We start from the raw sequence: 60,948 nt of genomic DNA, 5'->3' as shown, positions 1-60,948 counted from the left end.
CGCCCAGACACGAGAGACAACGAACGTGTCCGTCAAGCGGGGACAGAAATCGACCGCACCCAGAAACACACGGCTTGAATGACATCTTGAAAAAGACGCAGGGTCAAACCGTGTTGCTCTTTTGTGAATGGAAGTTTTGCTCTTTTAGTGCTGAAGCACTCAGGGAGATGACCGCGGCTCCACGCAGTTCGATAGTGCAAGCCTGCGTGAGCTCTCAGTGATATGTATGTGTGAGCGCCCAGCGAACCAACTGTAATGTGTGTGTGTAAGGAAACGCTCAGCGAACCAAAGCTCTTTGTACACTCTATCACTGAAGTGACGGTCTCTCGCTGACGCGCCGTATCACCCGCACTGGCAAACTCTTTCACAGGATATTCAAGACTCGTAGTCAGAAAGCTCTTCGTAGAAACAGCAATGAAGACTGTTCGGCTCCGAAGTAGAAAGCGCTGATCTACCATTCCACTTCCTATTTATACCCGCGCTGCGGGGCGGAGCGTGGAATGCGTGATCGCATGCCAAATTTCATTGGCTCGTTGTTAGATGCTCGAAGTAGGATTGGTCTCTAAAGTAAGATCCCATTCGTCGGTTCAGTTCTGACGTACGTCGAACGTGACCGACTGAAAGGGAACTGGCATGTAGCAGAGGTAAGTTTGCTGTAAATATACACCTCTTATTCGTTAACGGAGATTATTAACCCTTTCATGTTGTTCGGGTCTGTGGGACCCACTTTTGTTTTTTATCAAAAGAAAAAGTATACGATTAATTATTTTTTAAAACTGAGACTCATTGGCCTTGGCTCACTTTCTGTGAAGAACATATATCAGAACACATTTTGCGTGTGCGTGTGTGTGTGTGTGTGTGTCTGTCTGTGTGTCTTTTCATGTTTTTCTTTCCTAATGGGGACTTCAACCTAAATGCACACTGAGGCCGTGTCCCAAATGGCACACTTCATGTGCACTTTCGGTCTTGTGGACTTACAGTGGCTGCTGCGTGCCCGTTAACTCCACAAGACCGTAGGGTGTCCCATTCATCATGTAAGCTTAAATATGGGTGTTCGTGATTGCCCCCTTTGCGGCTGCTATGCGCCCTTGTGTCAGGACGCCGGTTTGATGTGTCTTGTGTTGTCATTGTTCGGCGCTTGGGTGTCCTGTCTGTGCACGCGATTTTGCGTGTGGTGTTTGTGTTCGTTCGCCATGTGCTTCGTCATTATCGTGCATCCGCCCCCTTGTTACCCTGTTAGTTCTTCATTACACTCACGTGCTTCCCTCATTAGACTCCCTATATATTCCCTTCGTGTTTTTTGTTCCCTGCCAGATCGTGTTTGTTCTTTGTGTCAGTCACGTCTTGCTCCTCCTATTTAGAAAGTCTAGCTTTTGTCTAGAACGCGATTTATTTCTTCAGCTTTGTGGCTTAGCCTTCTTTGTGTTTTTGGCTTGTCCTTAAACTTAGCTTTTGGTCTTGGTTTTTTATTATTATTTTTTATTATTATTTTTTCAGCTTGATATTTAATTATTTTCCTTTTTTCTATAAGAATAGATTTCGGATTTTATTTTTCTATTTTTCCCTGTGTCTTCTTTCAGGTCAGGTTTTTTTTTTCTTCTTTCTCTCTCTCTCCCTCTCCACTCCAGTTTTCCAGTTACTCAGGCTGCTGGGTGGTGTTCACCTTCTGCCACCATCAGCTCCTCCGCTGCCTCTTCATTTTCCTGCCAGCCTCTCCTGCCACCTCGGCCTGTCACTCACACAGTCTCATCCTGCATCCCGGATCTTCGGAACAGGCTTCTCGGGGTTGAGCGTTACTGCTCTATGGACTTATTTCTGCCATTGATTACTCCTGACTCTTCCTCTGTTGTCCCCTCCTGGTTTCTAATACACATTTTGCCCTGCAAATTGAATCCTTCTCTTTCTCAACCGTGACACCTTGATGTGCACTTCAGCTGAGCCCGCAAGTTTGTGAGCTACGCAGAGGACTTCTACCCGGCAGTCAAAGTGGCATTACGCCGTGAAAGTGCGGACTCAGAGGAAGACCGTGAGGGTTTAGAGTGCCATTTGGGACAGGGCCTTACTTATGGTGGCATAAATTGAGGTCCTGGAAATCCACAGTCCTGCAAAGTTTTACTTCAACCCAAATCAAACACACCTGATCAAGCGAATCAAGGCCTTAAGGTTTACTAGAAAGCACAGACAGATGAGTTTTATCAGGGCTGGAACTAAACTCTGCAGGACTGAGGCTCTCCAGGACCGGAGTTTGCCACCCCTGTTGTAGAGGAAGAGATTTCAGAGTGTGAGGATCACATTTCTGGTCTTTATATTGGTTGTAATTGGGATGAAGTAAACATTGGTTGAGTATTTTTGCATAAAATTATTTGATTGTGTTGAATTAAATACCCAAAAATCCAGCGGGTCTGTCAGGGACCAATCAAGCTCGGTCCCATCCACGACTCAAGTTTTCAGTCACCTGAGTATTGATCACCTCTCGTACTATTTATACGCATTTTTGTGAGATCAACAGCACTCCAGCATCTAATAGGACAGACCACTAACCTGCTTGTCTACTTAGTCCATTCCAAGTTCACAAAGAGAGGTATACTGATCTGAAGATTGTTTAACTCTGTGTCTCTATTGATCTTCTTTCACATCTCCTAAAATATTTCTGATCTGATCTCCCAGCTCCTGTGTATCCTCTGAGGCTCTGTTCCTAACTGCCTTGTCCGTATCTGTGAGGAAAAGGACCAAGTAATATTGACTTTTGTCCGCTAAAGTACAACGTATTGAATGGTGGACATACTCACCGGCTCCCCTCCGATGCATCGGGTGATCACCTCCAGCCTTGCCACTATTTCATTTGCCACTGCTCTACAACACAGACATTGAGTATAAGTAACTAAACATTTCATCCTGCAATGCATGATAATGGATTCATTTCTGGATTAGATCAGTGGATCAGATCACTACACAATTATATCATCATCAATACATCATCTCATGATCATCTCTCACTGCTTTTTCCTATAATAAAGATGCTTTACTGCTGAAAAAACAAAACACAAACTAACAGTTGAATAAGACTGAATGAAACATAATGAAATATGACTAGAACAATAATACTCACTGTTTCTCCTCCTGTTTCACGTCAGAGATGTAAATATTGTCCATCCTGAACGTCTAAATGTGGCGTGACATAAACAAATGAGTGATGAGGATGAGCTTACATGGAAATATGTTAATGTTTAATTAACACAAACATTTCCACAATAAGATTAATTCTTAAAAATGAAAACTCACTTAAACACCAAACTTTAACATGGTGTGTGTCCCATTGGGTAATCAGAAGTTCTACACACTCGTAGCCCATTTTAACACTTGGACCAAATACAAGGGAAAATGTCACATAAGAAGACAAATTATGAAGAGCAAAGATCGCAAGTGTGGGTGGACAGGCACAAACATGTCAAGATGAAGAGATGTAACACGAGTTACAGTCCAGCAATATCAGTAAAGCAGCTGATTAATTATTCAAGTTAAAATATACATTGTGAATGTCCATAATTGTTTGATTAAGGTCCATATATAATAATACTCACTGACACTGATGCAATATACAAATATAGAGAAAGAAAGAACAAACACAAATAAGGAGGAAGTAAATATGAAAATTAGTTTTCGAGAAATAACCAAATGATGTGATGTGCTGAATGAGGGATGAGAGCAGATATAATAATCACGTAGTTTAAAGCTGCAGACAGAAACATCAGACTCAGGACAGAAACACACAACCTCTAAAGTAAGAACAACTCACATGATCATTCTTCACACACAATTAGACTCTGAGATGATCATATTGTCTGAATGATTGTGAATTGTGTTATGCTTATTATGTTTTACTCTAAGATGAATATGAGATTTTTCAATGTGTTTCTTCCTCAGAAATGGAGCAAACTCTATATTTGGTTCTTCTTCTCATTGGTGAGTGTGTCTGTAGTTTTATTTCTGGTTTATAGTTTCATCAGGTTTGACCCTGTTATGAAAAGCATTAAATCAAACCCTCTCTTTCACAGCTCTCTGCTCCGTATCTGAATGTGTTCAGCGTCAGTATCACTTTATAAACGAGTGGAAGACCTGGACTGAAGCTCAGAGATACTGCAGAGAGAAATACACAGATCTGGCCACCGCTGACAACATGACCGACATGATCGAGCTGAACAAGTGTGTGAAGAATAGACGTGTCTGGATTGGGCTGCAGAGGACGAGTGTTAATAAATGGCAGTGGTCTTCAGGTGATCCTGTGCTCTATCTGAACTGGGGATCTGGACAAACTGACGGCAGCGATTGTGGATATATGTCAAATGGAGTGTTTTATAATAGTCCCTGTAGTGCTAATCTTCCATTCATCTGCAGCAACAGTGAGTGCAACTGTTTAAAATTACCATTTATAGATTCACCATTTACCAAATACAACCGCTCCAGAATGTTTTCTACCAACACTTTATTATTAACTTATAAATTAAAGGCTAGGTAGGCAGTTTCTGAATGGCCACAGTTGATTCAACAACACAACAATCAAGTAAAGAAAAAAACAGTATGTTAGGGAATATATATATATATATATATATATATATATATATATATATATATATATATATATATATATATATATATATATATATTCTCTCATGTCCTTCACTTATGCAGTCATTTACTCTGTTTGCATTCACTTATTTCCGAAAGTCATCTTAAATATTGTTGAATTTTCAATACAACTGAAACATTAGAGAGAACAGAGCTAGGCCCTTTTTAGGCCCTTCAGCCCCCCTAAACTTATGCCTCAGCCCCCCTTAAAAATATGAAACTGGCAGAAGGCTTCGACTTCGTCCCGTTTTTTAGTCTGTCACTCCAATCCACAGCAGCTCTGAGCAGAGCGCAGCGCACATCAGAAGCAGAGGTGTGTGTGTGTGTGGGGGGGGGGGGGGGGGGGGGGGCGGGGTAAATCTGAGCGTCATTGGTCTGTCACCGCTCGTCAATGTCAAAATATTTGATAAAACCAATCAAATCAGAGTAGGCGGGCTTTATGGTCACACAGAAACTGCTGTGGCTGAGCGCAAATTTTAGCAGCGCAACTCGACGTCAAGTGAGACAACTGTAAGCAACTAAACTAAACATTCATGTTTGACATGTTAATTCAGAAAAATTAAACAAAAGAAAAAAATAAACTTATGTCTAATTTCATCATTTTTAACTGGAAATATGCCTATGTGGTTCATGTAGGCCTTAACGAACAAGAAATATTAACAAAGCCATTTTCATCAGATTAGGCATAAGATTAATAATGAATGTGTTCATATTGTGAATTTAATAAACTTAAAATTTTAATAAACAGTAAATTAGCGTTTCTAAGAAAATTATTCATGAAACATAAATCTCAGTATTAACTCTTTCCCCGCCAGCGTTTTAAAAAAAAAGTTGCCAGCCACCGCTAGGGTTTTTGACAATTTTCACCAAAATTTAATAGCCCATAGAATATTTTGTTAAATGAATATCTGAGCATGCAATGTATCAAAATAAAGAGCTGACCCTCTTCTTTTAAACAAAAAAAATCGTTTTATTCTAGCTTCATGCATTCCTTTTTTATCAACACTTGAATATGGGTACCCTTGTGAAAAAGAAGTGTGCTTAATTGTATTGAAAGTGTATTTTTTGTGCACTTAATATATTTAAAGTATATTTTTTTAAAACTGCACTTGTAGATAATATGATATAATTGAAATTAAGTGCCACTTAAGTGTACTTAAAGAGAATACACTTTAATGACAATATTTCTAAACACACTTAAGTACACTTTTTTAAAATTCACTTTGTAATAATATCGAATTAATTTGTATTTTTAAAAAGTACACTTTCATGACAATATTTATAAACACACTTTAGTGTACTTATAATAAGTGCACTTTATAATAATATCAAATTAATTTGTACTTTAACAAAGTACACTTTCATGACGATATTTATAAACACACTTTAGTACACTTATAATAAGTGTACTTTGTAATAATATCTAATTAATTTGTACTTTAACAAAGTACACTTTCATGACAATATTTATAAACTCACTTTAGTACACTTTTAATAAGTGCACTTTGTAATAATATCTAATTAATTTTCACTTAAAGAAAGTACACTTGTATGACAATATTTATAAACACACTTAAGTGCACTTTTTAAAAATGCACCTTGTAATAATGTCTACACCTAAACTTACTTAAACCATTTTAATTATGAGTTTGTTTCATAAAGTGCACTTATTTTACTAATGACAAAGCACATGGAATTAGTTGTTCAAATTTACATTGGTTAATGTATTTTTCTTCAAAATTTCACTCGCTTACACTCCAGTACAACTGTTGAAATGTTATAACTAGCTCCTATGAACTCAACTACAAGTGTCAGTTTTCTACATAATTTGACATTGTCAATCTTTATGAGAGGAGTTGTCTAATGTACTGTAGGCTACTTTACATCTGTGTAGAATAACCTACTTTCAATATTATGTTGTTGTATGGCGATTAAACACACATTTAATTGCATTAATTGCAAGAAAAAGTTGAACAAATCTAAACCAAATTAATTTGCATTAAAATTCACTTAAAATCGGCTACATTTCATTTTAATCAGACTCACTGTAAACATGATTGACTTTTAGTTAGGTGAATGAGTCAAGTTGTCTGAAATACAGTCCAACTACACAGTGTGTTAGAACAACCTGAACAGAAATGGATAATTAGTAAGTAATTTATAATCAACATTTAATGCACGAAATATCTTATTTTATATTTATACTTAATATTTCAATGCGCATGTGTCACGGAGTGACTTAATGTAGCGGAACCTAAAATGGCGGAAATTGTTCCGCCCGGACCGTTGTCCATGAAACACGCGACCAGTTCCGGTAACTCCGGGCAACTGAAAGGGAGGATTATTAAGAACAGGTGTGCGAATGGACGTGGCGATTGATGGTTGGACAATTCAGAGAAAAGGAGGCATATAAATAAGGTAACCGGAGAATATGAAGGGGTGAAGTTTATTCCGGCAAACGCTGTGGGTGAGACGGAGCGATCGGTGAGTAGGAGGGACGTCTTGAGGCGGATGGTACAGACTGGGCGAAGTGAAAACAGAGTACTGGGCTGAAGAAACCATGGAGTTAAGTGTTTGAAGCATTCTTTGTTGAAGCAACTGTGTTGATATGTATTATTACCAGTGTTGCCACAGTTACTTTGAAAAAGTAATCTGATTACTGATTACTGATTAATCCTTTAAAAAGTAACTTAGTTACTTTACAGATTACTTGATTTTAAAAGTAACTAAGTTAGATTACAAGTTACTTTATTAGTTACATTCAGGAGTTGCCGACAACACCCCTGCCGCCTCAAAATAGAAATGACAACCGTTTTTGGCAACACACTTTATTGCATTTATGCCAGAGCCTGACGGCCCCGACTTTTTTACGCCCCTTTTTTAGGCTTCTCCTTCGTTTTATATTTATTTTAATAATTAAAATGAACAATGAGATGTGCTGGTGGAAACAACATGAGACCATGATAGCTTGCGCCACTGTCGAGAAATGGCTCGCGCAGGGTTAAAGAGTCCGTTTCTTCAGTGCAGCTGCTAGAGTTATGGCCTTTTTACAACCGGTTCCTTCATTCGTTTTCTCTGAGCAGGTATCTATCGGATTGCTAAATGACCAGGAGTAACGTTAGGCCTAAATGCCTTCCGAGAGTCTTTCGAGACGTATTTAATTCTGATCACTCAAACAAACCGATTCAGAAGGTGCATGAAAGCATTTCAAACTAAACCGGACAAATGTAAATATATCTGGTTGTTTAAACCACATGTGTAAATTTTACTCCTGGCAAATAATTAAGAAATAAATGTGTGAGAGCGTGTTATGGTGTAGTCAGATAGATATGATGGTGCTAGGCTACTGCTACATCGCTGCAAATGAGTAAAGCAAGCCAACGCAAATGGCCGTTAATGAAACTTTAAAATAAGTCACACAAAACACAATCATCTTCAATATAAATTAATGAGACTAATGATCTTACCAGTGCTTAGTTCGCTCTCTCTCATATTGCGATCTTTGAATTTGAAATGGGCTGCTGAATAAAATGCTAGAATCTTTTGCTTTGATGTAAACTCCGTTAAATGAGCATAGGCTATACCGCGGGATTTGAAGATCGGATTTATATTAATTTAGCTGAAGTCTAAGGTAGGCTATAAGACAACCTGCATGTCCTTTTTTTTTTTTTTAGATTGTGTAGCCCGTTTCGTTGTTTTGAGCGCCGTTGCGAGCAATAGGCTAATCTACCAGCCTGCCTCAGCTCGTCAGAAATGCCTTTGTGGTGGTATAATAACTAGCCTACTTTGTTTTTAATGTCAAAGTGGTTATATTTCGTTTCATTTCTTTATTGAGTTCATTTAGAAAAATGTTTAGAGCAATTTTTGTTTGTTAAATTAAAGTTTTAATTTTTTTATGTGACGACCCAGTGAGTTAACCGCATGAGTCTCTCAAACCAACTCTTGAATTGTCTTGCCTATATAAACTTTAATTTAACAAACAAAAAATTGCTCTGAACATTGTTCTAAATAAGGATAAAAAAGAAACGAAACGAAAAATAACTACTTTGACATTAAAAACAAAACTGAACTATTTTAATGGCTGCAACAATGTAAAAAGTAAAATAAATAAATAAAAAACACGGGCTCCAGCCGGACTCGGGCTGAGAATTTTGATAAGCTGTTGGTTTTTACAAAGGAAAATGACTAAAATAGTAACTCACAGTGACTTGGATAAGTAACTTTAATCTGATTACTGGTTTGGAAATAGTAACGCGTTAGATTACTCGTTACTGGAAAAAAGTAGTCAGATTAGAGTAACGCGTTACTATGTAACGCGTTACTGGCATCACTGATCATCGGCCGGTGGATGGACTCGACGCTGCTGATCGCTTCTGGGGATTTTCTTCACACAAACCAATCGTTTGGCCTCGGGACACTTGGAATATTTGTACTTTTTGAATAAATTGTTCCTGCAGTCGTATCTGCCTGTTTTTTTATTTTAAAACACAAACGGGTAGGTTTAGGGAAGGGATTGGTTATGTGACGAATAAGAGTTAAATGCTTTCAGTAATTAGATGAATTACCTATTTACACATTTCTATTGCAACAGGTGAGGAATAGCAGAATTTAATTTTCACATTTAATGTTAGATTTGTTGTAGCAATCAATGGACGCATTTGTGATGGGTGAGAAATGTCTACAAATGACGTGTAAAACATTTACAAGTGATGAATAGTCTACACTTTAGATTAGGGGATGCAGAAAGCGTTGTAAATGCCTTGTATACTTGTACAGATCATTTGTAACGGGTGATAAAGATTTGTAAATGATTTATTTATGCGTTTACAACATCATCTCTAACAGGTGATGAACACTTTGAGGTGTGTACTTTAATGTAAATGCTGACTGGTGAGGGTATAGACCGCTGTCTTCTCTGACACGGGCACCTGATGCTTCACTGGAGGGTAAACCAGTTCACATTATCACTAACGTTAGACCCCTCACAGAACACCAGTTCACATTATCACTAATGTTAGACCCATCACAGAACACCAGTTCACATTATCACTAACGTTAGACCCCACACAGAACACCAGTTCACATTATCACTAACGTTAGACCCATCACAGAACACCAGTTCACATTATCACTAACGTTAGACCCCTCACAGAACACCAGTTCACATTATCACTAACGTTAGACCCCTCACAGAACACCAGTTCACATTATCACTAACGTTAGACCCATCACAGAAAACTAGTTCACATTATCACTAACGTTAGACCCCTCACAGAACACCAGTTCACATTATCACTAACGTTAGACCCGTCACAGAACACCAGTTCACATTATCACTAACGTTAGACCCGTCACAGAACACCAGTTCACATTATCACTAACGTTAGACCCGTCACAGAACACCAGTTCACATTATCACTAACGTTAGACCCGTCACAGAACACCAGTTCACATTATCACTAACGTTAGACCCGTCACAGAACACCAGTTCACATTATCACTAACGTTAGACCCCTCACAGAACACCAGTTCACACTATCACTAACGTTAGACCCATCACAGAACACCAGTTCACATTATCACTAACGTTAGACCCATCACAGAACACCAGTTCACATTATCACTAACGTTAGACCCATCACAGAACACCAGGTCACATTATCACTAACGTTAGACCCGTCACAGAACACCAGTTCACATTATCACTAACGTTAGACCCCTCACAGAACACCAGTTCACATTATCACTAACGTTAGACCCGTCACAGAACACCAGTTCACATTATCACTAACGTTAGACCCGTCACAGAACACCAGTTCACATTATCACTAACGTTAGACCCATCACAGAACACCAGTTCACATTATCACTAACGATGTAAGACCCATCACAGAACACCAGTTCACATTATCACTAACGTTAGACCCATCACAGAACACCAGTTCACATTATCACTAACGTTAGACCCCTCACAGAACACCAGTTCACATTATCACTAACGATGTAAGACCCATCACAGAACACCAGTTCACATTATCACTAACGTTAGACCCATCACAGAACACCAGTTCACATTATCACTAACGTTAGACCCCTCACAGAACACCAGTTCACATTATCACTAACGTTAGACCCATCACAGAACACCAGTTCACATTATCACTAACGTTTGACCCATCACAGAACACCAGTTCACATTATCACTAACGTTAGACCCATCACAGAACACCAGTTCACATTATCACTAACGTTAGACCCCTCACAGAACACCAGTTCACATTATCACTAACGTTAGACCCCTCACAGAACACCAGTTCACATTATCACTAACGTTAGACCCATCACAGAACACCAGTTCACATTATCACTAACGTTAGACCCATCACAGAACACCAGTTCACATTATCACTAACGTTAGACCCCTCACAGAACACCAGTTCACATTATCACTAACGTTAGACCCCTCACAGAACACCAGTTCACATTATCACTAACGTTAGACCCCTCACAGAACACCAGTTCACACTATCACTAACGTTAGACCCCTCACAGAACACCAGTTCACATTATCACTAACGTTAGACCCATCACAGAACACCAGTTCACATTATCACTAACGTTAGACCCATCACAGAACACCAGTTCACATTATCACTAACGTTAGACCCCTCACAGAACACCAGTTCACATTATCACTAACGTTAGACCCCTCACAGAACACCAGTTCACATTATCACTAACGTTAGACCCCTCACAGAACACCAGTTCACATTATCACTAACGTTAGACCCATCACAGAACACCAGTTCACATTATCACTAACGTTAGACCCATCACAGAACACCAGTTCACATTATCACTAACGTTAGACCCATCACAGAACACCAGTTCACATTATCACTAACGTTAGGCCCCTCACAGAACACCAGTTCACATTATCACTAACGTTAGACCCATCACAGAACACCAGTTCACATTATCACTAACGTTAGGCCCATCACAGAACACCAGTTCACATTATCACTAACGTTAGACCTATCACAGAACACCAGTTCACATTATCACTAACGTTAGACCCCTCACAGAACACCAGTTCACATTATCACTAACGTTAGACCCATCACAGAACACCAGTTCACATTATCACTAACGTTAAACCCATCACAGAACACCAGTTCACATTATCACTAACGTTAGACCCATCACAGAACACCAGTTCACATTATCACTAACGTTAGACCCCTCACAGAACACCAGTTCACATTATCACTAACGTTAGACCCATCACAGAACACCAGTTCACATTATCACTAACGTTAGACCCATCACAGAACACCAGTTCACATTATTACTAACGTTAGACCCATCACAGAACACCAGTTCACATTATCACTAACGTTAGACCCCTCACAGAACACCAGTTCACATTATCACTAACGTTAGACCCATCACAGAACACCAGTTCACATTATCACTAACGTTAGACCCCTCACAGAACACCAGTTCACATTATCACTAACGTTAGACCCATCACAGAACACCAGTTCACATTATCACTAACGTTAGACCCCTCACAGAACACCAGTTCACATTATCACTAACGTTTGACCCATCACAGAACACCAGTTCACATTATCACTAACGTTAGACCCATCACAGAACACCAGTTCACATTATCACTAACGTTAGACCCATCACAGAACACCAGTTCACATTATCACTAACGTTAGGCCCCTCACAGAACACCAGTTCACATTATCACTAACGTTAGACCCATCACAGAACACCAGTTCACATTATCACTAATGTTAGACCCTCACAGAACACCAGTTCACATTATCACTAACGTTAGACCCCTTACAGAACACCAGTTCACATTATCACTAACGTTCGACCCATCACAGAACACCAGTTCACATTATCACTAACGTTAGACCCCTCACAGAACACCAGTTCACATTATCACTAACGTTAGACCCCTCACAGAGCACCAGTTCACATTATCACTAACGTTAGACCCCTCACAGAACACCAGTTCACATTATCACTAACGTTAGACCCCTCACAGAACACCAGTTCACATTATCACTAACGTTAGACCCCTCACAGAACACCAGTTCACATTATCACTAACGTTAGACCCCTTACAGAACACCAGTTCACATTATCACTAACGTTAGACCCCTCACAGAACACCAGTTCACATTATCACTAACGTTAGGCCCCTCACAGAACACCAGTTCACATTATCACTAACGTTAGACCCATCACAGAACACCAGTTCACATTATCACTAACGTTAGACCCCTCACAGAACACCAGTTCACATTATCACTAACGTTAGACCCGTCACAGAACACCAGTTCACATTATCACTAACGTTAGACCCGTCACAGAACACCAGTTCACATTATCACTAACGTTAGACCCATCACAGAACACCAGTTCACATTATCACTAACGTTAGACCCGTCACAGAACACCAGTTCACATTATCACTAACGTTAGACCCCTCACAGAACACCAGTTCACATTATCACTAACGTTAGACCCATCACAGAACACCAGTTCACATTATCACTAACGTTAGACCCCTCACAGAACACCAGTTCACATTATCACTAACGTTAGACCCCTCACAGAACACCAGTTCACATTATCACTAACGTTAGACCCCTCACAGAACACCAGTTCACATTATCACTAACGTTAGACCCATCACAGAACACCAGTTCACATTATCACTAACGTTAGACCCATCACAGAACACCAGTTCACATTATCACTAACGTTAGACCCATCACAGAACACCAGTTCACATTATCACTAACGTTAGACCCCTCACAGAACACCAGTTCACATTATCACTAACGTTAGACCCATCACAGAACACCAGTTCACATTATCACTAACGTTAGACCCCTCACAGAACACCAGTTCACATTATCACTAACGTTAGACCCGTCACAGAACACCAGTTCACATTATCACTAACGTTAGACCCCTCACAGAACACCAGTTCACATTATCACTAACGTTAGACCCCTCACAGAACACCAGTTCACATTATCACTAACGTTAGACCCCTCACAGAACACCAGTTCACATTATCACTAACGTTAGACCCCTCACAGAACACCAGTTCACATTATCACTAACGTTAGACCCCATCACAGAACACCAGTTCACATTATCACTAACGTTAGACCCATCACAGAACACCAGTTCACATTATCACTAACGTTAGACCCGTCACAGAACACCAGTTCACATTATCACTAACGTTAGACCCGTCACAGAACACCAGTTCACATTATCACTAACGTTAGACCCGTCACAGAACACCAGTTCACATTATCACTAACGTTAGACCCGTCACAGAACACCAGTTCACATTATCACTAACGTTAGACCCGTCACAGAACACCAGTTCACATTATCACTAACGTTAGACCCGTCACAGAACACCAGTTCACATTATCACTAACTTTAGACCCGTCACAGAACACCAGTTCACATTATCACTATCGTTAGACCCCTCACAGAACACCAGTTCACATTATCACTAACGTTAGACCCCATCACAGAACACCAGTTCACATTATCACTAACGTTAGACCCCTCACAGAACACCAGTTCACATTATCACTAACGTTAGACCCCACACAGAACACCAGTTCACATTATCACTAACGTTAGACCCATCACAGAACACCAGTTCACATTATCACTAACGTTAGACCCATCACAGAACACCAGTTCACATTATCACTAACGTTAGACCCCTCACAGAACACCAGTTCACATTATCACTAACGTTAGACCCATCACAGAACACCAGTTCACATTATCACTAACGTTAGACCCATCAAAGAACACCAGTTCACATTATCACTAACGTTAGACCCCTCACAGAACACCAGTTCACATTATCACTAATGTTAGACCCTCACAGAACACCAGTTCACATTATCACTAACGTTAGACCCCTCACAGAACACCAGTTCACATTATCACTAACGTTAGACCCATCACAGAACACCAGTTCACATTATCACTAACGTTAAACCCCTCACAGAACACCAGTTCACATTATCACTAATGTTAGACCCTCACAGAACACCAGTTCACATTATCACTAACGTTAGACCCCACACAGAACACCAGTTCACATTATCACTAACGTTAGACCCCACACAGAACACCAGTTCACATTATCACTAACGTTAGACCCCTCACAGAACACCAGTTCACATTATCACTAACGTTAGACCCCTCACAGAACACCAGTTCACATTATCACTAACGTTAGACCCCTCACAGAACACCAGTTCACATTATCACTAACGTTAGACCCATCACAGAACACCAGTTCACATTATCACTAACGTTAGACCCATCACAGAACACCAGTTCACATTATCACTAACGTTAGACCCCACACAGAACACCAGTTCACATTATCACTAACGTTAGACCCCACACAGAACACCAGTTCACATTATCACTAACGTTAGACCCCTCACAGAACACCAGTTCACATTATCACTAACGTTAGACCCCTCACAGAACACCAGTTCACATTATCACTAATGTTAGACCCTCACAGAACACCAGTTCACATTATCACTAACGTTAGACCCATCACAGAACACCAGTTCACATTATCACTAACGTTAGACCCCTCACAGAACACCAGTTCACATTATCACTAACGTTAGACCCCTCACAGAACACCAGTTCACATTATCACTAATGTTAGACCCTCACAGAACACCAGTTCACATTATCACTAACGTTAGACCCATCACAGAACACCAGTTCACATTATCACTAACGTTAGACCCATCACAGAACACCAGTTCACATTATCACTAACGTTAGACCCCACAGAACACCAGTTCACATTATCACTAACGTTAGACCCATCACAGAACACCAGTTCACATTATCACTAACGTTAGACCCCTCACAGAACACCAGTTCACATTATCACTAACGTTAGACCCCTCACAGAACACCAGTTCACATTATCACTAACGTTAGACCCCTTACAGAACGTGTTTACCGTGTGAGTTCTGAACCCTGCACTATGCTTATTTAAATCTTTTCGTTTCTACACATATTAGGCTACATATTCCTCATGTCTGTGAGGCAAGCCTGCTGAGTTTCAGTTTATTTTTGAGACGCGCTTCAGTTCATGAGCATTGAAAGCGATGGCTTCCGCGACCTCACGTCACGTAAGTCTACTTATATGCTTCTTATTTATTAAATACATACAATTGGCTGAAGAAACCTTTATTAAAATTAAGAGACAATTTGTACAAAATGAAAGAGAGGCTTTTTACGAAACAAAACTTAATATTAAACTAAATATAACCACCAAAATCATTTCTGACCCACTCGCATCTTTGCACTTATAGGCTATCATAATCAGATGAAATTAAAAAATAATATTATAATATTTAAACATAAATATGAAAAAAAACATTGTTTAATGGCTACAACAAGTATAGTAAGCTACAGATGTATGTCATGTCTGAGCTGGATTTGAGCGAACATCATTTTACCGGCGGGTTCATGAGTGCCTGTGGATTATTGAGCTGATCACACCGGCTTCGCTCCGCTCATTAGTCATTACAGGCTCGTTCTCGCCAGAACGCCCACAAATTCAAAAATGGTCGGGTTTAAATTGGGCTCGGCCTCATAATTACAGTTAATGTGTCAGGCTTGATTTTTCTGAGCTTATCTAAGCTCTAGTTCTGGCTAAAAATGTAGTTATTATGTGCCGGCCCGTTGGCATGAATTGTACTCGTGATGGAGGGGTAGTGGAGGGGTAGTGGAGCGGTAGTGGAGCGAGTGAAAACCACACAACGCTCCAACTTTTAAAAATCCGCTCCTCACTCCATTCAAAATCTCTCCACTCCACTCCGCTCCCACTCCACTCCGCTTACATACTCTGGCCCTCTCGCGGCTATAGAAGGAGCTAAATGTTTATTCTTGTCAGTCAGTATGAATTAAATTTGATATATAATTGGCAAGACCAGCCAAACTATGAAAAAAAGTGTGACTTATAGTCAACTTATAGGAAAAAACAGTACTTAATAAAATCATGCAAACTGATTTCCTGAAAATAAGAATAGTGTGTTGTGCTGGCAAATGCTTATTAAATATATCTCACTTACACAAGAGCTCTAGTGACTAAACAAGAACTGTCTGAACTGTGTTTTGATTCTGAATGTGTGTGTGTGTGTGTGTGTGTGTGTGTGTGTGTGTGTGTGTGTGCGCGACTCAAGCATGATTAATTGCAAGATATTGTCACAAATATAGAGAGATTGTTTGCAATATAATTGAAAAAAAGATTATTACTCAACAATAAAAACAGACTAGTTAATTATGTTAGATGTTAGTAATCTTTTAAAAGCAACTTTATTCCTTCCCTTTCTTTAAATCAAATTACTGTGATTTATTGTTGCATTAAAAGGAAGAAAATTACAACTACAATAAAATAAATGAAGTTCAAGAGCCCAACCAAAGGGAACACTGATCTCCATAATGGTGACTTCAAACTAAAACATTTTAGGAAAATCAACATTAGTTCATGAAGTCTGCTTATGTAATGTCAGGGGCGTTTCTAGGATTTTCATTTTAGGGGGGCTCAGACCCCAGTGAGGGTAGGCCTGTAGAAAAAATGATAACACTATTTAGTTTAGGGTCCAAATTGCGCTATTAACTAATAGCTTACAAACTTGCATACCCAGAAGATATTGGCTGTTTATTATTACTTATAAAGCAAATATTAACACCTTACTGCATGGCCATACTGTACATGCATTAATCATACCCAATAATGTAGGCAGGTTTATAGATCCCAAATGTTAGGGTGGTTCAGGGGGAATGCTCCCCCAGGATCATTTTGATTTTTATGATCTACATATGTGCATTTTAAGATGTTCTGAAGGCCAAAAAATTAGATAACAATAGCTTGAAAACCATGCCACTGGGCAGTTTTTATCTTGCCCTGTTTCATCCCCTCATGTTGAGCTTAGACTGATAGTTTTTCCCATTTTTGTCAGTAAATAAAGTAAACATATGGTTTACATATTAACTCTTTCCCCGTCAAACACGGAAATTTCCGTTATTTGTGAGAACGCTTCCAGGCCAATAACGGAATTTTCTGGGTTTCCGTGTTTTCACTGTCGGGCGCTAGGGGGCGCTATTGCGCATCTTCTGAATGAGAGTACTGAATCTCCTGATCAAAACACACGTGAGGAAGACGCAGTGAAACGAGCGATCGCATGTAATCATATGCATATTAAAAATAACATGATCATCCTCATTAAACAGCATACCCTTGTGAGAAAAGTGCACTTTAGTGTACTTTTATAAAGTGTACTTATTACACAGATAATATACTTATACTAAATATACTTAATTGTGAATTAAATGCAATGTTTTCGGTGTACTTAACACACATTATATGTAATTGATTTCAAATTTATCACATATTAAGTTGAAATAAAATACAATAAGTTGCAATTAAGAGTGATTTTTTTGGAACAACTTAAGTGGTACTTAAATACAACTTTATATGTACTTTCATAATCGCTTCTAGTGAATTAAAATTGTAATTAAAGTGCACTGCTCAATGTACTGACAAGCAATTAATGTGAACTAAAACATACTTTAATGTCAGCTAAATATACACTTAAGTGTGAATTAAATGCAATGTTTTCGACACACTTAATACACATTAAATGTAATTGATCTCAAATTTATCACAAATAATTTGAAATAAAATGCAATAAGTTGCCATTAAGAGTGATTTTTTTTAAACAACTTAAGTGGGACTTTAATACAACTTTATATGTACTTTCATTATCCATTCTACTGTCTTAAAAACAAGCAATTAATGTGAACTAAAATATACCTTAACGTAATTTACATGTACACTCTAATATAATTAAATACATTCATAATTAAATTTTTCAAATAATACAGCTGCAATTTCGTATAATAAACACATCCAAATTTAAATCCTCTACATTTATTGACAAAACAATCTGTAAAACAAATATACAAAAACTTTTTTTGATGCCCAAGAAAAACCCAAAAAACTATTTACACAAACACAAATTCATTTAGAAAGAGTCTGGAGGACAATGAGGATTATATGCAATTATATGTAATTATATGCATTATTATTTATCTCCCTCATTCAAAGGTACCTAAATCTACCCATCACAGAAAAGTACCTCACACAACAGATGAATAAATACAAACAAATGGAAAGAAAAGAATCGTTTCATGTAAAACACTAAGATTCAAAACTTTGGGTAACGTTTAATTAGTTAACTACTTAATTTAACATGAACTTAGAATGAATACTAATATAAACATTTATTTATCTTAGTTAATGTTAATTTTAACATTTACTAATTAGGGGTGTAACGGCACATGGTTTCATACCGAACCGGTTCGGTAAAGGACTTCCGGTACAGTGCACGTGTGTACCGAGCGGTACGAATGCAATCTTTAACAGTTAACAGACGGCTTGTTTAATGAGTGGAACACACTTCAATACAAGTTTCCATAAGAACATTAGGTATCAAGTGATGCCATATTGATGCTCTTTAATGTGACATGACAGATCACTGTAAAGACACATCAGTTCAAGCAGCACCGCGGCACGAGTGAATGTGTTCACCTTGTCATAGTCAAAGAATAAACATGAATTAACATCAGAAGGTATGTTAAGGATACATTACAACTTACTAAAACGTATCACATCGTGTAATCGTTCAGTGTTTCAACAGCAGAAAGACGTCGATAAAACACGGCTGTTAATTTACTAGAGAGATGAACCCTTTCACTAAATATATGCATTATATTAGCCCATATATTCATCATATTCTACTTAACCTGTTAGTGATATCTTGATTATTTAAATTTATTGGAGTAATTTATATAATGTTTAAATAAATCTGTCATAAAAATGACAGCCACTGTGTATAAATTATTATATTTCAACAACGAATTGGAGTAGGAACATCATTTTATAATTAGATTTATAAGTTAATGCAAAAACGCTCTTATGAGAAGTTTACATGTTTGCATACAATGCGAGTGCAAGTAAGGCCTCACTATATAGTCTACACTATACAGCATTCTTTCGTTGGATCGTTGGATTAAACGGAAACAACAAGGCAGTTATATATTACATTCTGAATCAAATTATAATCTTTGTGTGCCCTTTGTTAGAGATAAGCTTGGTAAAACGTCCTTCAAATGTGTCGCAGCCTCAGATTGGAATTTGCTCCAGACTGAGTTGAAGCTAAAAGATCTGGTGACATTTAGTCATTTTAAAATTTTACTACATCATTTTGAGAGTAAATTAATGGTGTGTAATTGTTTTTGACTGGTTGTATGTTTTATGTTTTTTATGTGACTATTTATGTATAACTGTACATGCAAACACAGCTGCCTATCTTGGCCAGGACAGGACATTTTAATCTCAGTGAGTTTCTCCTGGTTAAATAAAGGTAATAATAATCATAATTAGCAGAGATATTTTTTAGATTATATTTTTAATTCTTTAAGAAACCTTTAGTTTAGGACAATTACAATTTGTTCAGTAAACCAAAAAAAAAAAAAAAAAAAAAAAGCATTTTTATATTTAGTGTTCCTCCCCGAACTGTCAGCTTTGTGTACTGTTACACCCCTATTATTAATGCAATCTTAAGATCAAAAGTTGTATACGTTAATTATTTAATGCAGTGTTAACTTGCATGAACAATGACTATAAATTTAATTAACTAGCTTTGAACTATCATTGATTAAGCAAGGTCACCCTTGTGAAAAAGAAGTGTGCTTAATTGTATTGAAAGTGTATTTTTTGTGCACTTAATATATTTAAAGTATATTTTTTAAAAACTGCACTTGTAGATAATATGATATAATTAAAATTAAGTGCCACTTAAGTGTACTTAAAGAGAATACACTTTAATGACAATATTTCTAAACACACTTAAGTACACTTTTTTAAAATTCACTTTGTAATAATATCGAATTAATTTGTATTTTTAAAAAGTACACTTTCATGACAATATTTATAAACACACTTTAGTACACTTACAATAAGTGCACTTTATAATAATATCTAATTAATTTGTACTTTAAAAAAGTACACTTTCATGACGATATTTATAAACACACTTTAGTGCACTTTTAATTAGTGCACTTTATAATAATATCTAATTAATTTGTACTTTAAAAAAGTACACTTTCATGACAATATTTATAAACACACTTTAGTGCACTTTTAATTAGTGCACTTTATAATAATATCTAATTAATTTGTACTTTAACAAAGTACACTTTCATGACAATATTTATAAACACACTTTAGTACACTTACAATAAGTGCACTTTATAATAATATCTAATTAATTTGTACTTTAAAAAAGTACACTTTCATGACGATATTTATAAACACACTTTAGTGCACTTTTAATTAGTGCACTTTATAATAATATCTAATTAATTTGTACTTTAACAAAGTACACTTTCATGACAATATTTATAAACACACTTTAGTACACTTATAATAAGTGCGCTTTGTAATAATATATAATTAATTTTCACTTAAAGAAAGTACACTTGTATGACTATTTATAAACACACTTTAGTGCACTTTTTAAAAATGCACCTTGTAATGTCTACACCTAAATTTACTTAAACCATTTTAATTATGAGTTTGTTTCATAAAGTGCACTTATTTTACTAATGACAAAGCACATGGAAAATAAATGATTTTTTAAAAAAAATTAGTTGTCCAAATTTACATTGGTTAATGTATTTTTCTTCAATTTCACTCGCTTACACTCCAGTACAACATACTGTTGAAATGTTATAACTAGCTCCTATGAACTCAACTACAAGTGTCAGTTTTCTACATAATTTGACATTGTCAATCTTTATGAGAGGAGTTGCCTAATGTACTGTAGGCTACTTTACATCTGTGTAGAATAACCTACTTTCAATATTATGTTGTTGTATGGCGATTAAACACACATTTAATTGCATTAATTCCAAGAAAAAGAACAAATCTAAACCAAATTAATTTGCATTAAAATTCAGTTAAAATAGGCTACATTTAATTTTAATCAGACTCTAAACATGATTGACTTTTAGTTAGGTGAATGAGTCAAGTTCTCTGAAATACAGTCCAACTACACAGTGTGTTAGAACAACCTAACCATAAATGGATAATTAATAAGTGATTTATAATCAACATTTAATGCACGAAATATCATTTTATATTTATACTTAATATTTCAATGCGCATGCGCCAAAAATACTACGTCATGATTTTGAAAAATGCGCGGTCCGCCATGATTGCGTCATCGCGATGCGTGAGGAAAATGAAGCTGAAGAGAACAGACAACAGAGGAGTGAACCGTTTGGATCATTACAGATGAGACGTTATATGCTACAAATAACGAGTCAAGTAAGTATATCTTGATATAAGCTCTCTTGATTTTACATTTTCACCGTAACATGGTAGCTCTCTATTACAGTGTAGTAGTTATTTAGTTTAATCGCAGATAGGATAGACGCAATATGGACTCGGGAGGTGAATTAACATGAATCATGTTTCCTATGTATCTAAGATTGTATTATTCATATTCATGTATCTAAGATTGCATTATAATAATTTCTTAAATCGGAATGTGATCGCCGGTGTGGGCATGTTCAATGAATTTGCCTGCTGTAAATACAATATTTTAATCGATCTCCTACTTTTTAAATGGACAGAAGACATTTAACGTTATATACATTTATTCCATATATTAACTTAACGTATAACAACAACCAGTAATGAAATAATGATTTTAATATGTTCTTTTCTTTTTGCATTTGGAGAGTAAGATGTTAAAGTACTATTTGTGTTTTTAATATTTTGTGCTTATTATATTTTTTATTTTGTAGTATCAATACAGATGTGTTATTGGAGATCCAGTGCAAGCTGTGTGGAATCACGGAGCCATCTTGATGAGGTCAAGTTAATGTTAATTATGAATTTATGCCCAGCCATGACACTGATCACACAAGCTAAAACATAACTATCAAGTCTTTAGCTTTTTAAATGCTTTGCATCTTGTCCATTTGTAAGTAATACATTCCCACTTGTGCATTTACAGATCCCCTAATCATTATATATTTTACAGGCCACACACCCAAAGGAATGGAGCCGCAGCATTGCTGTGCCAGGCGTGGTAAATGCAGGAACATCCTTCATGGAGATGGTGCGGTAAGCTGAAACTTGCAAGGCAAGATGAGGAAAATTCAAGAATACTTTTCTCAATTTACTTTGGTCTTGGGTTATTTATCTATATTTAAGTTATGTTTAATTCCCTGTAAAGTAGGAATAAAAACCATTATTAAAATGTTCTCTATTTTTAAAGTCCAGTGTCAGTGAAGATGATGTGCTCAGTGGGATACGTGAAGGAACCTCTCCAATCATTCTACCCTGACGACTGAGGTATTCATCACATAGGGGATGCAGTTGTGGTCAAAAGCTTACACACACGTGCAGAATAAACTGCTTCATCAGGGCAGTACTAGATAAAAAAGAGACAACATGCTCATTTTTATGATCCCTCTTATGGCTATTTCTTTTTTTTCTTCTTTTTTTCATACAGATACTGCTGTGTGAATATAAACTGTACATCTATCGTTTTAATTTAATTGAGCCAATTATAATAATGGATAGATCTGTTTTATAAACAAGTTTTTTCTTTGCGTTTTCTTTTCTTGCTTTCCTGCCTCTTTGGAACATGTCCATTCACATCTACTGTGGAGAGATGGTGCGCCAGTTTCCTACTGATGGAGAGCTTCTGGGACATTGACATAAACAGCACTTTCCAAACAACTTGAAAATAGTTGGTGACAAACAATTTTGTGTGCCTTTGGAGTTCTTCAGTTTTTTTTCATTCACTAATGCTGGAATAAGATTTTAGAATAAATCTTTTGGTCCTAATTTTGGTGCTAGTAAAGGTTTAAGAGCTTATAAGTTCAGTAACACTTTACAATAAGATCTAATTTGTTAAGTTTATTTAATGTATTGACCAACATGATCTAACAGTGATTTCTTTTTATTTATTTATTTTATTTAATTTTTTATAGTGTTTATTAATAGTTGTTGACCTTGCTTAATAAATTATAGTTCAAAGCTAGTTAATTAAATTTAGTCATTGTTCATGCAAGTTAACAATGCATTAAATAATTAACATTTAAGATTGCATTAATAATAGGGGTGTAACAGTACACAAAGCTGACAGTTCGGGGAGGAACACTAAATATAAAAATGCTTCTTTTTTTTTTATTGGTTTACTGAACAAATTGTAATTATCCTAATCTAAAGGTTTCTTAAAGAATTAAAAATATAATATAAAAAATATCTCTACTAATTATTATTATTATTACCTTTATTTAACCAGGAGAAAAACTCACTGAGATTAAAATGTCCTGTCCTGGCCAAGATAGGCAGCTGTGTTTGCATGTACAGTTATACATAAAAAGTCACATAAAAAACATAAAACATACAACCAGTCAAAAACAATTACACACCATTAATTTACTCTCAAAATGATGTAGTAAAATTTTAAAATGACTAAATGTCACCAGATCTTTTAGCTTCAACTCAGTCTGGAGCAAATTCCAATCTGAGGCTGCGACATATCTGAAGGACGTTTTACCAAGCTTATCTCTAACAAAGGGCACACAAAGATTATAATTTGATTCAGAATGTAATATATAATTGCCTTGTTGTTTCTGTTTAATCAAATGACAAAGAATGCTGTATAGTGTAGACTATATAGGGAGGCCTTACTTGCACTCGCATTGTATGCAAACGTGTAAACTTCACATAAGACTGTTTTTGCATTAACTTATAAATCTAATTATAGGTTAGATTTTTTTCAGGTTTTCAGGTTAAGTAGAATATGATGAATATATAGGCTAATATAATGCATACATTTAGTGAAAGAGTTCAACTCTCTCGTGTTTTATCGACGTCTTTCTGCTGTTGAAACACTGAACGATTACACGATGTGATACATTTTAGTAAGTTCTAATGTATCCTTAACATACCTTCTGATGTTAATTCATGTTTATTCTTTGACTATGACAAGATGATCACATTCACTCGTGCCGCGTTGCTGCTTGAACTGATGTGTCTTTACAGTGATCTGTCATGTCACATTCAAGAGCATCAATATGGCATCACTTGAATTTAATGATAAAATTGACAGAATACATATGTTCTTATGGAAACTTGTATTGAAGTGTGTTCCACTCATTAAACAAGCCGTCTGTTAACTGTTAAAGATTGCATTCGTACCGCTTGGTACACACGTGCACTGTACCGGAAGTCCTTTACCGAACCGGTTCGGTATGAAACCATGTGCCGTTACACCCCTAATTAGTAAATGTTGAAATTAACATTAACTAAGATAAATAAATGTTTATATTATTATTCATTCTAGGTTCATGTTAAATTAAGTAGTTAACTAATTAAACGTTACCCAAAGTTTTGAATCTTAGTGTTGTACATGAAACGATTCTTTTCTTTCCATTTGTTTGTATTTATTCATCTGTTGTGTGAGGTACTTTTCTGTGATGGGTAGATTAAGGTACCTTTGAATGAGGGAGATATATAATAATGCATATAATTACATATAATTGCATATAATCCTCATTGTCCTCCAGACTCTTTCTAAATGAATTTGTGTTTGTGTAAATAGTTTTTTGGGTTTTTCTTGGGCATCAAAAAAGTTTTTTTTGTATATTTGTTTTACAGATCGTTTTGTCAATAAATGTAGAGGATTTAAATTTGGATGTGTTTATTATACGAAATTGCAGCTGTATTATTTGAAAAATGTAATTATGAGTGTATTTCATTATATTAGAGTGTACATGTAAATTACGTTAAGGTATATTTTAGTTCATATTAATTGCTTGTTTTTAAGACAGTAGAATGGATGTCAGTACATTGAGCAGTGCACTTTATTTACAATTTTAATACACTAGAAGCGATTATGAAAGTACATATAAAGTGGTATTTAAGTACCACTTAAGTTGTTCCAAAAAATCACTCTTAATTGCAACTTATTGTATTTTATTTCAACTTAATATGTGATAAATTTGAAATCAATTACATATAATGTGTGTTAAGTACACCGAAAACATTGCATTTAATTCACACTTAAGTGTATATTTAGCTGACATTAAAGTATGTTTTAGTTCACATTAATTGCTTGTCAGTACATTGAGCAGTGCACTTTAATTACAATTTTAATGCACTAGAAGCGATTATGAAAGTACATATAAAGTTGTATTTAAGTACCACTTAAGTTGTTCCAAAAAATCACTCTTAATTGCAACTTATTGTATTTTATTTCAACTTAATATGTGATAAATTTGAAATCAATTACATATAATGTGTGTTAAGTACACCGAAAACATTGCATTTAATTGCACAATTAAGTGTATTTAGTATAAGTACATTATCTGTGTAATAAGTACACTTTATAAAAGTACACTAAAGTGCACTTTTTTTTCACAAGGGCAACAACTATTAATAAACACTTTAGGAAACTGGCGCACCATCTCTCCACAGTAGATGTGAATGGACATGTTCCAAAGAGGCAGGAAAGCAAAAAAATATATACCTTGAGGAAAGAAAAAGAAAACGCAAAGAACAAACTTGTTTATAAAACAGATCTATCCATTATTATAATTGGCTCAATTAAATTAAAACGATAGATGTACAGTTGTGCTCTAAAGTTTATATTCACACAGCAGTATCTGTCTGAAAAAAGAAAAAAAAGAAATAGCCATAAGAGGGATCATAAAAATGAGCATGTTGTCTCTTTTTTATCTAGTACTGCCCTGATGAAGCAGTTTATTCTGCATGGTGTGTGTACGCTTTTGACCACAACTGCATCCCCAATGTGATGAATTCCCTCAGTCGTCAGGGTAGAATGATTGGAGAGGTTCCTTCACGTATCCCACTGAGCACATCATCTTCACTGACACTGGACTTTAAAAATAGAGAACATTTTAATAATGTTTTTTATTCCTACTTTACAGGGAATTAAACATAACTTAAATATACAGGGAGTGCAGAATTATTAGGCAAATGAGTATTTTGACTATATCATCCTCGTTATGCATGTTGTCTTACTCCAAGCTGTATAGGCTGGAAAGCTTACTACCAATTAAGCATATTAGGTGATGTGCATCTCTGTAATGACAAGGGGTGTGGTCTAATGACATCAACACCCTATATCAGGTGTGCATAATTATTAGGCAACTTCCTTTCCTTTGGCAAAATGGGTCAAAAGAAGGACTTGACAGGCTCAGAAAAGTCAAAAATAGTGAGATATATTGCAGAGGGATGCAGCAGTGTTAAAATAGCCAAGCTTCTGAAGCGTGATCATCGAACAATCAAGCGTTTCATTCAAAATAGTCAACAGGGTCGCAAGAAGCGTGTGGAAAAACCAAGGCGCAAAATAACTGCCCATGAACTGAGAAAAGTCAAGCGTGCAGCTGCCAAGATGCCACTTGCCACCAGTTTGGCCATATTTCAGAGCTGCAACATCACTGGAGCGCCCAAAAGCACAAGGTGTGCAATACTCAGAGACATGGCCAAGGTAAGAAAGGCAGAAAGTCGACCACCACTGAACAAGACACACAAGCTGAAACGTCAAGACTGGGCCAAGAAATATCTCAAGATTTTTTGGACTGATGAAATGAGAGTGAGTCTTGATGGGCCAGATGGATGGGCCCGTGGCTGGATTGGTAAAGGGCAGAGAGCTCCAGTCCGACTCAGACGCCAGCAAGGTGGAGGTGGAGTACTGGTTTGGGCTGGTATCATCAAAGATGAGCTTGTGGGGCCTTTTCGGGTTGAGGATGGAGTCAAGCTCAACTCCCAGTCCTACTGCCAGTTTCTGGAAGACACCTTCTTCAAGCAGTGGTACAGGAAGAAGTCTGCATCCTTCAAGAAAAACATGATTTTCATGCAGGACAATGCTCCATCACACGCGTCCAAGTACTCCACAGCGTGGCTGGCAAGAAAGGGTATAAAAGAAGAAAATCTAATGATATGGCCTCCTTGTTCACCTGATCTGAACCCCATTGAGAACCTGTGGTCCATCATCAAATGTGCGATTTACAAGGAGGGAAAACAGTCCACCTCTCTGAACAGTGTCTGGGAGGCTGTGGTTGCTGCTGCACGCAATGTTGATGGTGAACAGATCAAAACACTGACAGAATCCATGGATGGCAGGCTTTTGAGTGTCCTTGCAAAGAAAGGTGGCTATATTGGTCACTGATTTGTTTTTGTTTGGTTTTTGAATGTCAGAAATGTATATTTGTGAATGTTGAGATGTTATATTGGTTTCACTGGTAAAAATAAATCATTGAAATGGGTATAAATTTGTTTTTTGTTAAGTTGCCTAATAATTATGCACAGTAATAGTCACCTGCACACAGATATCCCCCTAAAATAGCTAAAACTAAAAACTAAAACTTCCAAAAATATTCAGCTTTGATATTAATGAGTTTTTTGTGTTCATTGAGAACATGGTTGTTGTTCAATAATAAAATTAATCCTCAAAAATACAACTTGCCTAATAATTCTGCACTCCCTGTAGATAAATAACCCAAGACCAATGTAAATTGAGAAAAGTATTCTTGCATTTTTCCTCATCTTGCCTTGCAAGTTTCAGCTTACCGCACCATCTCCATGAAGGATGTTCCTGCATTTACCACGCCTGGCACAGCAATGCTGCGGCTCCATTCCTTTGGGTGTGTGGCCTGTAAAATATATAATGATTAGGGGATCTGTAAATGCACAAGTGGGAATGTATTACTTACAAATGGACAAGATGCAAAGCATTAAAAAGCTACAGACTTGATAGCAATGTTTTAGCTTGTGTGATCAGTGTAATGGCTGGGCATAAATTCATAATTAACATTAACTTGACCTCATCAAGATGGCTCTGTGATTCCACACAGCTTGCACTGGATCTCCAATAACACATCTGTATTGATACTACAAAATAAAAAATAAAATAAGCACAAAATATTAAAAACACAAATAGTACTTTAACATCTTACTCTCCAAATGCAAAAAGAAAAGAACATTAAAATCATTATTTCATTAGTGGTTGTTGTTATACGTTAAGTTAATATATGGAATAAATGTATATAACGTTAAATGTCTTCTGTCCATTTAAAAAGTAGGAGTTTGATTACAATATTGTATTTACAGCAGGCAAATTCATTGAACATGCCCACACCGGCGATCACATTCCGATATAAGAAATTATTATAATGCAATCTTAAATACATGATAGGAAACATGATTAACGTTAATTCACCTCCCGAGTCCATAGTGCGTCTATCCTATCTGCGATTAAACTAACTTAAATAACTACACCGTAATAGAGAGCTACCATGTTACTGTGAAAATGTAAAATCAAGAGAGCTTATATCAAGATATACTTACTTGACTCGTTATTTGTAGCATATAACGTCTCTTCTGTAATGATCCAAACGGTTCGCTCCTCTGTTGTCTGTTCTCTTCAGCTTCATTTTCCTCGCGATGACGCAAACATGGCGGACCGCGCATTTTTCAAAATCATGACGTAGTATTTTTGGCGCATGTGTCACAGGTCGGAGCGGACCGCCACTAGCGCGAGGAGGGGGAACCAGCCCTCTAGGACTGGGGCCTTGGGATCTGAGTCGCTTCTGACTCTCAACGGATCTTCCCAGCTCTCTCTCTTCTTCGTACAAGCCTAGGCTTACAGGTGAATATACAGACGGTACACTGGACTCTTAGTTTTGGGCGTACAGGTGAGTATACAGGCGGTACACTGGGCTCTTAGCTTTAGACGTGTAGGTGAGTATACAGGACAGTACACTGGGCTCTTAGCTTTGGGACGTACAGGTGAGTATACAGGACAGTACACTGGGCTCTTAGCTTTGGGACGTACAGGTGAGTATACAGGCGGTACGCTTGGGTAGACACAACTCACAGCTCCGTAGTTAGACAGATGTCGGCTTTAGCGCTTCAAGGCTCAGGTGGCTGGAGAGGGCGTATTTTCACACAGCGGACTTCCAGCCTTCCTCACTAGGACAGACTTCTAAGGAACACGTTGACTTCCCACACGTAGTAGAACAGTCCCACGATGACGCAGAGCCCTTGGCTCAGTCCTGAAAGCACTTCACAGACATACGATTATACAGAGACAGCACATAAGCTCCTTCTACACAGCAGCCAATTCAACTTCCCTTCTTTTTATACTCCACACACTATTCACCGCAAGCTCTTACTTCATACAGTTGCCACGCCACCACCAGGTGGGGAAAGGGGTTGACGAGTCACAGTCGGGTGGATATATATATATGCAACAATCGCCCGTCGTCACCAATTCGCTTCCTCTAATGCAGGGCTTTCTCTTCGGCCTGGGGAGGGATCGCTGACAACGTTTGCACAGCACAACACTATAATTCTTCAGGTGGACACACATCAAAAAGGCTCACCCACTGTACTCCACACACACTCATGGTGAATTAGGGTCAGGATCACCACGTTGGGCCGGGAAATAGGTCCTGGATAGTAGAAAGGGTCAGTGCAGAGGATGACCATATGGAAACGTCAAGACCACGACCTTTCAGCACACTCCTTCCTCTTCTCAATATGTTCCCAATGACTTCTCAAGGTAGACAATCTCTTCAAGGCAGTAATAATCAGTGATGCCAGTAACGCGTTACATAGTAACGCGTTACTCTAATCTGACTACTTTTTTCCAGTAACGAGTAATCTAACGCGTTACTATTTCCAAACCAGTAATCAGATTAAAGTTACTTATCCAAGTCACTGTGAGTTACTATTTTAGTCATTTTCCTTTGTAAAAACCAACAGCTTATCAAAATTCTCAGCCCGAGTCCGGCTGGAGCCCGTGTTTTTTATTTATTTATTTTACTTTTTACATTGTTGCAGCCATTAAAATAGTTCAGTTTTGTTTTTAATGTCAAAGTAGTTATTTTTCGTTTCGTTTCTTTTTTATCCTTATTTAGAACAATGTTCAGAGCAATTTTTTGTTTGTTAAATTAAAGTTTATATAGGCAAGACAATTCAAGAGTTGGTTTGAGAGACTCATGCGGTTAACTCACTGGGTCGTCACATAAAAAAATTAAAACTTTAATTTAACAAACAAAAATTGCTCTAAACATTTTTCTAAATGAACTCAATAAAGAAATGAAACGAAATATAACCACTTTGACATTAAAAACAAAGTAGGCTAGTTATTATACCACCACAAAGGCATTTCTGACGAGCTGAGGCAGGCTGGTAGATTAGCCTATTGCTCGCAACGGCGCTCAAAACAACGAAACGGGCTACACAATCTAAAAAAAAAAAAAAGGACATGCAGGTTGTCTTATAGCCTACCTTAGACTTCAGCTAAATTAATATAAATCCGATCTTCAATTCCCGCGGTATAGCCTATGCTCATTTAACGGAGTTTACATCAAAGCAAAAGATTCTAGCATTTTATTCAGCAGCCCATTTCAAATTCAAAGATCGCAATATGAGAGAGAGCGACCTAAGCACTGGTAAGATCATTAGTCTCATTAATTTATATTGAAGATGATTGTGTTTTGTGTGACTTATTTTAAAGTTTCATTAACGGCCATTTGCGTTGGCTTGCTTTACTCATTTGCAGCGATGTAGCAGTAGCCTAGCACCATCATATCTATCTGACTACACCATAACACGCTCTCACACATTTATTTCTTAATTATTTGCCAGGAGTAAAATTTACACATGTGGTTTAAACAACCAGATATATTTACATTTGTCCGGTTTAGTTTGAAATGCTTTCATGCACCTTCTGAATCGGTTTGTTTGAGTGATCAGAATTAAATACGTCTCGAAAGACTCTCGGAAGGCATTTAGGCCTAACGTTACTCCTGGTCATTTAGCAATCCGATAGATACCTGCTCAGAGAAAACGAATGAAGGAACCGGTTGTAAAAAGGCCATAACTCTAGCAGCTGCACTGAAGAAACGGACTCTTTAACCCTGCGCGAGCCATTTCTCGACAGTGGCGCAAGCTATCATGGTCTCATGTTGTTTCCACCAGCACATCTCATTGTTCATTTTAATTATTAAAATAAATATAAAACGAAGGAGAAGCCTAAAAAAGGGGCGTAAAAAAGTCGGGGCCGTCAGGCTCTGGCATAAATGCAATAAAGTGTGTTGCCAAAAACGGTTGTCATTTCTATTTTGAGGCGGCAGGGGTGTTGTCGGCAACTCCTGAATGTAACTAATAAAGTAACTTGTAATCTAACTTAGTTACTTTTAAAATCAAGTAATCTGTAAAGTAACTAAGTTACTTTTTAAAGGAGTAATCAGTAATCAGATTACTTTTTCAAAGTAACTGTGGCAACACTGCCGATGATTAATGGTTAACCTGTTAAGCTGACTTCCAAATTTTGAAAAAATCCTAAGAAAAGTATACTCAGACTAAAACAAATACAGTTTGTGAATCCTTTGCACTAAAAGCATAATTATGGTGTCATTTGAAAGCAGACACCTGGCAGTTTACTGTAAAGTCAAAATGATAATATTTTTTATAATCAAAAAAAGCTATAATAAGCTTCAAAGTTTTGTAAAGTTATTAGAAATTTATTTGTATGAAATATCTTTATGAAAATAAAATTGAAGTGGGCCTTGGAGAAATCTAGAAATGCACTACAGCTAAAGCCACAAGTCTGACCATGTTATATTTCAGATCTGAAGATGATCAGTCTAAAACTCTGAATTTTATTAAACGTTTTACAAGATCGTTTCATGTGATTTTATTTTGAGATATCGCTGTAATATCAACTGATGTTTATTGCCACATCTTCTCAGCTTTCATTCGCTATTTTGCCTCTGTTGTTTAGAGGTGCAAACTGCCCCATTCAGTTTGTCTCCCCGGGACACATTCACACTTCTGCGGACTGGTTATGGCTCCAATTATTATTCTTTTGTCTGCATTATAATTGTAACGAATGTTCGTGGGGGTGTGAAGGAAGAAGACGGGGTCGGCTTTGACTGGGACTCGCTCTCTTTATTCAGTCTTGTTCAAAAACAAATAACGGTCACACGTGTGTGTGTGTGTGTGTGCAAAACTCAGTTTCTCCACGATATGGATCGCTCCTTCTTTAATTCACTTTCTTTCTCAGTGTCTCTCAGTGTCTCTCAGTTTCTCTCAGTTTCTCTGCTGTGCACGCGAAGTCCCAGTCCAGGTCTCTCTCTCTCTCTCTCTCTGTACTGCTGGGGTTTAAATGCTGTCTCTCCAAGCCAATTACTGCAAACAGACACAGGTGTTAGTGATCTGCACTTGACCTACTTACTCATCGCTCGGCTCCGCCTCCTCTCTCCCGCTACAGACCTCATGAAACCACGCCCCTCCTGCCACATACCCCCACCGCCCGACTCAGGCCGGGGAGCCATCCGGCCTGCAGCCTCCCCCCCCCCCCCCCCCCCCCCCCCCCCTCCCCCCCCCCCCCCCCCCCCTCCTCCTGGAGAGGAAGTCAGCCACAACCATCTGAACACCCGGCCTGTGGACCACCTTGAACTTAAACGGCTGTAAAGCGAGATACCAACGGGTGATCCGCGTGTTGGTATCTTTCATGCGGTGGAGCCACTGCAAGGGGGCGTGACCCGAGCAGAGGGTGAACTCTCGTCCCAGGAGGTAATAGCGAAGGGTGAGGACGGCCCATCTGATGGCCAAACACTCCTTCTCTATGGTGCTGTACATCGTCTCTCTCTTAGAGAGCTTACGACTGATGTACAGCACCGGCCGCTCCTCCCCCTCCACCTCCTGGGACAGGACTGCGCCCACGCCCCTGTCCGAGGCGTCGGTCTGTAGGGAAAAAGGGAGAGAAAAATTAGGAGCTTGTAAGAGCGGCCCACCACACAGAGCAGCCTTTATCTGGGTGAAAGCCTGCTGGCACCGCTCTGTCCACTGTACCGTATCTGGTACTTCCTTTTTAGTTAAATCAGTCAGCGGGCTAGCGAGGTCCGAATAGTTAGGCACAAACCTTCTGTAATATCCCGCTAGCCCCAGGAACTGTCTAACCTCCTTTTTGGTCTTGGGCCTTGGACAGGTTGCAATCGCTGCCATCTTATCAATTTGGGGACGCACCTGTCCATGACCCAAGTGGAAGCCCAGATATCTTACTTCCACCCGCCCAATCGCACATTTCTTAGGGTTTGCCGTGAGTCCCGCCCTTCTCAGCGACTTCAGGACAGCCCGCAAATGCTGCATATGTCGCTGCCAGTCTGTACTGTAGATGATGATATCATCCAAGTACGCAGCGGCATACGCAGCATGCGGCCGGAGAATTCTGTCCATCAGACGCTGGAAGGTTGCGGGTGCCCCGAACAAGCCGAAAGGAAGGGTGACGAATTGGTGTAATCCGAACGGCGTGGTGAAAGCGGTTTTTTCTTTAGACATTGGAGACAAGGGGATCTGCCAATAGCCCTTTGTTAAATCCAGTGTCGAATAAAAGCGAGCGGTTCCTAGCCGATCAAGCAGTTCGTCAATCCTCGGCATTGGGTACGCATCAAATTTTGACACCGCGTTCACCTTTCTGTAGTCTACACAGAACCGGACCGAGCCGTCAGGCTTTGGAACCAAAACTATCGGGCTCGCCCAATCACTGCTAGACTCTTCTATTACGCCCATATCCAACATAGCCTCTAATTCTGCCTGAACTACTTTTTTCTTGTGTTCTGGCAAACGATACGGCCGGCTGCGAATGACCACGCCCGGCTCCGTCTCAACGTGGTGCTGAATGAGTTCGGTGCGACCCGGTAGGGGCGAGAACACGTCCGCAAAAGCTGCCTGTAACGTTCGTATGTCAGTGAGCTGCGAGGGTGAGAGGTGATCCCCCCCCTGGGGCCAGAACGAAAGATTGAGGTTTTTGAACCGCTTCTGGCCCGAGATCCTCCTCTCCGCTCACTACCGTCGCTAGCATCACCGACTCCGCCTCTGACCACTTTTTTAATAAGTTGAGGTGGTAAATTTGACGTGCCCCGTCCCTATCGGATCGTACCACCTCATAGTTGAGGTCTCCCACTCGCCGTGTAACCTCAAAAGGCCCTTGCCACTTCGCGAGTAATTTTGAACTGGAAGTGGGGAGTAATACCAAGACTTTATCTCCCGGTGCGAATTGACGTAACCTAGCTCCCCTGTTGTACAGCTGCCTTTGTCTGTCCTGGGCCTGTAACAAATCCTCCATTGATAGCCGCCCCAACGTGTGGAGTTTTGTTCTCAGGTCCAGGACATACTGAATTTCATTTTTTGCCGCGGAAGGTCCGTCCTCCCAAGCCTCTCTAAGGACATCCAGCACCCCCCGAGGCTGGCGCCCATAGAGAAGCTCGAAGGGGGAAAACCCCGTGGAGGCTTGCGGGACCTCGCGTACAGCAAACAACAGAGGTTCTAGCCACTTATCCCAATTTTTGGCGTCCTCGTGAACGAACTTACAAATCATGGTCTTCAACGTGTGATGAAACCGTTCCACCAGACCATCTGTTTGTGGGTGGTAGACGCTGGTGCGAATCGATTTAATGCCCAATAATTCGTATAGTTCGCGGACCGTCCGTGACATGAACGCCGTGTCTTGGTCGGTGAGAATCTCTTTCGGGATTCCCACCTGGGAGATTAAAGAAAACAGTGCGGCCGCCACACTCCTCGCCGAAATAGTGTGGAGGGGCACTGCTTCCGGGTATCGCGTTGCATAGTCCACTAGGACCAATGCAAAGCGATGCCCTCGTGCAGATCGTTCTAATGGCCCGATGAGGTCCATACCAATTCTTTCGAAGGGGACCTGCACTAGTGGAAGGGGGCACAATGGTGCTTTTGGGGTGGCCGGTGGATTCACCAACTGACAGTCACGACAAGACGCGCACCACCTGCGCACGTTCTCGTGAATGCCCGGCCAAAAGAAGCGGGCCATTAGACGGTTAAGTGTTGCTTTTTGTCCTAAATGCCCTGCCATCGGATTACAATGAGCCGCCTGGAATAGCATTTCCCGACGGCTTTTAGGTATTAACAACTGGGTTGTATCCATTTTTGTCTGGGTATCTTGGGTCACCCGATACAACCTATCTTTCAAAACTGCAAAATACGGATAGGTGAGCGGTTGTCCCGGTTGGAGGAGGTGGCCGTCGATGGAACGGACCTGCTCAAATGCATTTTTCAGCGATTCATCTTGGGAGTGTTCCAGGGGAAAGTCATCGCGATCTGTGAGAGGAGCCATCTCCAGACCACTCGGTTCCCCTGAAACAGCTTCCCGAGGTCCCGAATCCACCTCTCCCAACTGAGCGACCGCCTCCCTCCGCTGCATATCTTTCCCCCAAGAGGCATCCGCACATAACTGCCCTAATAATTTATGGAATGCTGGCCAATTGGTTCCCAGAATCAACGGATGCTGGAGATGCGGGTTAACTGCAGCCTCCACACTATGCTTTTGTCCCCGAAATTGAATAACGACCGGCACTAAAGGATACTTCACCACTTCCCCGTGTACACACCTCACCGTAACCGTGCGGCTGTTACCCAATGCCTTGGGTTGTATCAGGCTTTGGTGGATGGAGGTCTGGTTACAACCTGAATCCACCAAAGCCTGATAAGTACCCCCCTTGATACTCACAGGTATTAGGTACAATCCAGCTTGATCGAGGGCAGCTTGCGGCGCGTCGGGGACCCGGACCAGCGCGCCCACCTCCATGATAGGGCACTGATCAATGAAATGTCCAGGATCCCCGCAGCGCCAACAAGCTGGCCCAGACCTCACCGCCGCCCTAGTGGCCGTAAGCAGGTCGACAGATTGGTGTGGAGAGAGAGTGGGATTGGAGGGAGAAGAGACAGTGTCCGCCGCTGTCGCCCCTCCCCTCGGTGCCGGGCGGGGAGGTGGCCGAGGCTCCCCAGATCCACCCGTCCGCCATCTTGGGGCCGGTTTGGGCGGGACTCCCCCGCGAGACCTGGGAAAAGGGATAGGGCGAGAGAGAGGGGGATTGTTAGCAGGAGAAAGAGAGAGAGAAGCAGATGGTAAGTGTTCGCCGACCCCGAGGCACGCCACCAGCTGATCCTCCGCCAATTGGATGGCCTGGTTCAGCGACGTCGGGCGGTGGCACTGGACCCATTGCGCGGTCTGTTTGGGAAGCCGCGCGACGAACTGCTCCAGTACCACTCGATCTATGATGCCATCGACGTCGCTTCCACCTGCCATCAGCCACTTGCGGCAGGAGTCCCGGAGCTGGTGCGCGAAGGCGAAGGGCCGGCCGGAGTCGTCGAGGGTCAGGGTCCGGAACCACTGTCGATGTTGTTCCGGACTCCGGCCGACCCGCTGTAGAATGGCGTGTTTCAGGTCGTCATAGACCAGGAGATTCCGGACTGGCAGTTGGTGGGCGGCTACCTGCGCCTCCCCGGACAGCAATGGCAGGAGCCGCATGGGCCAGTCCGAGCGGGGCCATCCCCTGGACTCGGCGGACCTCTCAAAGAGGTCGATGAATGCCTCCGGGTCATCCTCTGGCCCCATCTTTGAGAGCTGGAACAGGGTCGCCGAGTCGGATGTAGCGGGGGGGGTGGCCCGAATCTCCCGGTCGATCCAGCTCCGGAACAGCTCCCGGTCTTCATGCTGAGCGCGAAGGAGGACTTCAAAGCGCTTTTCGTGGTCCTCCCTCACGGCCAGCAGGTTTTGATGTTGCTCCTGGTGAAGACCGGTGAGCGACTGGACGATGTCCGCAAATGGCGTCTTCGGCGGGGTCTGCATGGCGGCGGCGATCTTCTTCCTTCCCGGGTTTCGGCACCAGTGTAACGAATGTTCGTGGGGGTGTGAAGGAAGAAGACGGGGTCGGCTTTGACTGGGACTCGCTCTCTTTATTCAGTCTTGTTCAAAAACAAATAACGGTCACACATGTGTGTGTGTGTGTGCAAAACTCAGTTTCTCCACGATATGGATCGCTCCTTCTTTAATTCACTTTCTTTCTCAGTGTCTCTCAGTGTCTCTCAGTTCCTCTCAGTTTCTCTGCTGTGCACGCGAAGTCCCAGTCCAGGTCTCTCTCTCTCTCTCTCTGTACTGCTGGGGTTTAAATGCTGTCTCTCCAAGCCAATTACTGCAAACAGACACAGGTGTTAGTGATCTGCACTTGACCTACTTACTCATCGCTCGGCTCCGCCTCCTCTCTCCCGCTACAGACCTCGCGAAACCACGCCCCTCCTGCCACAATAATTACTAACGATTCTCTATTCAAACTGTACTATTCAAACCTCATTTCTAAATCAAACCTCTCACTTTACCCTCACTGAGACTCTATTGAATGCATTTCGTCCAAATAAGCACTTCAGTAGTTTTACATTTAGAAAATGTTCATAAAAATAAGTATTTACTCAGTGGCAGGTGCATCTAGGGCAAGCTAGCATGTTAGCTTAGCACACCAGCAAAACAACAATTTATACGATTAAAATCATGTTTTATTCAAAACTTGCTTCATATCACTTTATAATTTATATGTAGAGTGTTTTATATTACAATATGTGATCTCATATAGCTTCGGGTCAAAAAATCTGACAGAAAATATACAATGCTAAAAGCTATGTGGAATAGCATTGCATTATAAATATCATCTATTATGAAACCACCCAACATGGCATAAAGAACACAGACCAACCATATATTGCCGCGATTGTGTGTTTATGGTCTTAAAACGTGTCTATCTGCATAAAATAGCGATCTAATGATGTCTGGGAGCTGTTTTGGTCATGCCAGATACTTCCTGAATGTCACATGGTGTGTCTGTTCTTCGTGAGCTAAATATGGGGTGAATTTTCAGTAGTACAGCTTTCCAGCGCCCTCCGGCTGCCAGAATGAATTGAAAACACAGCATATCACAGTCTACTGCGCTCATAATGATACATCCGCGAATTTTGGATAAAGATTGAATAAATAATACTTCTCTGTATAGAAATTTGACTCAAACATGTGAGAATCTATCAATATTTCTCCACATCTGCACACATTTGAAGTAAAAGCCCTGAGGGAAGTTGTTTTGTCGAGTGTCTTCATGACGACCAAAGAGGAGTTTTTTATGAATGGGAGCAAATGACGCGCATATTACAATCAAAAGGTAGCGACGCCCATGATCATATTCATAACTCCTCGCACATATTAACACATTACGGTCACTATAAGACTTTGAGAATAAAACAGAGGTAAAAAAATTAAACTTTAGTCTTAGATCTTTTTAATGATGTATAGTTTGTCAAGGTAATTACTTACACCTGATAGTAATTTTGAGCTAATTTAAGCAAAGAGCGCTTCAGCACGTCCTCGTGACGGTTATCAGGTTAACACATTTCAAAATCTGCCGCCTGGAAGAAACGTCACGTCAGCTTTGACAGCATTGGCTGTCGTGTGTCTCGTGACCAATTGCGTCATTACGTCAGCTTTGACAGCTTTGGCCGTCGTGTGTCACGTGACCAATTGCGTCATTACGTCAGCTTTGACAGCACTGGCTGTCGTGTGTCTCGTGACCAATTGCGTCATTACGTCAGCTTTGACAGCACTGGCTGTCGTGTGTCTCGTGACCAATTGCGTCATTACGTCAGCTTTGATTGTAAAATGCCATTGGCTCTCGTGTGTCATGTGACCGATCGCGTCCTGCTAAAGAGTCAGGACAGGAGTATTATTTGAATGATAAATATGAGAAATATGCGTTCATAAAGGGATCATCATTTCAATGATTAAAACATTAAGATCAACTCTGTTCTTTACATAAAGATATCGTATGACTTCAGAAAGCGTTGAATACAACATGAGCTAATACTTTTATACTGTTTTTGGTCAGTTTTTGCAATAAAAGCATATTTATATTTATAAAATCATGTCTACTTTTACAAATGCAAAGAATTAAATGCGTCTTGATCTGATATATTGGGATATGAATCAATACATTATATGGGCTACTCATCATTTACTAATGGTTTGATCATCATTTGTTCATGATTAACAATTTATTGAGATAATAGTATATTGATATTTCAGTGATTAATAATATATTAACTAGTAACTTAACCATTTACTAAGGATCTGTTTGATTATTTTATGAAATGCTATTTTTTTTAAAGATAGACCTAACTTATGACAGATTTGTAAAGCATTAGCATATTAATCATTTATGAATGTATAATTATGATTTGTAAATTATTAGTTTATCATTATCTAATAACTTGTAAATACTGTATAACTGAATCTACAAAACATACAAAAAAGAAACATTTATGAAATGCATTGTCATGTTTTGTAAACCATTAGTTTATTATTAACTATTAAACTGTAAATTACTTAAAACTGAATCTACTAAATATATGTAAACTAATTAACAAATCACTCATTAATCATTAATGAACACGTAGTCATGTTTCATAAATCATTAGTTAATCATTTACTAATCACTTGTAAATGACTTGTAACGGAATTTACAAAACATTCATAAAATGTTAGCATATCACTTGATAATCATTTATGAATGTTTTGTAAATGATTAGTTCATCATTAACTAACCACTTATAAATGACTTACAACTGAATGATATTATAAAGTGTTACCGGGGATTCTTGCAAATCTCGTTGCCTCCAATGAAATAAGTCGTTCGGGCACACTTTCTGTTTGCCGGGGTCTTCTTAGTGGATGTACTGTGCGTCTGTTTGAAGGGGATAAAGACAGAGATGTGGATACAGTCCTTAACCGTGGCTGTAGTGTAGAGGTAAGATGCATGTCTTTAAGTTTTGACGCATATTGATCATATTGATGAGGTTCGAATCCGCCTTTTCCACTAACATTTTCTCAATTCTTTTTGAAAATAAATGCCATTCTGATCTGATATATGATGGGAAAAGGGAGTAGAGAGAGTGTGGCAAAAGGCAGATTCGATCCTGTGATCGAGTTGCATCAAAACTTGATGACATGCGTCTTACCCCTACACTATAGCCACAGTTAAAGATTTGACCCATTTCTCTGGCTTTATCCCCGTCAAATGTTCCTATCGATATAGCCTCTGATTTCTTACGGTCCAACTCGTCTGACGCCTGTCTGATACATTCTTCCTCTTCTTCATCTTCAGAAGCTGTAGATTAGGGTATTATCCAGTCTTATTATGCCGCTTTCATCGTCGCTCAGATCATCTCTACAGCCGGCCAGAACGCTGCATGAATAATTAGCCACGCGTCCCTTGGAGGGCGGGGCAATAACAAAAGCCAGTATGGATATACACACAGACAAAACAAGGCGATTTCAACCTCAAAATATACGCTTTTAAATATACAATTAATGCCATCTCAAACACGTAGAGGCTTCTTCGTGATTTCAACTAACAGATTCTGCAAAAAAGCGAAAATCACATAATTTGAAAAAAATCGCTTCTTTCTCATTTTTCTCAATAGTAGAGCTGCCGACTTGTGTCCCTGGTTTCCGTGACGGGTCACATATGTTCATCTTTCCAAACAAAACTGCCCTGCAAAAAGTATCAATGATTTTTCACTTTTAATGCTGATAAAGCCTATAGCTTAAGTTTGGCATATTGGGGGCAAATGCACACAAATGTTCCAATAAACCACTTCGAAACTAGGCTTACAATCTCCTAATGTTTGTTTTTTATAATTTTTTTCATTTAATGCAGGTTATAAACTGAACTTTATAGGGCCCTATCTTGCACCCAGCACAATTGACTTTGTACACAGACGCATGTGTCATTCCTGTTTTGCACCCGCGCAAAGCGCGCTTTTCCCTCCACAGAAGCACGTCGCTAAACTAGTGAATGAACTTGCGCTCCCTGGGCGGTTCAGCGCAAAAAAGGAGGCGTGTTCTGGCGCAAACAATCCCTGGTGCTATTTTGCTGTTCCATTAAACAGTTGCGCCACTGACCAGAAAAACCTAGTCTAAAGTCAGCGGTGCGCTGCGGATGTTCATTATGCTATTTTAAGGGCGCATGCTTGACCATAATGTATAGCGTGCACAACCTGGATACACATTGCTCATGAAATCTACACAGATGCAACAGTTATTTTTGCAAATCATAAATTGTTACACTAAAAAAAAATATTAACACATTGTGGTGTGCCACGAAGATATGAAAAAATAGGCATAAATCTAGCTTACAAATTATTCAGGCTAATTGTAGTAATTAAGGATCAGACCTGTTTGCCCAATAGTGGCCAGACATACAGTCTTGTTCAAAATAATAGCAGTACAATGTGACTAACCAGAATAATCAAGGTTTTCCGTATATTTTTTTATTGCTACGTGGCAAACAATTTACCAGTAGGTTCAATAGATTCTCAGAAAACAAATGAGACCCAGCATTCATGATATGCACGCTCTTAAAGGGTCATGAAACCCCCCTGCTGCAGCGGTGTTTTTTCACACCTTCGATTTGAAAAAGCTTGTTAAAAGGGGAGTGGTCGACTGTGAAAAGGTGGGATGGTATTGTGTGGAAAGAGGGAATGTTTGCATAAATAGGGGAGTGTCTGTCAGTAGGTGCTGAGCGGTTCTGAGACATGTTCTTGGTTCACGTTGGCATTGTTTACCACAGTGAGATTAAATGAGGGATGAGTACAGCGAATGAGAGAGCTATGCGTGGCGTGCAGCAGAGATCGCAAATCATTCAGCTCTTCAAAGTTCAAACCAGCATAATTCAGTGAGAAATGAAAATAAATGTTATTCTGCATGACGAAATATTTTGCAAACGTGATAAAACTATATTTGTCCAAATATGCACGCTGTTTGGCAAGATGAACAACGCGCCGACGTGATAAGAGAACGTGAACCACCCAACATGCGATGTGATAGAGATGTGTAATTCTAGATCGGGATTAAAGCGAAGGGGTTTGAGGCTTCAGTCTCGACCGCGCATCTGAAGCAGAGCGACGCGCGCTGGGTTGCCGTGACGATCCGCGCTGTCTATCACTCGGCAGCTAAATCTATATTTGTCCAAATATGCAGCACACTGTTTCACTAAGAGCCCGAACACATGCGGTTTAGTGCATGGCTGTGACGACAAATAAAACGGAGAGGACGTGGCTTTTGTTCATTGGCCTACAGATTACAGATTGGTTATTTTGCACTCCTGACATAGATAGTCAACGCTTGCAGGTTCGGCGTGCGATTCCTCAGGTGAATTTTACTTTACCGAGCCTTTGTAGCAAAGGCTTCCACAGCCGGCGCCGGTTACAGCTCGCTCGGCGCCCTTACGTTACTTCGTATCAGCACAACGCCTAGCTTTCCTCCGTGACTTTTCCGCACGCTGCTTCCAAAACTTTCCCACCATATCTCTACAATAATGATGGAAGACGAGCCTGACAGAAGTGACTGTCTCATGCATATTAACTAAATTATCTTGTATGCATACTACAGCGCAGGGATTGGACTGAATGAGCTTTATGTCATGAATATATATCGAGAATCGCTCGGAGCGGTCGACGTCAGCATGTGCCCAGCTGCCCATACTTGGGCCGAAAAGGCCGTGCCGACGTCAGCATTTGTGACGTTGCTCCGACTAAACTTTTCAAACCGGAAGACAGAAATCGCTCTGAAAAATGCAAAAATAACTGTTTTCACATATGCATACCATTAATGAGTACCCTTAGTGTTTTCAATGATGTACAGCCTATACATATCTGTTTACATCTCAAAAAAAGTGTTTTGGGGTTTCATGACCCTTTAAGGATGTGCAATTGGGCAATTAGTTGAATTAGTTGAAAGGGGTGTGTTCAAAAAAATAGCAGTGTGGCATTCAATCACTGAGGTCATCAATTTTGTGAAGAAACAGGTGTGAATCAGATGGCCCCTATTTAAGGATGAAGCCAACACTTGTTGAACATGCATTTGAAAGCTGAGGAAAATGGGTCGTTCAAGACATTGTTCAGAAGAACAGCGTACTTTGATTAAAAAGTTGATTAGAGAGGGGAAAACCTATAAAGAGGTGCAAAAAATGATAGGCTGTTCAGCTAAAATGATCTCCAATGCCTTAAAATGGAGAGCAAAACCAGAGAGACGTGGAAGAAAACGGAAGACAACCATCAAAATGGATAGAAGAATAACCAGAATGGCAAAGGCTCAGCCAATGATCACCTCCAGGATGATCAAAGACAGTCTGGAGTTACCTGTAAGTACTGTGACAGTTAGAAGACGTCTGTGTGAAGCTAATCTATTTTCAAGAATCCCCCGCAAAGTCCCTCTGTTAAAAAAAAGGCATGTGCAGAAGAGGTTACAATTTGCCAAAGAACACATCAACTGGCTTAAAGAGAAATGGAGGAACATTTTGTGGACTGATGAGAGTAAATTGTTCTTTTTGGGTCCAAGGGCCACAGGCAGTTTGTGAGACGACCCCCAAACTCTGAATTCAAGCCACAGTACACAGTGAAGACAGTGAAGCATGGAGGTGCAAGCATCATGATATGGGCATGTTTCTCCTACTATGGTGTTGGGCCTATTTATCGCATACCAGGGATCATGGATCAGTTTGCATATGTTAAAATACTTGAAGAGGTCATGTTGCCCTATGCTGAAGAGGACATGCCCTTGAAACGGTTGTTTCAACAAGACAATGACCCAAAACACACTAGTAAACGGGCAAAGTCTTGGTTCCAAACCAACAAAATTAATGTTATGGAGTGGCCAGCCCAATCTCCAGACCTTAATCCAACTGAGAACTTGTGGGGTGATATCAAAAATGCTGTTTCTGAAGCAAAACCAAGAAATGTGAATGAATTGTGGAATGTTGTTAAAGAATCATGGAGTGGAATAACAGCTGAGAGGTGCCACAAGTTGGTTGACTCCATGCCACACAGATGTCAAGCAGTTTTAAAAAACTGTGGTCATACAACTAAATATTAGTTTAGTGATTCACAGGATTGCTAAATCCCAGAAAAAAAAATGTTTGTACAAAATAGTTTTGAGTTTGTACAGTCAAAGGTAGACACTGCTATTTTTTTGAACACACCCCTTTCAACTAATTGCCCAATTGCACAGCCTTAAGAGCGTGCATATCATGAATGCTGGGTCTTGAAAACTCTTAGTTTTCTGAGAATCTACTGAACCTACTGGTAACTTGTTTGCCACGTAGCAATAAAAAATATACTAAAAACCTTGATTATTCTGGTTAGTCACATTGTACTGCTATTATTTTGAACAAGACTGTATATGAATATAAGAACATCTGACAAATTGGTTTGTCCGTCAAGAACCAGGAAAAAAAATCGACTGAAAAAATAAAAAACTGTTTAACCGACGCTATTTTGGGTGGGTTTCTCCCATCCCCATACAACACAACTTCTCTGTCTTTCACTCCCTTACGAAAGGAAAATATATTTACCAATATATTAGTTGAAATATATTTTAATATATTGTAAATATATGGAATAATATATTGATGGTATTATAAAACATATTAAATATTAATGTAATATATTGCAAAATATACAAATGATTGCCGCTTTCAATATATTGCAATATAGTGAAAGATATAAATATTAATTCCCATATATGTTAATATATTTCCTAATGTATTGCATGAAATTTTCCAATATACTGCAATATATTTTTGTTTCGTAAGGGCTGCTCTTACAAGAACATCAGTCTCCTCGGCTGTGAACCGCTCCTGGCGTGCGTCTGGTAAATACGCCATAATAATAGCGATCCATAATGGAACTTGCGCAGCTGCTTTTAAAGGGAATGTTGGATGCCGCTCTGATTGGTTTATTCACGTTATGTCCAAACCACACCTATGAATAATAAAGCTACTTCAGACCAACCCATTTTAGATTTGCGCCGGGCGCAAGAGCCATTTATCCCGCCGGGAAAATAGCAACAGCGCCGAGACCCGCCCACAAAGTTACTTGCGCTCCGCGCTTTGACACTTGCGTTTCAGATCGTTAAAATAGGGCCAATAGTGATATTTCAGAGCTTACTTAAATACTTAGGCGGTTAGCCGCAAATTTCCTCGGAGCGAAGACGGAGTGGTGTTTCTGATATCAGTGAGCGAGCAGTGGAGTGGGGAGCGGGAAATTGCGAACCTGGAGCAGAGCTGGAGCGGAAGGATTCTTGAATGCATAGAGCGTGGAGGGGAAATTGCTGCCACTCCACTACGCTCACATACTCTGGAGAGGGCGCTCTATGCTTCTCCTTTAGCCTACCCCTGAAGAAAACAACTGAAAACAAAATAAAATGTTTACTGAAATAATAACTTAAAGATAGCAACTGAGAAAGACTGAACACATAGAAAATGCCCCCATATATAGATAATCCTATTCAGCGAATTACAAACTGAAGGTAGTAAAATATGCAGCTGAAAATGGTAATCGAGCAGCAGAAACAAAGTTTGGAGTGAGTGAGAAACTTGTGAGGGACTGGCGAAAAACAGACGTTACTTTATCTGTAATGAAGAAAATAAAGAAAGCTAATCGCAAAAAGCAAGATGGCCAGAGCTTGAGGAACAAGTCCACAGATTGAACAACGCTCAGCTGTGAGACGAACGCTGCCAGTGTGTGAATCATAGACGGTGTGAACACATGAACACACAGCAGCGTCTGCAGAGACGAGACGAGAGACGGCGTTACACTACCTCATGTCTCAAAGCACATTACATTACAGTAATAATCAGGGTTGGGCAAGTTACTTCCAAACTGAACTTCAGAGCATTTTACATCCAGAAGAAGCCGACATGATGTAGAATAATGACTGTGGGCTATCCAGACTAACAATATAGCATATAATTGAGAAAGTGAAGGCTCAAGACAATGAAAGAAAGGATGACAGACAGAATCTAAGTCTGTTATAAGTATGGTAGAGGTAAAGTGATGATCTGGCTATATCTGGGAATAGTTTGGGTCTGTTCATATTAGACACAACAGAACTGAATACACTCTAATGCCATGACAAGATGCACATTTGTTCTTTTCTTATTGTTGGGATGGTTGGTTTTGAGTGGTGGCTCCCATCATGCACTGCAAAATGAAGCTTTATGTTGTCATCATTGTTGAGGTTCATATACTGATCGTGTGTTTTTGTGTGTGTGTCCATCCATAACAATACCCACATAGCAACACTGATTTTTGATGTCTGTGTGTGTCATTGTAGATTAGCCTTTTCGTTAAAATCTTCTAACTGATGGTTATAATACTGCAGGATCTGATGCTGCAGTAACTCAGGAATTATAATGAAAATGCATTAATAACACAATTGTTAGAACCAAAGGACATCAGTCATTTTTAAGATGATTATAAAACTGTTAACAGGTAACCATCCTCATCTGATGTCAGTTTGTTTAAGGTTCTTTTGCTGCTGCAGATGTGTTTTACAAACACACTTTCACAGCAGCCAAAAACAGACAAATGTATAATAAGAGTAAAGAACCCAACTAATGGAAACACTGATCACCGTTATGGTGACTTCAAATGAAACACATTAGAGTTAAACCTCTGTTATTTCTCAATAAGAGCTTCTGTAGACGTCTGACAGAAATAAATTCAGTCTGGTTAGTAATGGGTGAAGCTGGTAATGCTGTTTGTGGAGTTGTTTAATCCTCTGCTGAGATCTTCAGAGATTTAATGTCTTCTTTTATCTTCAGTTGATTTCATCTAAAGCTGTGGCTGAAGTCGGTTGTAGTTTTTGTGTTTCTGCTCGTCTCTTTTTCTGTTCTCATCTTTCCTTCAGTTATTCTGCTTATTAATAGGCTTATTAATGCTGAAATGACTCCATATTTATTATACACAGATTGTGTGACTCAGATAAGGTCCAGTTTTGGTTTATTTCTTTGCTCTTGGCTGACATGTGGCATTGTTATGGCCTGCTTGTGGCCCAGATCTGGCAAACAGGAGTGGGCCACTCAAGGGCCGTAATTCATCGCAGCATGTGGGCCAGATCCGTATTCCACATGTGCCAGATGAGGGCCAGATCTGGGCCGACACAATGTTGCTATGTGGGTAATGTTGGATGAGACCAGTGAAACCAGTCATTATATGATTATAGTGTCAGCATCAACAGTTTATTGTTATCACCTAGTCATCATCATTTCTTTTGCCGTAACAAATGTGCTTTTTAAAGACAAAGTTGCAGCAGCAAAAAAGGTCAATAATAATTTAATTATCTCAAATTTTAAATGAAATGTGCCCCACCACTGCTTTTATTTTACATCCAAACCATAAATCAGTGTAAGAATAATGAACAAACTGACTCATGAATCTGTTTCTGTTCTTAAAGTGAGCACAGGACTCGTCTTAGTCGATCAGATGAAGAACTGGAGAGACGCTCAGAGTCACTGCAGACAGAATCACATTGATCTGGTCAGTGTGAGGAACCAGAATGAGAGTCAACAGATTCAGAAGTTCATCAGTGATCGTAACTTATCTGGATCAGGTGTCTGGATCGGTCTGTTCAGAGACTCATGGCAGTGGTCAGATCAGAGCAACTCCTCATTCAGATACTGGGCTCCTAATCAACCTGATAATTATCAAGGTGTTGAAAACTGTGCAGTGATCAAACCGAATGCTCAGGGGCAATGGAATGACATCTCTTGCAGCAACCAATTTCCTTTTGTGTGTCATGAAGGTGAGCAGATCCTCACAAATGACACAATCTTTCCATCACCTCCACCAGATCCAGATGAACTGATTCTGATCAAAGAGAGCCGGACGTGGTCTGAAGCTCTGAGATACTGCAGACAGAAACATGTGGATCTGGTCTCGGTTCATTCAGAGGAGATGCAGCGTGAGGTGATGAATGTGGTTAAAGCGGCGTCTACTGCGGAGGTGTGGTTGGGTTTACGTCACTCCTGCACTGTGGGACTCTGGTTCTGGGTGAGCGGAGAGACTCTGTGCTATCAGAACTGGGACAAAGATGATTCAGATCAATGTGAGTCTGGAGTGAGATCTGGAGCAGTTCAGTCTGGAGGAGATCAGCGCTGGATCAGCCTTCCTGAGACCAACACACTCAACTTCATCTGCACAAATGAGTGAAAGATATGTTTGTGTTCTTTCATGACTGGCATATCTTTTTTTAACTGGAAAACACTTTGGTAACACTTTACAATACGGGTTCACTAATATACATTAATTCATGCTTAACTAATGCACAGATAATCATGAGTTAATGTATTACTAATGTTGAACTAATCCATTTATTAATGATTACTGAATCAGACACTAATGAAGATTATACATGATTAATAGATTAAGAAATCATTAAATTGCTATTAGTTAAATGTGTCATAATGTATTAATTCCTTAATAACATATTATATTAACTAATAATGTAAATGAATGTGTTAATTACCACAACGGGTCAAAGCCATGCATTTCAGCTTCAGTCGTCTGCTTTAATTAATCATTAGCTGATGATTTATAAAGGTATCATTATGTTATGACTTTACTTGTTAGGGCACATCACTGTTGGTTGCATTGTTCCCTTTTACTCATTCTGCTAGAAGGTAATGCCAAAAAACACTAAAACAAACTTCTCTCTTTTATAATCTCCAACAAAAAAAGTCCCAATAATGAAAGTCCATGAATAGGCTCAAAGTGTGTACCAATAAAACAGCTCAAAAGTCTAACACACCTAGCCTGACAAGCCAGACCCACATCAAGATGTTTGGTCTGGAAACTCACCATAGACAGGGCTCAATCCGAGGGGCGGATAAACGGTTGTCTTTCAAACTCCCTCTGCACGCGATAGGATAGCGCTACACCAGCCAGAGCAACGAAGGTGAAGCAGAGCTTGTTGATAGGTTAAACATTCGCCGTATCCGGTCGGCTAAACTCCGAACACATCTTCCCTTCTTAAGAATGACTTCAGTGTCGTTCTTTGTTCTTTTCTCAGAGAAAAGCTTAACTCCAAGTCTTCCAGAGTCGCGGTCAAAGCTGATTCGAAAGACCGCCGTTCGCCAGTTTCTGTGTTTACTAGAAGCACGCAAACGCAACTCGGCCGTCGTCATTATGGCCCCGCCCGCCGACTCTATACATGACGTGATTGGCCCGACCAGATTTTGAGGGATACAGCTCAGAAGGGTATTGAGAGTTGCTAGACGACACTTGCGGGCAGATTAAATTTGTAAATTTTTCTAGATTTCTAGGCTATAACACACCATGACTGATGTGAAGATTGATTTTCAGAGATCATTTTTGGACCGATGCTCTGGAGTAAAGATACACACACGCACACACACACGCACACACACACACACACACACACACACACACACACACACACACACACACACACACACATCCCCATTCAAAATGGCTGCCCTTCTCTTCTTATGGACTGGCTCTTCATAATAAAAGTCCTTTGAAAAAGACAAATGCCCCTTTAATTCCCCCTCAAACTAAATCATACATGCACACATGTGGATAAAAAATAATAAATAAATAAAAACATTTAGGAATGGCACATATACAGTCATTGACTGATTTTCTTGTTATATTCTCTTTCTCTTTAGTGAGCGTCCTGCAGGCTTTACTGTGGCAGTGTCTCAGTACATTCAGTCAACAGATCCTGGTTCAATGATGAGGTTTAAAGCATGGCTTCAATGGATATTTAAGAGAAAATCAAAGCACAAGCCACGGCTGCGTTTCTCAAAAGCATTGTGAGCTAAGATGATGTCGGTGGCAATGGTCTACAATGCTTTTGGAAACACAGCCGTTGATTTCATGGGATCTTGGTATTCTGGTGGTGTGGCTTCTTTCTTCTCATTGCTGTGTTTGAACTCGTCATATCTTTACAAATGACATGTTTAGAAAATGATTGTAAGCATCTATATGTGTATCAATGAAATGTTTTTTTGTTTTTTTAAGTTAAACTTATAAAGTGTCTTGCAGCCTGTAACTCAAAGGAGGGCAACACCAGCTCTAATAAACATATTTACCAAAAGCATTCTTGTGTTGTGATGTTTATAAAACACAAATATATATTCAGTTTTAATAACAGAAACATTATTTCAACTTTAATCTTTTTTTCTACACAGTAAAGTTTTCGGTGTTAAATGAACAGAAAAATAAGTAATAAGTGTAATGGCAAAATAATTAACTCCGTCGCTTCACTGAATAAGAGACAAACATTAGCCAATTATAATTATAAAGGTTTATTTAATAAAAAAGTTTCTTGCAAGAAAGAGGCACGGTTGATGCAACCACAAGGCCACCCCAAGCGTACACTGAAGTCATAACAGAAGTCCCAATCTCTTATACTGTTGGCAGCATCCTCCCCTATCAGTACATTTCCATACAGGCCGTTGTTTAAGTCAGAATGCCACGTAGCCCATGTATAGCTCATAGTACACGTATGTCATGTACTGCATATCTCACACCATAAGAACATAAACATATGGTTATACCAAGATTTGCATTTTGCCACAACATAAGTCCATCTGTTGGGACACACAGATCACTATACAAACCTCAAAAATAGTAACAATCAAAAAATATTCAAATAGAAAAATAATTCAGCTGCATAATTTATTTGTTGTCCCAATGCACACTGGGAGCCGTGAATGAGTTTTGTGTGCTGGTATCAGGCATGTTGAGTTCCCTTTCGTTCAGTCACTCCGACGTAACGTCAGTGACTGACGAATGGGGGTTTCGCCTAGAAGCCAATCATCTTCGAGATCTTAGAAAAAGCCCAATGGCAGTGTCAATGCCATGGGCATGCGAGATTTGCATGCGTAACTCCGCCTACCCACCTGGGTATATAAGGAAGTAGCTGGCATGAATCGCATTATGTTTCTGCTTCGGAGCCAAGAGCATCTCTTCACTCCGGCAAGCCTGAATTCTGAAGTCCTCTCTTCAGTCTTTGAGACGAGCGGTTCTCCAGGGTGTTGGTGTACGGCGCGTTCCAGCGATCTCACATTGTCTGCCTGCTGATCTGTGCAGTTATCTGCAACAGCTGTGTGTGTTTTCCCTGGGCGCTTCGGCACTCTGCAGAGCTTCCTCTCACAAAAAGAGCTTGCGTGTGGCACGTCTTTTTCAAGACGGGTTGCCCGTGCACTTCCGGGTGCGGTCGATATCTGTTGCTGTCTTTGGGACGCATTCACTGCTCGACGTGTTTGGGCCCAGCACGTTCGGACAGTGTTTGTGGATGTGCTGTGTTCCCTCGGTGGGAACATGACCATCGCGATGTTGTGGTCGAGACTCAATGATCTCGGTAAAGAGAGAGAGTCCCCTCTGCCACACCCCGATCTACCATCTCCGAGAGAGGTGGTACTTTGGCTGGTGGCCAGGGTGACCTGAGGGCAGTGTTGTGGTATTAAGAACCCCGACGATCCTTCCTCGGGCCACTCCCGCCCTCTTGCACATCGCTTCCAGTGAGTGTTGAACTGAAGCAGCGGGACCGTCTGCTGACGCCCCGTTCGTTTCGTTCATACTCCAGATAGCGGCGAGAGGTCGATTGCCGCATCTCAAGGTGGGCTAGAGTCCTTTGGGGATGACGATTCGGCTATGCTCTGCCTCCGGGTGTGGTAGCACTGTAGAATCTGACCTAGAGTTGACAGCCATGTTATCTCGGGCAGCCGCGAGCCTCGGGCTGGTGTGAATCTCCACCCTGTCACGAGTGCTCGCGGTTGGGCGATTGGTTTTTGGAGGTGGCACCCGACAGCTGCGGGCCCCGCCCCCAATGCCATTTCGCTCCCGAGATGCATGAGGAGTGCACGCGGTCCGGGAGATCTCCGGGTATTCCCGCGACCGTTCGGTGTCCTCCTCCGCCTTCTCTGCCCTCGAGGGGTCGCGGCCTAAGGGTACACTGGGGTCCCTTCCCCTCAGTCAGGTGCTCTGTTGCGCACTACGGTGTCCACTGAGTGCTTTGACTTGACGCGGTGAGGCTATCCTAAGCGCCCTCCCAAGCCTGTTGGCTCGTCTACTTCGGTGGCGTAGTCCAGCAGTGCTATGGGGTAAGCTGCCGCCCCGATGCGTATGCACGAGGACAGAGCTGATCCAGGGCTATGAGCCCCCTCGCAGAGCAGACCCCAGTGGAACGCGAGTTCCAGGGTGCTGTGGCCCACGGGTCAGCAGCACCCTTTGTAAGAAAGAACTGATTAACCCATCCTTGAGCACCCAGAGACCGGTGACGGCAGTGTGCGCCGCCTCCGGGCCACGCCGCTCTCGTCCCTCTCTGTCGCCAGCCCCCTCTCAGAGCAGACCCCAGTGGAACGCGAGTCCTTCCCTGGTCTCCTCTGTCAGGGCGCAGCCGTTACCGCCGCCCCGAGTCCGGGTCGGTAACGCTGCCTCGCTGCCCCACCGAGGCTACGCCGGTGCTCCGCATGACTCCGTTGGTACACTCCCTGGGAGCGTTGCTACAGCTGCCGGGACTGTCCCGCTGGGTCGCACAGACCATCCGGCTCGGCTATGCGATTCAGTTCGCGCGAGCTCCTCCCCGCTTCCGGGGTGCCCGGTACACCATGGTGAGGTCCTATGCCCCAGTCATGCGTGCAGAGATTGCGACCCTACTGGCGAGGGGCGCGGTCGAGCTCGTCCCTCCAGCCGAAATGAAGTCCGGCTTTTACAGCCCTTACTTCATTGTACCGAACAAATCCGGTGGGTTACGACCGATCCTGGACCTTCGCGTCCTGAACCGATCCCTGTACAGGCTTCCGTTCAGGATGTTGACTGCGAAACACCTATTTGAATGCGTTCGTCCATGCGATTGGTTTGCAGCGATCGACCTGAAGGATGCGTACTTCCATGTGTCCATCCTTCCGCGACACAGACCGTTCCTACGGTTTGCGTTCGAAGGGCGGGCATATCAGTATGCCGTACTACCATTCGGGCTAGCTCTGTCCCCTCGCGTCTTCACGAAGATTGTCGAGGCAGCCCTGGCGGCACTCAGGCAGCAAGGGGTTCGCATCCTGAACTATCTCGACGACTGGCTCATACTGGGCCACTCTCGGGACCGGGTGTGCGAACACAGAGACCTGGTTCTCCACCACTTAGCTCGTCTGGGCCTTCGGGTCAACTGGGAGAAGAGCAAACTCTGCCCAGTGCAGAGGATCTCTTTTCTCGGTATGGAGATCGACTCGGTCGCCATGTGTGCGCAGCTTACCGGCGTGCGCACCCAGTCACTGCTGACTTGCCTCCGTCAGATAGAGAGCAAGAGTGCGGTTCCACTGAAACTGTTTCAGAGGCTCCTGGGGCATATGGCATCTGCAGCCGCGGTGACGCCGCTCGGATTGCTTCATATGAGACCGCTTCAGCACTGGCTTCGCGAACGAGTCCCGAGATGGGCATGGCAGTCTGGCACGCTCCGGGTCCCAGTGACTCGGGCCTGCAGACAGACACTCACCCAGTGGTCGAACCTCAGCTTTCTACGGGCAGGTGTGCCCTTAGAACGAGTTTCCCGGCATGTTGTTGTGTCAACAGATGCGTCCACCACGGGCTGGGGTGCCATGTGCAATGGACATGCAGCCGCCGGCTCTTGGTCGAGAGCCAGAGCCGCCTGCATATCAATTGCCTCGAGTTGCTGGCAGTACGGTTCTCCCTGCACCGCTTCCTAGCGTTGTTGAAGGGTCAACACGTTCTAGTCAGATCGGACAACACGGCCGTAGTAGCGTACGTCAACCACCAGGGCGGTCTACGCTCCCGCCGCATGTCTCAACTCGCCCGCCATCTCGTTCTATGGAGTCAGAAGCGCCTGAGGTCCCTTCGTGCTGTCCATATCCCGGGGATCCTGATCTGTGCAGCCTACGAGCTCTCACGGTTTCAGCCAATCCCTGGGGAGTGGAGACTCCATCCCCAGTCGGTCCAGCTGATCTGGGATCAGTTCGGGGACGCACAGGTAGATCTGTTTGCCTCCCACGACACGTCCCATTGCAGCCTGCGTTCCCCCAGTGAGCCTTCTTGCACGTGTTTTGTGCAAGGTCAGGGAGGACAAGGAGCAGGTCACGTTGGTCGCCCCGTACTGGCACGGCCGGACCTGGTTCCCAGAACTAGTTCTCCTTGCGACAGCCCCTCCCTGGCCGATTCCTCTGAGACAGGATCTCCTCTCTCAGAGACGGGGCACCCTGTGGCACCCGCGTCCCGATCTTTGGAACCTCCACGTGTGGCTCCTGGACGGGACGCGGCAGGATTGAGTACCCTACCACCTACGGTGGTGGCTACCATCACTTCCACCCGGGCTGAGTCCACGAGACAGGCCTATGCATTGAAGTGGAACCTCTTCGTCAATTGGTGCTCTTCTCGCCAAGAAGACCCCTGGAAATGCCCGATCGGGTCTGTGCTCTCTTCCTCCAAGAAGGGTTGGATCGAAGGCTGTCTCCATCCACCCTGAAGGTTTATGTGGCCGCTATCGCCGCTTATCATGACCTCTTGGACAGTAAAACGGTAAGTAAGCACGACCTGGTCATCAGGTTCCTGAGGGGTGCGAGGAGACTACATCCTCCTCGTGCTCCTCTCGTACCCTCTTGGGACCTCTCAGTAGTTCTAAGTGCTCTGCAGAGGGCCCCATTTGAGCCTTTGTGGTCAGTAGATGTTAATTTCTTGTCTATGAAGACAGCGCTCCTGACCGCATTGGCCTCCATCAAGAGGGTAGGGGACCTGCAGGCATTTTCGGTTGACGAAGCGTGCCTGGAATTCGGGCCGGCTGACTCTCACGTGATCCTGAGACTCCGGCCTGGATGCCCAAGGTTCCCACCACTCCGTTCAGAGACCAGGTGGTGAACCTGGCATTGCTCTGTCCAGTACGCGCCCTTCGCGCTTACGTAGACAGGATGCAGTGTTTCAGGACCTCAGACCAGCTCTTTGTCTGTTATGGTGGGAAGCTGAAAGGGAAGGCTCTCTCAAAGCGAAGGCTGTCTCACTGGTAGTGGACACCATTGTTTTGGCTTACCAGCAGCAGGGACGTCCATCTCCCCTTGGGGTCAGGGCCCACTCCACTCGGAGTGTGGCCTCCTCTTGGGCTTTAGCACATAGCGCTCTGCTGACAGACATCTGCAGAGCTGCAGGCTGGGCGACACCAAACACATTCGCCAGGTTTTATAACCTCCGAGTGGAGCCTGTATCCGACTATGTACTCGCCTCTACAAGTGGCCGGTAATGGATTGGCTCAGGTGTCTTCGCTTGCTCGCCATTCCACTCCACGGACTGGATACATGCGATATTCTTCTCAGGTGAGCTCCTCGAGAGCCCTGAGCTCCTCCAGCACTGACGATGCCGATGCCAGTAAGTCTGCCCTTAGCCCAGACACTCGTGTCCGGCCAGGTGCCCTGTGTGCATGGTTCCCCTCCGGTGACCCCCACATGTGTATTTCCACCGTAAGCCTCCCTGAGCGGTTGTATTCCCTTGGCAGCTTGCCACCCCTGGGGTTAAAAATCCACCTGCGGCTGGTACCCCAGTGATCTTCCGTATGCAGCCCCTCGGGTCATACGTGTATTCTTAAGTCCTCCCTACGGGTAGGCATCTTGGCGCATATCTCCTTCTGGAATATGCCTCCCAGTGTACCTTGGTATTCCTGCGTTAAGTAGAGGCCTTTGACCGTCCTAACTTGCATCAGGGCTCTCACGCTTGCGCAGGGCACTGGAAGACAGCCGAGTGGCGTTATTTCATTGGGACCCCCATTCGTCAGTCACTGACGTTACGTCGGAGTGACTGAACGAAAGGGAACGTCTCGGTTACATATGTAACCCTCGTTCCCTGAGGAGGGAACGGAGATGTAACGTCCCGCTGCCACTTCCACTGTACCGCTGGAACGGCCGAGAGTTCAGTCTTGGCTCCTCAGCAGGTAACATAATGCGATTCATGCCAGCTACTTCCTTATATACCCAGGTGGGTAGGCGAAGTTACGCATGCAAATCTCGCATGCCCATGGCATTGGCACTGCCATTGGGCGTTTTCTAAGATCTAGAAGTTGATTGGCTTCTAGGCGAAACCCCCATTCGTCAGTCACTGACGTTACGTCTCCGTTCCCTCCTCAGGGAACGAGGGTTACATACGTAACTGAGACGTTTCATATTCTGAGTCTAAATGTCAGCGTAGATAATAACTTAATGATCACAATATTGTTTTAATAATTATTTTTAAATATCTGACTGTCACTACAGTGCTGATGTTCCTCTAGTATCACATGGGGAAAACACACTTCTGATGCTTTATGAAGAACTCAGCGTTAAAGCAGCGACAAATTCACACTTACATATGATTAAATATTATATGTTGAGTAAAAGTTAGGGCTATTTGCCAGTTAGGAGTGAGGAGATGAGATGGTGGAGGGATGCTGGAAAACTATGGCGTTATTTCCCTGTCAAATGTCGAGAGCGCATTATTGTAGCGCGAAAGTACATTAATATAGTGCCGAGCGCAAATCTCTCTCTGCTCGCGCGCGGAATATAATGTGCCGAGCGCGAATCTCCCTGCTCGTGCGCGAGAACTCTGCGTGCGCTCTCAGATACGCTGCTCTTGGAAGAATTTTCTCTGGGCTCACTCAGAGAATATGCCTGCACTTAAAACGTGTCCAGTGCAATCGCAAATCTCTCCTCTTCGCTTAAACTAAGCGTGTATGTGCACAGACTGTCTTCCGTGCGCGAGAAATACTCTTCTTTACGGTTTCGTTCTCTTTGCTCTTGGCATAAACGCCGTCAAAACGGCAACAACCAATCAGAAATAGGCTTCAACGACTGACCAATGAAAACACGACATCGTACATGGAATCTTATATTGAACCCCACATGGAATCAGAATCACTTGAGTTCAGTGACTTCAATAAAGATGAGTGAGATGGATCCGCCGAATCGACGATATTTTTGTTTTTATGTAAAATATGTCAAATATATTTTAAAAATGTCTGGGTGAAATCCATTTTGTTGGAAAAATGTTATTGCAATTTGTGAATTAAGTTACCTTTCACCTCAAAAGTTGGTATAAATTTCTAAATAATCCACTGGTAGTGGCGGAACTAGACTTTTATACATGGCCAAGGCTGCTTTAGGGGGTACCTAGACCGTGAATATCATGTTTTCATTGTTTTGACCAATGTAACATTAAATATGTAACAATACATGGGTGATTCTTCAATTAGGGGAACTTTTATGTTAAAAATACAATATTATAAAATAAATAGTTTAGTTATTTCAAATAATATTTATTGCACTACCAAAAAATGTTATACACTAAAATCCATAAGATTTCCATCTTGATCTTGACTGCATTTATATAGCGCTTATATCCAAAGCGCTTTACATTTTTGCCTCACATTCATACACCGACTGCGATGTCAGCCATGTAAGGCGCCATCCAGCTCGTCGGGAGCAGCTGGGGTTAGGTGTCTTGCTCATGGACACTTCGTCAGGTGTCACCGGGGATTGAACCACCAACCTTCTGGTTTGTAGACAACCTACATGAACCACTGAGCCACTGCCGACCCTTCATTAAAAAAATCACAATATATGTTTAAACAGTAACTTAAAAAGGCACTTGATGCATAATTCAGGTTCATATCTGTGCAATTTGTGAATATTTTTAACAATTTAGTATTGTCCACAACAATACTGTCATTACCGCAACAGTCTATGATTACAACATGGATATTTTTGAGGGGAGGACTTGTTTATGCCATAACCATGGAAATGAAGACTAGCGGTGGAGCACATGTCAGCCATGAAAGAACAGCAATTTTTTGATGTCTGAAAAAGTAAGTAATTTAATCATGAATTCCTTCTGATCATGGAGTAGCAATATTTTGATAAATATATTCACATGATTTATGTGTATTTAAAGTTCTTTTTGTATTAGCTGTTGAGTGATGTTAGCAAATCCATGACCTAGCATCTTTTTTCCTGAAAAAAATTAAAAATGTCATTATTGCAACACGTCATTACCAACACACAACTTGTTGTGATGGTAATGACAAGTGATGGTGGTAATGACATGTTCTGTGTCTCTATATCTATATCATATTATGTGTTTATAAATTAAATTAAACAAGCATAATAGTGTGATTTTACAATGAAACTTAAGTGAGATGCCTTACTTATAAAACAATTTTCCCTTATTTTTTGACCAGAATGGCTCCCAAGAAATCAACTGAAAGGTCTAGAGATTATAGAAAAAAATTGAAGGAAGATCCTGTAAAGTATCAGCAGTACATTGACAGAGAACAGGAAAGATATAAAAGAAGAAAAGAAACAGGAAAGCTTAAAGTAATCTCACAACTTTCAAGACAGGAGCAAAGACAGAGACGCAAACAATGGTGAGTTAACCAAAACAATAAAAGAGCCAATGACAAAATTCGACAGGAAGTACAACAATATGTAGCTTCAAACACCCCTCCAACATCTCCAGACATCCCCCCAAGATCTCAAGAGCAACAAGATCAAAACATTGAAAATGCAAATCATGAAACTCCTAGCAGAAGAGGTCGAAAGAAAGTCAAGGCAAATAAGGCGAAAGTCTATTGGATCTTTTTGCTATCCAAAAGAAGCTACAAATGGCACAGAAAAAAATAGAAAAATACAAAAAGAGATGCACTAGGCTTTCTGGGCGGCTTTCACAACTAGACTCCCCAAAGCAAAAAACAAATGAAACTGCAACCAAAGGCCCTAAAGAAGACACTGCTCTTCCACAATGTGGCACTCTCTGAACTCAAAAACAAATACAAACAACCTGGAGTAAAAAACAAACAGATTGTTGCCAGGATTCTATCTGGAGAGGTACTGAAGAAGTACCATTTTTAAAGGAAGCACACCGTCAGGTTGGATTCTCTTACAAAATAATGCACAGTGACAGAAACAGACCAGCAGGTTTCCAATTCCACAGGAAAGATTACAAAACAAAATGAATACAGATACAAAGGAACAACTAAAGATATTCCTGGAGCGAGATGACAAAAGTCGACAGTCCACAGGAAAAAGAGAGACAATTACCCGAGAGAAAATCAAAATTCAGAAGCGTTTCTTAAATGACAGCTTGTATAACCACTTTCTGAAGTTTAAGATCCTCATGCCAAAGTTTCATTTGCAGAATTCTGCAAAAATCGACCATTCTGGGTTGTCGCACCATCTGTAAAAGACTGAGAAACTTGCTTGTGTAAGACACATGCAAATACTCAGCTAATGGCTGACAAATTGTTCCACCATAAGGTTATAGCATCAAACAAAATTGACATGCTCATGGAGTCATTGTGTTGTGACAAGTCAACAAAGAGATACATGTACAGAGAGTGTGATATCTGCCAGGAAAAGCGGCTGGAAACAAGAGAGTTTGACAGTTCTCTGCAGACCCACTGGTCCAGTTGGAGGCATAAAGTAGAAGAACGTGAAAGAAAAACCAAAGATGGACTAAAAGAAAAAATCAACGTCCATCTCACAGTAAAAGAAAAAACTTATGGAACACTTGAAATTCTCCTAGAGGATTTCACCACTGCATTAAAAGATGAATTTGGACGACACACTTTCAACATTCAGCACCAGCACTCCACACTAAGTCATCTCAAAGAGAATATACATGAGGATGAAATTATTATCCAGATAGATTTTGCTGAAAATTACCTAGGCAAATATGCATCAGAAATGCAAGCTGCTCATTTTGGTGACTCACAAAAAAACAAATCACCCTACACACAAGAGTTGCCTACACAACCAAAGAAGTTTTGTCCCTGTGTTCGATTTCTTCTTCAATGAGGCATGATCCATCAGGTATCTGGGCACATCTCTCACCAGTAGTGTTGTAGTACTCGAGATCGGTCTTGGTCTCGAGACCACTTTTTAAAGGTCTTGGTCTCGTCTCGGTATCGACCGCATTTTTACTCGGTCTCGTCTCGGTCTCGGGCGAAGATGACTCGGGATTTTGTCTCAAGACCGGTCAAGACCACAGCTGAAGGCATATAAAGAGCAGAGAACTCCACCCTGCGCGCACTCTCTCTGTCTTCAAAATAAGCACATAAGCTCTCTCTGATACTTCACATATTGAGCTAAATCAAAAGTTCAGAAAACCGAATCCATGTTGAACGTTGCGCGTTCGGACAACTGTTTTGAAGTACCGCTCGGTGTGAATTGCGCTCAAAAAACGTTTGACCAGCTAAACAGCTGACATAAATCATACATTAAATAAACAGGAAACAATTTCTATCCAGTTATGTAGTGTTTTCTGTGTGACAAACCTTCCGCGATGTTCTGACAGCCGTGATTCACACAAAACGGGTCTGCTAATGTCCGATTCACGACCAAATG

General features: G+C 41.0%; 1 protein-coding gene across 1 annotated transcript; it reads left to right on the top strand.

Annotated features, from left to right (window-relative positions):
• The first annotated feature begins 3,926 nt into the window (after positions 1 to 3,926).
• On the top strand, positions 3,927 to 49,168 carry LOC137088497 (C-type mannose receptor 2-like). The gene is made up of 4 exons (XM_067452117.1): positions 3,927 to 3,963; positions 4,056 to 4,400; positions 48,012 to 48,359; positions 48,414 to 49,168. The coding sequence occupies exons 1-4, from the start codon at positions 3,927 to 3,929 to the stop codon at positions 48,764 to 48,766; spliced, it is 1,083 nt and encodes a 360-aa protein (XP_067308218.1). The 3' UTR covers positions 48,767 to 49,168.
• The last annotated feature ends 11,780 nt before the right edge of the window (positions 49,169 to 60,948 follow it).

The sequence above is a fragment of the Pseudorasbora parva genome, chromosome 1, assembly GCF_024679245.1.
Source record: "Pseudorasbora parva isolate DD20220531a chromosome 1, ASM2467924v1, whole genome shotgun sequence".
NCBI lineage: Eukaryota > Metazoa > Chordata > Actinopteri > Cypriniformes > Gobionidae > Pseudorasbora > Pseudorasbora parva.
Note: the sequence above shows the minus strand (reverse complement) of the source record. Positions and strands in the feature narration are given on the sequence as shown.

Coding starts and splice junctions, on each gene's coding strand:
- LOC137088497 (XM_067452117.1), top strand. CDS start 3,927: ATGGAGCAAACTCTATATTTGGTTCTTCTTCTCATTG. Junction 3,964..4,055: donor TTTGGTTCTTCTTCTCATTG/GTGAGTGTGTCT, acceptor TCTCTTTCACAG/CTCTCTGCTCCGTATCTGAA. Junction 48,360..48,413: donor TCCTTTTGTGTGTCATGAAG/GTGAGCAGATCC, acceptor CACCAGATCCAG/ATGAACTGATTCTGATCAAA.